Below are 72,089 nucleotides of genomic sequence, written 5' to 3'. Positions count from 1 at the left end.
TGAAAAGGCTAATCCTGCAATTACGCACCTAGTAGAAGTCATGGCCATCATGGATATACCTTTACAAATTAAGACTTAAAATCCTCCAGCATATGTCTCCAGTAAATTTAAACAGTTTTTTGCATATTATAACATAAAACATATTACATATATACCACACAATCCTACAGGACAAACAATTATAAAAAGATCTAATTGTACTTTAAAAGAAATGCTTAATAAACAGATAGGGAGAACCAAGACCCCCAGAGATAGATTGCATAATGCCTTATTAACCCTGAATTTTCTTAATGTTAATGAGAAAGGAACAACCACTGCAGAAAGACATTGGATAATAGAAAAAACTACAGAATTAGAGCCCTCCAGGACCTGATTGGACTAACAGTTTGTTTCTGAGGTTGGAGGAATGTTAACCTGTGTTTTCCATTGCTGAAACAAATCATGTTCCCGTAAGTTCATTGCTATGTCAGTCACGTATAATTTAATGTTTCTATCTGTCCTTCTGTCCCTATACACCTGACCCATCTTGTACTTTGTTTTACCTGAGATAAAGATTCAATCCACAAAAGTTAAATATTTACCTCCTAAAGAGGACAATATGGATGCCAAGATTTTGGTAAAATTATTGTTACATCTGTGCCTGTGTCCAAAATATCTAATAGTTTCAATGCCAGTTATTTGTATTTTTCATTTTGTTGCTGATCATTTATAGCAGTTTGCAAAAATTCTTGTTTTTTGGTATCTCCAGATTTTTTTTCTATTCTTGATCACATCCAGAGCAGTGTGCTTTGTCTCAAAAGGTATTAAATATTTTAATTGCTCTGTGGGTGAGCTTCTTCAATGCTGGCATTGAATGATTGAAAAAAATTGATATTGGGGCCTGCAAGAGGCTCCTTAAGGTGTTTCTCAATGACAAAGGCATACTTTGTCTGTCCTCGGTTGGTCTGCATTAATTAGTCCAATGTCAGCATTTATCATACCATCTGTGTATTCCAGAAGATTGGGGCCTTCTGTTTGGATTATCTCTAGAAAAGAACATTATTTCTGGGAATGCCTTGCCTACAATCCCTTTTCAGATGACCTTGTTTACCACAATTAAAACATCTGACATTTTAATATTTCTTAAAATTTCTAGAAATTATTTCTATCAAAGCAGCATCATAAGTGGGGGAACCAATATCAGCTGTTATTATAGAGTATTATCTTAAGATGTGTTACATATTTTTATGATGTGAAATATGTGTTTAATGAGACAAAGATGTGTTGCATTCTTTTATTTAACTCTGTGAGGCTGTGTTACTTTGCCTGTCTAAAACACTTGATTGGTCTAATAAAGAGCTAAACAGCAAATTGCAAGGCAGGAGAAAAGATAAGCAGGGCTGGCAGGCAGAGAGAATAAATAGAGAAAGAAGAATCAGGATAAGGAGGTGGACTCCAAGGGCCAGTAAAACAGTAGACATGGAATAAGGAAAGAAACAATGTACAGAAATAGAAAAAGGTAAATGCCCAGAGGCAAAAGGTAGATGGGATAATTTAAGTTAAGAAAAACTGGCTCTAGCTTGTTTCTAAACAAGCAAAGCTAAGGCCAGACATTTGTAAATAACAATAATATTCCATTAGTTAGTTTACAATGTTTCATAGTATGTGAATATAAACAAATAAATAAATAATTAAGTAAAAAAAAAAAAACTACAGAATTAAATAAGCCTGTGTATTTTAAAGATGAGTTGACCTCAGAATGGAAACCAGGATATGTGTTACATTGGGGAAGGGGTTTTGCTTTTGTTTCCACAGGAGAAGAAAAGCTATGAATACCACCAAAATTAATAAAGATTTGATTCAAACAAGAGAAACTTCTTAATAAGGAGAAATGATAGTTCATCCACCAATATGACAATTCTACTGGTTATAAGGAAAACTCACCAAATGAGGGACAAGACAAGGTTCTTTTTTTTTTTCTTTACAGGAAAATGGAAATACCTATCCTCAAGAAGTCAAAAGACCTTGGACATCTAGACATCTAAAGAAGAAGAGAAAGCTGTTCAAAAAAAATCATCAAGCAAAGAAAAATCTGACCTAATGGTACCAATATTCTCATTTGGGGTAAAAGCTCACTACCTAAACATCATTATCTCTTTATTTTTCAAAAGAGTTGAAGTCCTAAGTAAAGTTGGCTTTAAAGTTAGAATGTGGCACTCTCCCTCTTTACATCCAAGCATGTTGTTAAAATAAAAAAAATAAGAGTTTCTGTCTCATATCAGAAGAATCACCTGTGGGTATGGGACAGAAGAAAACCAAAAATCTAGGGACTATTGTCACAATTCTCTTTCTTCCAGTACTTATTCTTGTCTCTTTAGAACCTTTCGTTAGATATATTACTATACTAAAATTTGAAATTTCAATCTTGATATTGTTTAAGTTTTCCACAGTGAATAATAAATTTTCTTAACCGAGATCTCCAAAGTCTCTAGAAGTATGATGGAGCCCCACAACACTGATTCTGCCTGGTTCATAATGATGCTGTTGAGCTGATAAACACTATACGAAGATTGGCTTTGAACTGCAAACTGTTCAGGATAGTGTTCAGGATAGTGGTAGGATGGGTAGCTGAGATGTTCCACCATCTTACCTCTCTGCAGATAAGCTTTACCCATTACTCTGAGACTGGCTACAAATGTTACAGCTAGTCCTCAAGAGACTCAACTCTTGTTCCAGTTTTGTAGAGGATCCCACAGAGACACCATTGCCCCCTAGACAGCAGGAAGCAATTCAAAGAAAATAAAGCCCCTCTTCAAATAGGTTTTTGTTTTCTCAGGGTTATGGATAATTGTCATCTGTAAGGGGTTTATTATAAATTGTAATAGAGTTGGGGTGAAACAATAAACTTTAGACTCAGGAATCTCTTTGGAAAAGAAAATAGGTGATAGGTAGGATAGGATAATAAGATAGATTATTGTATCTACTTGTAAAAAAATGGAGCAATTAGCTTTAGATAATTTGCATTGGTATAGATTCTTGAATATTGATACAAATGTAAAATTGTTTTTCTATTCCTGATTAAGATAATTTTTATATCGATACAAATTCAAAGCTGTATTTGTCATATTTTACATATGTTCCTACTTCTGTTTAAAATATTTTTGTATTTTGATACAAGTGTAAAATTATAGTTGTTATACTGTATGCATGTTCTACTTCTGTTTAGGATATTTTGTATATTAATACAAATTAAGGATATTTTTGTCATACTGTACTATATATTTCTACCTGTGATTAAGATATTTTTGTATATTGTCAAATTTGAGGTCATTGTCCTTATACTGCACATCTGTTAACAGATTGTTTAATTTTATAATGTGAAGCTTTAATCTTTAAGATATATAGGTTGATAAGAGTTATAGGTTAATAGTCTCTCTTGTTTGTCAAACTTATAATCATGTTAGTTAGGTTTTCTAGATGAACAGAGATATATTTCAGATGGATAGGTGCTCAGCACCCTGGGTCCCAGAAACTTCCTTATGCTATCGTGCTTGCACTGCCGAATGTAGCCCCAGGACATCTCCATGGTTGTTCCAACAGCCTGATGCATCAATTTCAGCAGTTCCTGCAAAGCCTTAGTCCAGCTGTTCAGTCTGGAGCACAGCTCTCACCTTCAGCATGTCTCAGCTGCTCTTCCAATGCTAATACCACTTCTCTGTTTCTGGCAGCAATCTGGTCTCTGCAGTCTCTGCAGCTCACCACTGCTCACTGTTCACCTTTCCTGCGGCACAGCAGGGCTCTCCAAGCCACTGCCTGCCATTTGCCTCTCTTGAGGTATAGCGTCTCTGCTCCACTCCTCACCATGGCTTCCTCTGGGCAGAAAGCTTGCAGACCTTCACTGCTTGTATTGTCTCTAGCATCTGCCACCTGTACTGTGCTGATGTCCCACGGGTCACAGCTGCCAAAGCCTGGCTGCTGCTGCTTGTGCTGAGTCTGGCATCAGCCATTGTTGGCAGCTTCTGAGGCTTCTGAAGCTGCTCAGACTGCCAAGCTTGTAGTCGGCTATTGTAGTTGTGTGTTTTCTCCGGTCCCACCCAGCCCCCACAGCCCCACAGTTCTGCAGCCACTTTTAAAATAATCACTCAGAGACTTATATTATTTTCTAACCATGTGCCCTAATGGCTGAGGCTTCTCACTAGTTAGCTCTTACATCTTAACCCATTTCTATAAATCTATACTTAGCCATGTGGCTCATGACTTACCAGTACCTTTACATTGTGCTTCTGGTGGAGGCTGGCAACATCTCCTCTGCTCTGTTTTCCTCCTTCTTCTCTCTCTAGTTAGAATGTCCCACCTAAACTTATTCTGCCTCACCATTGGCCAAAAAGCTTTATTTATCAACTAATCAGAGCAACACATATTCACAGCATACAGCGTTCTGTATTCCACAGCACTTCCTCTTTTCTGTCTAATCAAAAAGGAAGTTTTTAACTTTAACATATTAAAATTATATATAATAAAAGAATTATCAAGCAAGAATTACAGTTATAATATCTAGTCTATTTGTATTTGGCAAAATTAAAGAAAATATTCTATCCTATATTTGTGAGTATAAAGTTATATATCTAATTTATTTTTTACTATAACCAAGGAAAATTGTAACTATCTAGTCTTGAACTACATCGAAGACCTAAGAAGGATAAAATATTACCTATGTAAACAGGAAATGCATTGTAAGCAACTTGCAAAACTTTGGAAATGACAAAGATAGCTGCATGCCTGGACAGTTATCCAAAGTTCCTCTGTAACGTTGGGGCATCCATTCTTCAGCCCACAGGCCTAGAGTCTCCCAGTGGCTTCTTCCTGTGTCCTGTAGAATATCTGACAGTTTCTTCTGTGAAGCAGGAACCTGAAGGACCATGTCATCATGCAAAGCTCAGTGGTCACCTTCCTATGGGTCCTGCATGTCCAGTTTATACAACATACTGTCAATAAGTCAACACAAGGGGCTGGAGAGATGGCTCAGAGGTTAAGAGCACTGACTGCTCTTCCAGAGGTCCTGAGTTCAATTCCCAGCAACCACATGGTGGCTCACAGCCACCTAATGAGATCTGGCTCCCTCTTCTGGTCATACATGCTGTATACATAATAAATAAATAAATCTTTAAAAAAAAAAAATAAGTCAACACAAGGACACTTTTTTTGCCCAGTAGCTAACTTTTGCCACAAAGAAAGCAAACTCCATAATGAATTTCTTCAATGGCCATTATCGTCTCTGAAGTAAATTGGTGCTGCCAGGAGCAGACATGTCTCAATGTCCCGAAAGTCAAAGTTCTTAAAACATTTTAAATGCCATATTTTGTAGGTCTTTAAAGTGTTTGAAGATTACCTACATAACTGAAATATATCTATGTATACCTAGAAAACATGACTATAAGTTTGACTATCGTAGAAGACTAATAATTAATCTGTATTTCTTAATTATCCATTACAATTTCAAAGGAGCTGCACAAATATAATACCTTAAACAAGAGTAGAAATATAGAGTATAACAAAATTAACTTTAAATCTGTATTAATAAACTAAAATCCATAGCAATGTAAAGTATTTTAAGCAAGTTGTTGCTCTTCAAAAATCTACCCTTTTATCTTATCATATCTATATCCTATATTTCTATATCATATACTCCTTTCTTCTTTTAGACAGATATTGACTATGACCAATAACAATTTGTAACCAACAACCTAAACAAAGACAAACACTCATAATCCAATTTTTGGGAATGTGGGCATGGTTTTTTGGTTTTTTTGGTTTTTTTTTGGTTTCAAAAATTGCAATTTATTACAGTTTTTTTTTCTTTTTCTTTTTTTTATTTTGCAATACAATCCAGTTCTACATATCAGCCAAGGATTCCCTTGTTCTCCCCACCTCCCGCCCCCTCACCTTCCCTCCAGCCCACCCCCCATTCCCACCTCCTCCAGGGCAAAGCCTCCCCCGAGGACTGAGATCAACCTGGTAGATTCAGTCCAGGAAGGTCCAGTCTCCTCCACCCAGGCCAAGCCAAGCAACCCTGCATAGGCCCCAGGTTTCAAACAGCCAACTCATGCAATGAGCACAGGACCCAGTCCCACACTGCCTGGATGCCTCCCAAACAGATCAAGTCAATCAACTGTCTCACCCATTCAGAGGGCCTGATCCAGTTGGGGACCCCTCAGCCATTGGTTCATAGTGCATGTGTTTCCATTCGTTCGGCTATTTGTCCCTATGCTTTATCCAACCTTGGTCTCAACAATTCTCACTCATATAAACCCTCCTCTTTCTCGCTAATTGGACTCCCAGAGCTCCACCTGGGCCTAGCCATGGATCTCTGCATCCAGATCCCTCAGTAGTTGGATGGGGTTTCTAGCACGACAATTAGGGTGTTTGGCCATCCCATCACCAGAGTAGGTCAGTTCGGGCTGTCTCTTGACCATTGCCAGCAGTCTGTTGTGGGGGTATCTTTGTGGATTTCTGTGGGTCTCTCTAGCACTTTGCTTCTTCCTATTCTCATGTGGGCTTCATTTACCATAGTATCCTATTCCTTGTTCTCCCTCTCTGTTGTTGATCCAGTTGGGATCTCCCACTCCCCCAAGCTCTCTTTCCCTTGACCCTCATCCTTCATTACCTCCACTCATGTCCAGGCTGTTCATGTAGATCTCTTCCATTTCTCCGTCATTGGGCGATCCCCATGTCTTTCCTGGGGTCCTGTTTTCCAGGAAGCCTCCCTGGAGTTGTGAGTAGCAGTCCAGTCATCCTTGTTCTACATCTAGTATCCTCCTATGAGTGAGTACATACCATGTTTGTCTTTCTGAGTCTGGGTTACCTCACTCAGGATGATACACCAAGATGAAGTTTCAATTCTGAACATTTATGCCCCAAACACAAGTGCACCCACATATGTAAAAGAAACATTACTAAAGCTTAAACCACATATAAAACCCCACACATTAATAGTGGGAGACCTCAACACCCCACTTTCACCACTGGACAGATCTCCCAAATCAAAACTTGACAGAGAAATAAAGGACTTAATTGATGTCATGGCTCAAATGGACTTAATCGACATCTACAGAACATTCCATCCTAACAAAAAAGAATATACCTTCTACTCAACACCCCATGGAACCTTCTCTAAAATCGACCACATACTTGGCCACAAAACAAATCTCAATAGATACAAAACAATTGGAATGACCTCCTGTGTTCTATCAGATCACCATGGTCTAAAGTTAGATTTCAACAACAACAAAAACTACAGAAAACCTACAATCTCATGGAAACTGAATAATGCTCAACTGAATCACCAATGGGTTAAGGAAGAAATAAAGAAAGAAATTAAAGACTTCCTAGAGATCAACGAAAATGAAGACACCACATACACAAACCTATGGGACACTATGAAAGCAGTGCTAAGAGGGAAATTCATAGCACTAAATGTCCACATAAAGAACTTGGAGAAATTTCACATTAGTGACTTAACAGCACACCTGAAAGCTCTAGAACAAGAAGAATTAAAGTCTCCCAGGAAAAGTAAACACCAGGAAATTATCAAAGTAAGAGCTGAAATCAATAAAATAGAAACAAAGAGAACAATACAAAAAATTAATGAAAGAAAGAGTTGGTTCTTTGAGAAAATCAACAAGATAGACAAACCCTTATCCAAACTAACCAAAAGACAGAGAGAGAGCATCCAAATCAACAAAATCAGAAATGAAAAGGGGGACATAACAACAGACATTGAGGAAATCCAGAGAATCATCAGATCATACTTCAAAAACCTCTACTCCACAAAACTGGAAAACTTAAAAGAAATGGATAACATTCTGGATAGGTATCACATACCTAAGTTAAATGAAAACCAGATAAACTATTTAAATAGTCCAATAACCCCTAAGGAAATAGAAATAGTCATTAAAAGTCTCCCAACCAAAATAAGCCCAGGACCAGATGGTTTCAGTGCAGAATTCTACCAGATCTTCAAAGAAGAGTTAATACCAATACTCTGTAAATTGTTCCACACAATAGAAACAGAAAGAACGTTACCAAACTCCTTCTTTGGGCATAGTTTTTTAAGCTACTTCTTGTTGATAGGGGGTGCTGTTAGTCTTATGGGGATCCTGAGAAAATTAAGAATTATGGTCAAGTCTTGACTGGAATAGTCTTCGACAATGTGTTCTCTGAGCCAATTGCCTTGAAGCCATTCTGCATGTTAGATCATCTAGGCCATGGTGTCATCAGAGACCTTTCAGGAGGTCTTGGCTGGTCAAATCATATTAGCCTGGAAACAATCCACAGGTTCTCATCTTCTGTGGAAACAAAAGCAGAACCTCTTTTCCAAAGCAACATATCCTGAGACATAAATTTTGAAATTGAGTTACAAAATATGAATATTGATTTAACTCAGCAGTTTTTACAATCAAATACCTCTCTGCAGTTAAAAATTCCAAAGACAACATAATCCATACTCTTTGTGTGATATCAATCTTTATGTGGCTTATTTTTTAATATTACCTTTACTGTCTCTTTAAAGACTTTATTTTTTAAAACTATTTCTTTATATAACTGTCTATATTTATTTTCTTTTCTCTTTCAAGCCTACATACATTTTTACACACATTGTAAACAGTTTAGAGTTTTATTTTATCTGAATCTGCCTTTTTGTGAATCTATAATCTTTCTCTGACCAGGAGAGATTTCAAATTGTTAAACTGCATGGCTAGTACAAAAAGCAACAGCCTTTGCTGCTGACTCCACCCACCTCAGCTTCTCAATAGGGCAGCAGTATGTTTACAGATAGCTCTGGATGCCATGCTCTCTGCTGACTCTGCGAGGCAGTGGGTCCATGCCTCCATTCAGCAGCATGTAGCCCAGAAACCTTTTTTTTTTTTTTGTACTAATAAAAGCTAAATCTGTCATGCAGCACACTGTGAAGCTTGGAGACACCACTGTGTACCATGGCGGAAATCCGCCATGCTACACTCAAGCCCAGATGTTGCGGCATCTTGCAGCCCACATGAGACATGAAGCAGGAACCGGTTTTTGGCTGCATGTAGAATTGCTTATTAAGTATTCTCATGTTTCAGGTGGAAACTCGAGCCAACATGTTGGGCACCCAATGTAGTCAGAAGGTTTCTCCAGTATCACCCAGCTGCACGGTTCCTCAGCTACTTATAAAATAATCATTCAAAGACTCAATATTAATAGTCAATTGGATGGCCTATGGCAAGCTTCTTGCTAGCTCGCTCTTATAACTTAAATTAACCCATTTCTATTAAGCTATATTTTGTTACGTGTTCCATGGCTTACTGGTCTGCTGGTATGCTGTTCCCCAGGCAGCAGGCTGGTATCTCCTTCACTCTGCCTTTCTTCTTCCTGTATATGTCCCTGGATTTTCCACCTGCCTCTAAGCTGATGTGCCATTGGCCAATGCATCTTTATTTGTCAACCAATCAAAGCAACACATATTCACAGCATACAGAAAGATATCCCACAGCATACTACGGATGCTGCTTTCTGTGTCCCAATTTGGGGAAAACCTACACTATACCTAAGTTTTATTTACTCTAATATACCTAAGCCTACACAATATCTTTATGCCTAAAGCTTATTCTACCCCAATATACCTAAGCCTATTTTTCAAACTAAACTTATGATTTACTTTATGAGAAAGAAAGAGAAACATAGACAGAGAAACAAAAACAGGGACAGACACTTTCTGCAGCCTCACTTGGGCATCTTTCAAGCCCTCATCTTTACTCCCAAGAATAAAAACCCCTGCCTTCATTTTTTTCTACAAAACCAGACTCGTCTCACAGGACCAACTCTCCAGCTTTTGCCCTGGTTTGTCCCTGTTTCTGGTGCCATCTGTGGGGGACCAGCACCCACTTTTATGACCAGCATACTCTTGAGTAGAGAGAAATGGGAAATATTTGGATAGAAAGAGATACCTAGATGACAAGAGGAAAGAAAGAAACAAAGGATAGTCTCAGAAGGGCTTGGTCAAAACCCACCAGCCTTGAAATTTATTCAAAAGGGCTTTTTATAACAATGCCAAGGGTTGAGGCAAAAAGACCTCCTCCTGCTAAATGTAGACCCTTTCACCTGATACCCAGGCCCATGGCCCAATCATCCTGTTATGCAGTCCTGCTGGGTAAAGCAAGCTCAGATCTCACTAGGAAACCTCTGTGGGCTCCCACAATTACCGTTTCTTTCTCCTGGATGATACTTGATAGTTGTTCTTATTGTATACAGTTTTGTATTAGGTTTAGAACCCTTTTATTTAGACAAAAAAGGGGAAATGTTGTGGGAATTTGTTCCATTCAAACAATGATGTTTGGGCTATCTGGCCTGATGGGTGTGGCCCTTTCTGGATACATGACCAATTAAAACTGAGGAGGGTATGCACTCATTCTCTGTTGGGTGGTCAGAGACAAGATGGTGGGTTCCCATCACCCTTGGGTAGAACGGAGGACAACGACAGCTGGATAAGTGGTGATGTTTATTTCCTTCTGTATTTGTGAGTGTATTATCCCCATTTTATATCTTAATAAATTCCTGAGATCCTTTAACTCTCATGGACTCTTATAACACACTTAATTTAGGTGACAACCTGTATAGTTATCATAGTAGATACCTGTGAACTGTATTTGTTGATTTTTTGATATGGTTGATTTCAGGTTCATCATCTAACACATGCCAGAAATTCATTCTCATAACAAGGAAGAAACAAAGAAAAGTTAGAAGAAAGAAAGAGAGGGCAGAATTTAAAAAATAGATTAACTACACTTATATGTGGTTATAACAGTAAATCAATAGAATGAAGATAGGGATTATGCTGGCTTAGTAAAATGGCATTGGTAGGCTCTCCTTCAAGATTCATGATGTCACTAGCACAGGGTAGTTGAAGTTTTCAGTACAAGTCATTATTTTCTTTTTATTTAGTGGGTCTTAAATCCAATTGCAAATCTGTTGGTTACTAACAAGGTATGTGTGTGGTGATATTTTGTTTGTACTCTAACAAATAAAGCTTGCCTGGAGATCATTTTACAGAGCTAATCACCATTTAACCATAGAGACCAGGCAGTGATGGCACACACCTTTAATTTCAGCACTTGAGAAGAGGAAGCAGGAATATCAGGAGTTCAAGGGCACTCTGGGCTACATGAGGTTGATCCAATCTAAAAGAGAAACAAAGCTAGGCAGGGGAGGCTTACATCTTTGATCCCAGCACTTGGTATCTCATGCCTTTGATCCCAGTACTTGAGAGGCATAAGCCTTGAAATCCCAGCCCTAGGGAGGAGACAGGAAGTGATATGGCTGGGTGGAGAAAGGAACATAAGGTATAAGGAGAAGACAGGAGCTCACCATCTCTTCAGGCTAGGCTGTCGGCAAGGTAAGAAGTGTCTGTGGCTTGCTCCTTTGTCTCTCTGATATTTCAGCATTTACCCTGATATCTGGCTCCAGGTTTTTATTGCTAAGACCAATCAGGATTTGTGCTACATACATATGCCACTATTGAACCCTTAAGGTTTTTGTACCATGCTAGTCATTATTGTGTTTCATAGGCATGATAGCTGGGCAGGACTAAAAAGAACAATAAATTGAAAGGATACTTCACTTAATTTTGTTTTACTTTATTATTCTGCATGCACATGTAAATGTGTCTTTGTGTGTATGTGGTATACAATGTTTGTGTTAATGTGTGTGCATATGCATAGGTGTTTGTGTGAGTGTGTGTGTGTTAGAATATAACTTTGGGGACTTATTTCACTTGTTCCAACATGGTATCTTGGGATATATTTCACTGGGCAATGGCAGCAGCCTAGAAGAGCTTTTATAGACTGTATCTCACCAGAGGAAAGTAAGAATATGGAAGTGATCTATTTGTTTACTAATTACAGCAGAAGAACAAGATGTCAGTCTTCTTACCCTCAAAGACTAAACTCACAGGTACAATATGTTTAAGAGTCACACATTAAAATAGTTAAATAAATCCACGAGTTATAGAGTTTGGAGATTTTCCCCTTAGGGTGTGTTGAGTTTTTGTTTGTTTACTTATTCATTTGCTTTTTTGGCATAGAAATTCAGCACTCAAAAGATAGGGGGAATTGCCCAGTATTGCACTTGTTTAAAGTAGTAAAATGAAACAACAACAAAACCAAAAACATTTATTTTCTCTCCAAAGAACAGAGGAATCTCCTTTACATTATTGACTACTCCCATTTGTAGATATACTGATAATATTTCCTTCAGTACAACTGTTTAAATGAAAATGCACTTATTTTGCTTTTCCAAATGGTTGTGGATACTTAACAATGATATTGGACTCTTACTATGTAAAGGGTGGTTTTCTCACCTCTCCAGCACCCATCCAAGTTCACAATCATCTTCCTTGTCCAGAAAGTCCTAGGAGACTTTTTGCTTAACCAAAAGAAGATAACACACACACACACACTAACACATACACACACACACACACACACACACACACACACACACACAATTTTGTGGCTAGAAAGAGAAGCTTTGCTGTGTTTTGCATAATTCCTTTGCTGTGTTCAGCCAACCTGCAGTGTTACTGTGTTCTGTTTAACTCCTATAGATATTTGCCAACAATATGGTGTGGATCTAGATCCCTATACAAGTATATGTGGGTCTACTCCATTGTTCCAGATGTTGTATCTCCATCAGCTCACTTATAACAAACCTAGACAGTGCTTCCCAAACAAGACACTATACTTCCATATATTTTGCTAAGATCATTTTCATTACATCAATACTATCACTATGTTTTCTGAGGTACTTAGAAGGATTTATATATTTACAAAAGCTTTTTTTGTGTGAAATGAAAAATGAATGCAAGTATAAGGAAACAGCATTTCTAAGCATTTCTCTCAATGTTAGAAAAAGGACTAAAACACACTTATTTTAAACAGGAGACATAAGGCAAACTTATAATAATACTTTATGGAAAAGTTGACAACTGATTTTGCTAAGAAACTTTATGCCTAATAGAAGTTACCAAAAATATTTACTTTTCCTGTACCAGAAACAAAATATGTAGATTCTAGTATGACTTTTGATTCCCCAGTTAGGATTTCACTTTTTGTTTTGTTTTGTTTTTTAGCTTTGGAAATGGATTATTTTCCCTTTAATTGAAAATGGATTTTTCCCCCCCATACTAGCTCCTAAGTTCCTCTCAACCTCTCCTCCCATCTAGAAACACTCACTATCTATCTCTTATTAGAAAAAAAAAACAGGACTTGAATGAAAGATAATAAAATAAAATATAATAAGATAAAAAATGTCAGATTGGATAAAACAAACAGAAGGAGAAGAACACAAGAGAAGGAACATAAAACAAAGTCCCACCCAGTTGCACTTCAGGAATTCATGACATCAAATTTGGACAAGGCAAACCAACATAAGGAAAAGAGCTCCAAAAGTAAGCACAAGAATCAGAGACCCACCCATTAACACACTCAGGAACCCTATAAAAACACTAAACTTAATGCCATAATACATATGTAGAGGACCTGATGCAGACCCAGTAGACCCAGTGTGTGCTGCATCAGTCTCTGTGATTTCATAGTGTAGCTTGGATTCTAATGGCTCCATGAGGGGTGTGTAGAAAAATTGGCATTGTCCAATAGATTTTTGGATTACCAAAGCCTCCTCTTACTGGCAGGGCTGAGGAGTGCCCACCTCCAGTTTAAAGGGACTGGTGTTTCAGCAGGCTATGACCTGCAATCCTTTGCCCAATGAAATCCTTTATTTCATCTGAGGCATCGGGTCCTAGATTTTGTCCGGGGACAGTCACCACAGAGGACCTGATTTGCCACATCCCCAGCAAGTTCTATCTACGTGGGGGCCCTTGGGAATGTCATCAGCAAGCTGCATGTCAGTGAGGAGAGCATCCAGGGAGGCAGTGAGAGCGACAATGGGACTGGTGCTGGGGTCAAGATCTCTGGTGGCCTGCACCCATTCGTATGTGTCCTCATTCCTCATGGCTGCAACTGCATTACGAGTTTGGGCGTTGAGCCCCTCCCAAGACAGTTGTTTAATTAACATATCTCTAGTGGGGTCCGCATCCACTCTGCACTCCACTGCCTCATTGACAGGGGCCAGGAAGTCAGTGATGAGCTCCCTGGGCTGTTGGATAAGATTGCCAAAGTAAGCCCAGGGATCCCAGGGAGTACAGGCTCTGAGGGCCTTGAGGGCCAGGTCCGAGACCTGTTGAAAATATGCACTCAAACCAGTCTGTGCCTGGTTCACAGGACAGACATATTCCCCACGCCCTGTGAGCATATCATAGATCACCTGGACGTTAAGTAAGATGTTTGTCCAGGCCTGGGATTCTGCCTGCTCATCATAGGCTGATCTCCAACTGAGAAAGTCTGTAGGCTCCAACACAGCTTTAAGTAAATCGTACCAATAGAAATGTGTTTGTAACTGCATCAACCATTGAGCAAGGACCTGCTGAAAGAAGGAGGAATCTGAGCCTGAATCATTGGCTGCCTTCCAGGTGATGGAGAGATCAGCTATAGGGGCGGAAATCCAGGGCTGGGCATCGGCATATGGTCCCATATTGACTGGGAAGGCTTTTATGGCCTACAGACTGACAGTGGTGCAGGCTGTGAGGGTTGTAAGACACCTGGCACCACAGGAGAGTAGCCACCTCCGGAGGCAGGCTGGTATTGGGGTAGATTGCCCCAAGAACACAGCGGTGGAGCGGTAGCTGCCAGCAGTGTTGGTGGAGCAGGGGGGCAGCAGCACATGACTCAATGACAGCTGCCATGCTGCGCATGGGTGCCTCTGTCTGTCTGTTTCCCCTCTTTTTATTTGCTGCTCAGGGATTATTTATTCCTTGTGTTTTCTTCAGTGTGGTTAACCTATTTAGGTTGGAAATTTCCTTCTAGCGCCTTCTTTAGGGCTGAAATTGTAGATAAATACTGCTTAAATTTTGTTCTATCATAGAATGTCTCGTTTTCTCCATCAACTGTGATTGAAAGTTTTTCTAGGTGTATTAGTCTGGGCTGGCCTCTGTGGTCTCTCAAAGTATGTAAAACATCTTTCAAGGTCTTTCTGGCTTTTATGGTCTCCATTGAGAATTCAGGTCTTATTCCAATAGGTCCGCCTTTACATGTTACTAGGTCTTTTCCCCTTGCAGATTTTAATAGTCTTTCTTTGTATTGGATGTTTAGTGTTTTGATTACTTATTATGTGCCAAGGCAAATTTCTTTTCTGGTCCAGTCTATTTGGTGTTCTTTAAGCTTTGTGTACCTTTATAGGCATGCCCTTTTTGGTTAGGAAAATTTTCTTCTGTGATTTTGTTAAATATACTTTCTGGGTTTTTGATCTGGGATTCTTCTCTTTCTATTCCTATTATTCTTATGTTTGATCTTTTCATCATGCCTCAGATTTCATGGATGTTTTATGCCTAGATTTCTTGTTGTTACTGTTGTTATTGTTTTATTTTTAATACTTTCTTTGACTTACTTATCAATTTCTTCTCTCTTATCTTCAATGTTGAGATTCTCTCTTCAGTATTCTTGAGTGAAGTTTGCCTCTGCTGTTTGTGTTTTGGTTTCTAAAGTTTTCATTTCCAGGTTTTTCCCCTATTTGGGTTTTGTTTATTGATTATGTTTCCACTTTCAGGTCTTGAACTCTTTATTCATTTCCTTCCACTTTTTGATTGAGTTTTCCTAGATTTCTTTAAGGGATTTATTCATTTCTTCTTTAGGCACCTCTATCATACCCATAAAGGCTATTTTAAGGTCTTTTTCTTGTGTTTCAACTGTGTTGTCACACTCAGAGGCTGCTGTGGTATGGTTGCTGGGCTCTAGTGGAGACATACTATCCTGGCTGTTATTGATTGTGTTTTTATGCTGACATGTAGGCATTTGGTTTGGGAAATAATCTGGGTGCTAATATCTGGTCTTGCCTTTGTTGGGTGAGTGGTTTGTTCCTTGGTTTCTCTTGTACTATCTTGTTCTTAGAAGTGTGCCTATTAGGAAATTCTTTTTGGGTCCTAATAGGTGTGGCACTGGAGGTTCCAGATAAAATGTGCTTCTAGGTATTGAGAGTATAGATGGAATGGGAATGGCCTGGAGTGGGGGAGGAGGACTGCACAGGATGGAAAGAAGCAGAGTAGTCTAGCAGGATCTACTTAATTACCTGGGGGTACAGGCTGGGAATGAGGAGAGGCCCTGGCAAGTGTTCTGCTAAAGACCTGGGGATAAGACTGGGTGATTGGGCTTGAGGGAATGGAGAGAGAGGTGAAGAAAGACCTGCTTCCCTGACAGGAGTGGTCTGTGAGTTTCCAGAGAATGCTTGTTGGATTTGGGGACTGATATAAAATAATTGGCAGGGAAGGAAGTTCAGAAAGGTTGATCTTGTGATTGACAGTAGATGGGGACAGGTGGTTTGCTGAAGTGTGGAGTTAAACTTTAAGGACTGGTTTTGGAGGCTATGAGGGTGAGGTCAAGACCTGCATTTAGCCTACTTGCTTTCCTGGCTGGAGTGGTCCTTGGGTTGCCAGGGAGTGCCTACAGGAGTTAAGGGCTGGAATAAAGCCATGAGTGGGGGAAAGAAGTTGGGAGGGGAAGATCTGTGTGATCCATTGGAAGTGGGGGAAGAGGTCTGCAGCAGATAGTCTGCTACAGAGCTGAGGATGAGACAGGAGGATTGCATTTGGAGGTGGGGTTGAGGGCAGAACTGAAGATCAGCAGTTAACCTACCTGCTTCCCTGGTTGAAAGAGTCCTCTTTTCCTTCATTAGTTTCCTCCTGAAGCTTAAGTTAACCTTTTCTACTCAAATGCCATACTTACTATATAACTACTGTTTTAGAGGCTGCTTGAGCATTTTCCTTCAGTCAGCATTTGCTATTGTCAAATTTTAGGATTTAGAAAACCAGCAGGTAAGCAAAGACAATCTCCAGTTTTTTGAGGAGGGACATCAGCCCAACGTCAGGAATTTAATCAGCAGAGAGCATTCTGACTTTGTTTCTTCAGGTTGTGCCTTGGGTACAGAGAGCCACTTTGCCTGCACACACCTTCCTATAACCATATAGGTTCAACTATGGCTCAGAGAGACTAAAGCCAGAGCCTTTCTGAAGACAAGGATGGGAAACATTGGTCTCAAATGCCCAGGTGTGTTTTAAGATATATAATGGCACAGAAGCTCACACTGATCCTCTTCCCACCCAGTGTCACGTCAAATTCTTCATTAACTTCCCTCTTTTCTTTCTCAGATTTCCTAAAATCAAGATGGTAAAAGGCAAACTGTCCTACTTTGTTTTCTGTTGCTGTGACAAAACACCGAACAAAACTAATTTGGGGAAGATGGGGTTTGCTATGTCTTAGTGGTCAAAATACATCATCAAGCGAAGCCAGGCCAGGAACTCAATCACAACCTGGAAGCAGCAATAGAAACAGAAACTGTAGAGCAAAGCTGCTTATTGGCTCATGCAGCTACCGCTCATATAAGCCCAGACCCACCTGCCCAAGGACGGTACTGCCCACCATGGGCTTTGCCTTCCTGAATTAGCAGTTAAGACAATTCCCCACAGACACGCCCATAGACCAGGCTGTTTGAGTCAGCCCCTGTTCCCAGGTGTGTCTATCTTCACTTCAAATCAACAAACACTGTGACACAAAATAAATCTGATGCGAAAATAGTTTGAAAAGAGCTCCAAGGTTATTTTAAATACAGCAAATGATTATTTAGAAAAAATACCATTTACTAAATATCTACACATAGGAACTCAAAGTGTTGAAAATGAAAATAATTAAAATATAATCAGAAAGTATTCGTCAACAGACACAAATTGTAGTGATGTTCATTCCACACCAATTGTACTCTTAAAAGATTAAACATCTTGTCTACAATGTCTCAAGCAATCTATGATTTCTCAGACTGAAATGTTATCCTTAACTTTTGGTTTCAAAGACAATAATAATAAATGTGCTAAAATGGATTGGGGAAGACCAAGAGGCTCAACCTTAAAAAAAATTACAAATAGGAGTGCCCTAGCTTGCCCCCGACCCCATCCCTGGGCACCAGCCACTCCGGGGAAGACCTGCCCAACTTGGCCCCAGGATCTGGTCACAGGGCAGGTTCCCTTCTAGCCCCACCGGGAAGGATCCCCTTCCCCAAGACCCCTGGCAGACCCTGCAGTCTCCACGCCCTGCCCCCACCCCCATCCGCCTGAGCCCCAAGCCTCTTCCTGAGACTTAGAGGCTGGCCCCCAGCTCCCAGCTCCCATCTTGCCCCGGACTTCCCTTCTGAAGCACAGGTGAGTCCCGTAACTTGCCCCCAACGCAATCCCTGGGCACCAGCCACTCGGGAAGACCTGTCCAACTTGGCCCCAGGTTCTGGTCACCGGGCAAGTTCCCTTCTAGCCCCACCGGGAAGGATCCCCTTCTCCAAGACCCCTGGCAGACCCTGCAGTCTCCACGCCCTGACCCCACGCCCATCCACCCGAGCCCCAAACCTCTTCTTGAGACTTAGAGGCTGGCCCCCAGCTCCCATCTTGCCCCGGATTTCCCATCTGGAGGAGAGAGAGAGAGAGAGAGAGAGAGAGAGAGAGGAGAGCACCCATCCTCCCCCGGACTTCCCTTCTGAACAAGAGCTCCCATCCTGCCCAGGACTTCCAATTTGGACAAGAGAGCTCCCATCTGGACAAGAGAGAGAGACACTTCCTGAATCTGTCAGCTCTGTCTGAACCAAGTGTACGGATAAGGCCAAGAACGAACCACAAGGAGATGGGCAGACGTCAAGGCAGAAACACATACAACAAAATGAATAGCAATACACCATCACCAGGCCCTAGCCCTCCTCCAACACCTAGACCTGAAGATCAGAAATTGGAAGAAGCAGAAGAAAATAGCCCTATGAATGTCATCATGAAGAAGCTAGAGGCTTGTGTAGAGGAAAAGACAAAAAAAATGTGAAGAACGCTGTAAACAACTAGAGGAAAGGGCAAACAAATTAGAAGAAATCAAAAAAGTCCTGGAAGAGAACAATAAAATACTGAAAGAAAATCAAGAAAAGTCAATGAAACAAATGAAGGAAACAGTCCAAGACTTGAAAAGGGAAATAGAAAAATGAAGAAAACACAAACAGAGGGAATGCTGGAAATAGAAAATCTGAGAAAATGATTGGGAATTTCAGATGCAAGTATAATCAACAGAATGCAAGAGATGGAAGAGAGAATCTCTAGCGTTGAAGATACAATAGAAGAAATAGATTCATCAGTCAAAGAAAACACTAAAGTCAACAAAGTCATGAACCAAAATGTCCAAGAAATTTGGGACACCATGAAAAGACCAAACCTATGAATAATAGGGGTAGAAGAAGGAGAAGAATACCAACTCAAGGGCACAGAAAATATATTCAACAAGATCATAGAAGAAAACTTTCCCAACTTAAAGAAGGAAATGCCTATGAAGATACAGGAAGCCTATAGAACACCAAACAGACTAGACCCCCCAAAAAAGTCCCCTCGCCACATAATAATTAAACAATTAAACGTACAGAATAAAGAAAGAATATTAAGAGCAGCAAAGGAAAAAGGCCAAGTGACATATAAAGGCAAACCTATCAGAATAACACCCGATTTCTCAATGGAGACTTTGAAAGCCAGAAGGTCCTGGACAGATGTAATGCAGACACTAAGAGACCATGGATGTCAGCCTAGACTAATATACCCAGCAAAACTTTCAATCATCATAGATGGAGTGAACAAGATATTCCATGACAAAGCCAGATTTAAACAATATTTATCCACAAACCCAGCCCTACAGAAAGCACTAGAAGGAAAATTCCAACCTAAGGAAGTCAGATACACCCTCGAAAACGCAGGCAATAGATAAAGCCACAGCAGTAAATCCCAACGAAGAAAAGTACACACACATCACCACCAAAAAATAACAGGAATGAACAATCACTGGACATTAATATCCCTCAATATCAATGGACTTAATTCACCTATAAAAAGACATAGGCTTACAGAATGGATACGAAAGCAGGACCCATCTTTCTGCTGCATACAAGAAACACATCTCAAATTCAAAGATAGACACTACCTAAAAATAAAAGGCTGGGAAAAGACTTTCCAATCAAACGGTCTTAAGAAACAAGCGGGTGTAGCCATCCTGATATCCAGCAAAATAGACTTCAAACTAAAGTCAATCAAAAGAGATCAAGAAGGGCATTACATACTCATCACAGGAAAGATCCACCAAGATGAAGTCTCAATTCTGAACATTTATGCCCCAAACACAAGGGCACCCACATATGTAAAAGAAACATTATTAAAGCTTAAATCACATATAAAACCCCACACATTAATAGTGGGAGACCTCAACACCCCACTTTCACCACTGGACAGATCCCCCAAATCGAAACTTAACAGAGAAATAAAGGACTTAATTGATGTCATGACTCAAATGGACTTAATCGACATCTACAGAACATTCCATCCTAACAAAAAAGAATATACCTTCTTCTCAGCACCCCATGGAACCTTCTCTAAAATCGACCACATGCTTGGTCACAAAACAAATCTAAACAGATACAAAACAATTGGAATAACCTCCTGTGTTCTATCAGACCACCATGGTCTAAAGTTGGATTTCAACAACAACAAAAACTACAGAAAACCTACAATCTCATGGAAACTGAACAATATCCAACTGAATCACCAATGGGTTAAGGAAGAAATAAAGAAAGAAATTAAAGACTTCCTAGAGATCAACAAAAATGAAGACACCACATACACAAACCTATGGGACACTATGAAAGCAGTACTAAGAGGGAAATTCATAGCACAAAACGCCCACATAAATAAGCTGGAGAAATCTCACACTAGTGACTTAACAGCACACCTGAAAGTTCTAGAACAGGAAGAAGCAAAGTCTCCCAGGAAGAATAGAAGCCAGGAAATTATCAAAGTGAGAGCTGAAATCAGTAAAATAGAAACAAAGAGAACAATACAAAATATTAATGAAACAAAAAGTTGGTTCTTTGAGAAAATCAACAAGATAGACAAGCCCTTATCCAAACTAACCAAAAGACAGAGAGAGAGCATCCAAATCAACAAAATCAGAAATGAAAAGGGGGACATAACAGACATTGAGGAAATCCAGAGAATCATCAGGTCATACTTCAAAAACCTCTATTCCACAAAACTGGAAAACCTAAAAGAAATGGATAATTTTCTGGATAGGTACCACATACCTAAATTAAATCAAGACCAGATAAACTATTTAAATAGTCCAATAACCCCTAAGGAAATAGAAACAGTCATTAAAAGTCTCCCAACCAAAAAAAGCCCAGGACCAGATGGTTTCAGTGCAGAATTCTACCAGATCTTCAAAGAAGAGTTAATACCAATACTCTCTAAATTGTTCCATACAATAGAAACAGAAGGAACATTACCAAACTCCTTCTATGAGGCTACAATTACCCTGATTCCCAAACCAAACAAGGATACAACAAAGAAAGAGAACTACAGACCAATCTCCCTCATGAACATTCATGCAAAAATACTCAATAAAATACTGGCAAACAGACTCCAAGAACACATCAAAACAATTATCCACCATGATCAAGTAGGATTCATTCCAGGGATGCAAGGATGGTTCAACATACGAAAGTCTGTCAATGTGATACACCATATAAACAAACTCAAAGAAAAAAACCACATGATCTTCTCACTAGATGCTGAAAAGGCATTTGACAAAATCCAACACCCCTTCATGATAAAGGTCTTGGAGTGATCAGGAATACAGGGAACATACCTAAACATAATAAAGGCAATTTACAGCAAGCCAACAACCAACATCAAATTAAATGGAGAGAAACTCAAAGCAATTCCACTAAAATCAGGAACGAGGCAAGGCTGTCCGCTCTCCCCATACTTATTCAATATAGTACTTGAAGTTCTAGCCAGAGCAATAAGACAACATAAGGAGATTAAGGGGATACAAATTGGAAAGGAAGAAGTCAAGCTTTCCCTATTTGCAGATGACATGGTAGTATACTTGAGCAACCCCAAAGATTCCACCAAGGAACTGATACAACTTATAAACACCTTCAGCAACATAGCAGGATACAAGATCAACTCAAAAAAATCAGTAGCCCTCCTATATACAATGGACAAAAAAGCGGAGAAGGAAATCAGAGATACATCACCCTTTACTATAGCCACAAATGACGTAAAATACCTTGGGGTATGCGGCGAGCCCTGACCAGCAGGGAATAACACCACGACTCGAGGATCCTTCTTCAATCACGGTTTATTGAAGCGCTGCTCGGTTGAGGGAGAGCTGAAGGTGAGGGGCCCCGACCACGGATGTCGGCGTGCTTATATGCAGGTTGTAGGCGTGTCTAGCTGGCCTGACACCCGAGGCTTATTGGGATTGGTCAGCTGGCGTTGCTAGGCAGACTGGCGGGCGGAAGAGTGCCAAACAGCACGGCGGAGCTGATGTGGCAAACGACTTAGGGCAACGCCCTGAGAGGAGGCCGGCGCCATCTTGTAATGGCGGACGGTCGTCACAGTTCCCCCTATATTGTTTTAGAAAATGGCAGAAAAGGACTTACTCCTGTTCAGGTCTCCACCTCATGATGCGTAGACCGATCGAAGGAGGCCTTAGCTAGCCAACACTCCTTCTCCAGTGCAATGGGTGTAAACCCTTGGAGGTGCAAAGGCAGTGAAGGACTAGTGGAGCAATAGTACAGTCCCTCTGGGTGCAATGGCATGAACGCCTCCAGGTGCAAGGGCACTGCATTATGCATCCCTGAGTACAGCTATCCAGGCTTTAGGGGAACTGCCCGCGTCCAAGGTTGCCAAAGCCTTAGCAATCGCCATTTTTTCCACCTTACGCCTTCGAGATATCCGACACAGCAAGAACAGCGCCAGGATAACGCCCGCAGCAAGTGCACAACCGAACATACCAACCCCCACCCATTCCTTAAACAGGGAGACTGCTGAGGTGATCCAGGAAGTCATCCCCTCCGCCAGGCTAAGGTCCACTCGCGTGGAATTGATGACCAACACCGCCTGCCGGAGTTGCCCGAGGAGGGCATCAAAATCCTGGGACCAATTTCCTGCAAGGTAAAGAGATAAAGAGCGGGACAGATTCGCGGCCCTAGTGTAATTATCATAAGGGACACTGGTAATGCAAAGGGCATTAAATTTCCATTCACAGCCCAACTGAGCCAGCTGCCAGGTCATGTCCAGCTGTTCTTGGACAAGATCTATTCTTTGATTTACAATTAGTATTCCGCCTCTGAGGCGTGTATCAATAACAGCTTGTGAGTCCAGAGCTCGTGCCACTGTTTGAGAAATACTGTTGAGGGTGGAAGCTGTCTGGACTGTAGTAGACATGGCTATGCCAGCAACCGTGGCGGCTGTGGCAGCGGCGGAGATGGCCACTATAACCGCTGCAGTGATACCAAAATCTCGTTTAGGTCTAAACAGTGTCATGGTGCTAGGTGCTTCCACTGGCACAGGGATCCACCGTGGGACTCTGGCCACCAAGTCTCTAGTAAATTGTTCTGCATCCCAGCATTGAGAAAGAAAGCATGTTTGATTAGTGCAATTGCCAAAGGAAGAATTGCTTAATATAAACAAAAATGGAGAATAAACACACACAGGAGCAGGAGGATATGTATGATTATGAAGATGTTCTACTATTGTTTTATATCCACCAGTTGGTGGCCCCTTTGGCTGAAAAACTGTAGCATTGCCCTCCTCCTCGCTAATTTGCACTTTCATGGTTGAATTTTGGACGAATGTACCTAAAAAACTAGAAAGACCTGCTGTTCCCCCTTGTAGGAGGGAAAAGGCATTCAACTCAGTACAACTACCTTCAACACCACAGAGTATCCATTTATCATAGGGTTTCATTAGTGGGTTCTGGATAAAAAAACCTTGATTATACATAAGCCTACCCCTCTTAGGACCTCGCATATCAGGTGAAAATGTAAAACTTTTGCTAGCATCAGCCCAAGCAACTGCAGTTGACTGACAATCAGACCAAGGCCAAATCTCCTGCTCATAAGTATGCCAACAATGCGGGGCAAATCTTTGCTGGACTGGTGGCATCTCGGAATCCGAGAGATTATCCTTTGAGCTTAAAAAGGTGCCGTTGAACCAAACCGCCTTCTCAAACACCTCAGCATGGGTGAGATAATAACATTGGGTTTGATTAGCATTACATGTAATATCCCCCCCAGTAAGATTTCGAAGTTTTTGCTCATTTTTAAACCATGCTAAACCTTGTTTCTTAAAGGCCAGGCAGGGTTCGTTGTCTGGATCTACATCAGTTAACACAAAACAAAGTGAACCCTCTTCCTGAAATTTTCTATCTTCTCCTAAAGGGGCAATCTGTTTGTCTAATGGCAAAGAGGGGAGGCCCAACTCTTTAGAAGTAGTAAAGAATCTAGGAAACACAGCCGCATTATGGCGGACTGGCATGGGCTTCGGGTAGGCTGACAGGATCCCCCATCTCGGCTCCATCTTCCCTACGCTCCATGTCATCAGGAACAGCAGCAGGCCCATCTTCCAGTAGCTTGGAATCTTCCATGGAATCATCCTGTGGCGCTTCTTTCACTTTCCTGGTGAGCCTTTCTGGCACCCAGATGGGATCCGGACGTTCCTGTGGAAAAACACAAATAGCTCCCCTGGATCTCATTATAACTGGATCCGGGCCATACCATTTATCATCAAGCACATCACGCCACAATACCAGTTGTTGATGGGCAGAGGCCAGACATGAATGACGGTCAGCGGCCGTCCTATTGTCTGCATCTCGAATTAAAAAATTCAAAGTAAATAAGGCATAGGCAATCCTTTCTTTAGGGGTAGCGTATTCTGCTATTCCCCCTTTTTGTTTAATTAACAATTCCTTGAGTGTGCGGTTGGCACGCTCAATGATGCCTTGACCCTGAGGGTTATAAGGTAGTCCTGTTTTGTGAGTGACTTGCAATTGAGTACAGAAGTCTCAGAACCCTCGGGATGCATATGCTGGGCCATTGTCAGTTTTTAATATGTGTGGTTTTCCCCAAGCAGCCCAGGCATCCAGGCAGTGGGTCTTCACATGAATCACCTTTTCCCCAGCCAGTGGTGAGGCAAAAATGACCCCAGAATAGGTGTCAATGGAAACATGTACATACTTAAGCTTTCCAAATTCAGGAATATGGGTTACATCCATCTGCCAAAGGGTAAGAGGTTTAAGACCTCTGGGATTGACCCCCACATGGGGGGGATGCAGAAATTGGACACACCCAGTGCATTGCTTAACAATTGCACGCGCTTGCTCACGAGAAATCGAAAATTTCAAGCGCAGGGTGTTAGCAGGAACATGATAAAGACGATGAAACTCTTTCTCATTAGTGGGTTCTGGATAAAAAAACCTTGATTATACATAAGCCTACCCCTGAGAAACAGAATCATTCAAACACAGAAATGCAAGGCGTGTCGCCTTATCAACCAAATCATTCATGGCAGCCATAGGTCCAGGCAACAAGGAATGTGCTCTTATATGGCCAATATAAAAAGGGTGGTTGCGTTTTAAAAGAGCATGCCTAATCTGTACCAATACAGGAGCTGCCAAGCTATGCATTTGAATAACAGCAGCTGTTTCTAAATGGGCAACTGCATTGACCACATAATGAGAATCAGAAAAAACATTTATAGCACAGTTTGAAAAGTCCTGAAAAACTTGTAAAACCACTAAACATTCCACCACTTGAGGTGTATCAGGTGTAAACTGGAATATTTTTGGATCTTGACCTGTCTGGGCATATGCACCATGACCTGTTTTAGACCCATCAGTGTACACCGTCACTGCACCTACAATAGGTGATGAAGCAGCCTGTTTTGGAAAATAAACTTCATTTTTATTTACAAAAAGAAGTAATTTGTCAGAAGGGAGGTGATTATCAATTACTCCAGAATAAGAGGTTATTAATACTGGCCAATTTTCGGTAGAGGCCACTAGAATTTGAACCTGTTCTTGAGTATAAGGAATAATAAGTTTGTCAGGCTCTTTACCAAAATGTTGAATTGCTAATTTTATTCCCACAAAGGCTTGGTGAGCAACCAAGTCTGGATAATATGAGAGTGTTCTCAGCCCGGGGGATTGTCCCTGAATCCACAGTAAAGGCGCATCCTGCCACAGGACTCCTAGGGGGACTCCTGCTGTTTGCAAGACGCATAACAGCAAAGGCTTTTCAGGTTGCAGTCGAGCGACTTGTGCTCGACCAATAGCCTCCTCCACTATAGCCAGAGCTCGACTTCCCTCGGGAGTCATACCTCGGGGAGAGTTGACATCAGAATCTCCTTCAAGAATTTTAAACAAGGGCTGTAAGACATGCCGAGGTATATCTAGATACCCGCGAAGCCAATTTATGTCACCTAATAACTTCTGGAAATCATTCAAGGTATGAAGATGGGAGGTATTTATACATATTTTTTGAGGCCTTATGGCTTTGCCATCTACCTGGGCTCCTAAAAAGTGAACTATTTCTGTCTTCTGCACCTTCTCTGGGGCAAAAAACAGTCCCCATTGCTCCAGACCCTTTTGCAGTGCTATAAAAGATTTATCCAACAACTCCACATTGGAGGCAGCTAACAAAATATCATCCATATAGTGAACTATACGAACAGAGGGAAAGCTATGCCGAATAGGAGCAATGGCCTTGGCTACATAAATTTGGCACATAGTGGGACTGTTAGCCATGCCTTGAGGTAAAGCCTTCCACTGATATCTCCTATCTGGTTCTTCATGATTTATGGAAGGGAGAGTAAAAGCAAATCTTTCTCTATCCCTCGAAGCGAGAGGAATAGAAAAGAAACAATCCTTAATGTCAATTACATATACAGGCCAGCCCTGAGGAAGGGCTGAAAGTAAAGGTAGCCCTCTTTGCACTGGGCCCATAATCTTCATTTGATTGTTAATCGCTCTCAAATCATGTAATAATCTCCATTTTCCTGATTTCTTTTTAATAACAAATATGGGGGAATTCCATGGAGAAAGTGAGGGCTCGATGTGTCCCAACTCCAATTGTTCCTGAATCAAATCTTTAGCAGCCGAAAGTTTCTCATATGTTAAGGGCCACTGAGGCACCCATACCGGCTTATCAGTTGTCCATGGAATGCATAACATTTCCTCAGTGGCCCCTAGGAAAAACCCAGACCCTTCTTATCTGTTTTAAATTTCTCGGGGATGGGCTCAGTCCTTCCTTGTAATGATTGTCCTAGCCCTTTCCCGGGCAAATAACCTTGCCTTCTCATTATTTCTTTACTAACTTCTGAATATTCATTAGTCAACTTCAATTGCATTTGCTGCTGGATATCTCTGCCCCATAGATTAATAGGAATCTGCACTACAAACGGTTGAAAGGTACCTCGTTGTTCTTGAGTCTGCCAATATAGTGTTTTTGCACTAATTTCAGGTGTTTCTTGGTAACCCAGGCCCTGTAAAGATTGGGATGCCTCCTGTAGAGGCCAATGCCTTGGCCATTCCTCCCGGCGCATGACGCTCCTGTCCGCGCCAGTATCCACAAGGCCCGAGAACTCCTTGCCCTCAATCTTTAATGTTAGCATTGGCCTGCTGCCAAGGTCCAAGGACAGACAGGCTAGATCTACACCTGTCGAGCCAAAGCCCTGAGAGCCTCGTTGTTTAGCCTTAGTTGGAAAGTTTTCATGTATGGAAGGGACTATCAACAATTGTGCAATGCGGTCTCCAGGGGCAATCGATATGATCCCAAAAGGAGAGTGACACATGACCTTAATTATACCCTGATAGTCTGGGTCTATTACTCCAGGCAAGACTATCAGACCCCTCATAGTATTAGAAGATCTCCCTAAAACTATTCCTACAGTATTATCTTGAAGGGGTCCTGACATGTCAGTGTCAAGTATTTGTACTCCCATGCTTTGAGTCAGTACCAGTCCGGAGGTGGCACGGAGGTCCAGCCCTGCGGAGCCTGCGGTTGCTCGCCTGACTTCGGCGGCGGGCGCAGATTGGGTTCCTGAATTGCCCCATATGCATTCGGGCCCTGAGGACGGGGGCCCCGCTGCCCGTTTTTTGGCATCGGGGAGCGGTTTGAGTCAGGAATGGGCTGCCCATTGATGTCCCTGACAGATCTACATTCATTAGCCCAATGTTTCCCTTTTTTGCATCTAGGGCAAGTTCCTGGAGTTTTGGCATTGTTGTTGGCAGTTCCAGGACCGGACTGTGGGCAGTCGCGCTTTACGTGCCCCGTCCGTCCACATCTAAAGCAGGCTCCTGTTCCTTTGTTTGCTCGTCTGCTAGCAGCCATAACGGCTGCCGCAAGGCCCGCGTTGGTAAGAGGGCCACCTATCTCTCTACAGGCTTTCAGCCAGGCTTCAAGCCCTCTACTTTTCCATGGTGTAATGGCTCTCCTACATTCTTTTGTAGCTTGCTCGTATACTAGCTGCTGAACTAGGGGCATTGCCTCCTCTGAGCTGCCAAAGATCTTCCCTGCAGCTTCCATCATTCTTGCCACAAAGTCTGAAAAAGGCTCATTTGGTCCTTGTATGATCTTTGTAAGGTTACCGGACACCTCCCCCCTCTTAGGTAAGGTCTTCCATGCTTTCAAATAAATCTCATTGATCTGGCTATACACTTGTATTGGATATGCTGTCTGATTAGCTGCCCATTGCCCTTGGCCGAGTAGCATGTCAGCTGTCCAGGCAGGCTGTTGAAGTTGCTGGGCATTAATGCGTGCCTGAGCATGGGCCATATCGGTGACAATGGACTTGAAATCCAAATATTGTCCCGTGGAAAGACATGCTTTTGCTACCTCCATCCAGTCTGACGGAGTCATAGCTTGAGTAGTCAATCTCTGCAACAAGGTCTGTGTATAACTTGCTGAGTGGCCATATGTTTGGGCCGATTGCACTAGATCTTTAAGCTGTTTATAAGAAATTGGTTCATGCCATCTATTATTTGTCTGAGGATCTTCAAATACGGGGAAGGCGGAAGCTAATTTGGACCAAGTTTTTCCCCGAATAAAGTGACATCCGGAACTCGGTTCATCATATGGTGGCGGTTTCCGCCCGCCAGGCAGTGGCACCTTACTACCTAGTGGCGGTTCCCATTTACCATATCTATCTTGTTCATATCTAGCAGCTTCCTCTTCCAAATCTATCTCTTCCCCTTCTGACAATTCATCCTCTGACTCTTCCTCATCTGAAAGATGCATTGCAGCAAACTCATCTAATACCGGGTAGAGCGGTGCACTCGGTTCTACCCCTAGTGTGCCTTCATCCTTTTTCCCTTTTGTCTTTCCCTTTTGTTTTTGTTTTTCTCCTTTTTTCTTTTTCCTTTTTTCCCCTTTTTCCTCATCATCCCTGCTGTCTGTCCCTGAGAGACTGTCCTGATATGCCGTTAATGCCCTTCTGCCTGCCCTGAGCGCCTCCATATTTCGATCGTCTTTTAAACAAGATCGCATCAGCTTCCAGAATGGAAAAGTCCCTGCTTTAAGTGTACCTTCCTCTCTGGCTCTCGCTAGGTCTTTCCCTAGTTTGTCCCAGCTGGGGACAGTTGAGTCTCCAGAGACCGTAAACCACGGAGCCGTCCGATCGATATCCTGCAAAACCTGTCTAAGGGTACCGTTACTGATTTTTAAATCTCTCTGGCGTAAAATCGCCTGGGCTGGCTGTATGAAAGCCTCACAATGCGAACTGTGCTTATTACCCATGATACTTATTTATCTACACAAGATTTATCCACGGGCATGCGCTGCCGCTTTATCTACAGCGGACTTACTTTCGCTTTAGACACAGCAACAAAGGCACTCTTGCCCGGGCTTGTGGCACCGGAGCCAAAAACAGCACAAAAGAACAGCAATAAAAATCAGAGGGAGCAGTCCAGCAACAATAAGAGGGTCAGTTCCCGCAATCAACATGCCCGGGGACTTACCGACGTCGTCCGCTTCCCGTGTGAAGTTCTGAATCCTCTTCGGCCCCTCACCGTGGTGCTGCCACGGAGGTTCCCGGGTTTCGGCACCAGCTGCGGCGAGCCCTGACCAGCAGGGAATAACACCACGACTCGAGGATCCTTCTTCAATCACGGTTTATTGAAGCGCTGCTCGGTTGAGGGAGAGCTGAAGGTGAGGGGCCCCGACCACGGATGTCGGCGTGCTTATATGCAGGTTGTAGGCGTGTCTAGCTGGCCTGACACCCGAGGCTTATTGGGATTGGTCAGCTGGCATTGCTAGGCAGACTGGCGGGCGGAAGAGTGCCAAACAGCACGGCGGAGCTGATGTGGCAAACGACTTAGGGCAACGCCCTGAGAGGAGGCCGGCGCCATCTTGTAATGGCGGACGGTCGTCACAGGGGTAACACTAACCAAGCAAGTGAAGGACCTATATGACAAGAACTTTAAGTCCCTGAAAAAAGAAATTGAAGAAGATGTCAGAAAATGGAAAGATCTCCCATGCTCATGGATAGGCAGAACTAACATAGTAAAAATGGCAATCTTACCAAAAGCAATCTACAGATTCAATGCAATCCCCATCAAAATACCAACACAATTCTTCACAGACCTGGAAAGAATAATACTCAACTTCATATGGAAAAACAAAAAACCCAGGATAGCCAAAAGAATCCTGTACAATAAAACAACCTCTGGAGGCATCACGATCCCTGACTTCAAGCTGTACTATAGAGCTACAGTAATAAAAACAGCTTGGTACTGGCATAAAAACCGACATGTGGACCAATGGAATCGAATTGAAGACCCTGACATTAATCCGCACACCTATGAACAAATAATTTTTGACAAAGAAGCCAAAAGTGCACAATGGAAAAAAGAAAGCATCTTCAACAAATGGTGCTGGCAAAACTGGATATCAACATGTAGAAGGCTGCAAATAGATCCATATCTATCACCGTGCACAAAACTTAAGTCCAAGTGGATCAAGGACCTCAACATAAATCCAGCTACTCTGAACCCTGCTAGAAGAGAAAGTAGGAAGTAGTCTTGAACACATTGGCATAGGGGACCACTTTCTAAATAGAACACCAGTAGCACAGACACTGAGAGAAACAATCAATCAATGGGACCTCTTGAAACTGAGAAGCTTTTGTAGGGCAAAGGATACGGTCAACAAAGCAAAGCGACAGCCTACAGAATGGGAAAAGATATTCACCAATCCCACATCTGACAGAGGACTGATATCCAGAATATATAAGGAACTCAAGAAATTAGACATCAAAATGCCCAACAGTCCAATTAAGAAATGGGCTATAGAACTAAACAGAGAATTCTCAACAGAGGAAACTCAAATGGCTGAAAGACATTTAAGGAATTGCTCAACATCCCTAATCATCGGGGAAATGCAAATCAAAACAACTCTGAGATACCACCTTACGCCTGTCAGAATGGCTAAGATCAAAAACACTGAAGACACCTTATGCTGGAGAGGATGTGGAGCTAGGGGAACTCTCCTCCACTGCTGGTGGGAATGCAAGCTTGTACAACCACTTTGGAAATCAATATGGCAATTTCTTAGAAAATTGGGAATCCATCTCCCCCAAGATCCAGCTATACCACTCTTGGGCATATACCCAAGGAATGCTCAACCACACCACAAGAGCACTTGTTCAGCTATGTTCATATCAGCATTGTTTGTAATAGCCAGAACATGGAAACAACCTAGATGCCCTTCAACTGAAGAATGGATAAACAAAATGTGGTACATATACACAATGGAATACTACTCAGCAGAGAAAAACAATGACATCATGAGGTTTGCAGACAAATGGATGGATCTAGAAAAAATCATCCTGAGTGAGGTATCCCAGACTCAGAAAAACAAACATGGTATGTACTCACTCATAACAGGATACTAGATGTGGAACAAGGATAACTGGACTGCTACTCACAACACCAGGCAGGCTACCTGGAAAACAGGACCCCAAGAAAGACACAGGGATCGCCCAACGACAGAGAAATGGAATGAGATCTACATGAACAGCCTGGACATGAGTGGGGGTAGTGAAGGGCGAGGGTCGAGGGAAAGAGAGCTTGGGTGAGTGGGAGATCCCAGCTGGATCAACAACAGAGAGGGAGAACAAGGAATAGGAGACCATGGTAAATGAAGACCACATGAGAATAGGAAGAAACAAAGTGCTAGAGAGGCCCACAGAAATCCACAAAGATACCCCCACAACAGACTGCTGGCAATGGTCGAGAGACAGTCCGAACTGACCTACTCTGGTGATGGGATGGCCAAACACCCTAATTGTCGTGCTAGAAACCTCATCCAACTACTGAGGGATCTGGATGCAGAGATCCATGACTAGGCCCCAGGTGGATCTCTGGGAGTCCAATTAGCGAGAATGAGGAGGGTTTATATGAGAGAGAATTGTTGAGACCAAGGTCGGATAAAGCACAGAGACAAATAGCCAAACAAACGGAAACACATGAACTATGAACCAATGGCTGAGGGGTCACCAACTGGATCAGGCCCTCTGAGTGGGTGAGACAGTTGATTGGCCTGATCTGTTTGGGAGGCATCCAGGCAGTGGCACCGGGTCCTGTGCTCATTGCATGAGTCGGCTGTTTGAAACCTGGGGCCTATGCAGGGTCCCTTGGCTCGGCCTGGGAGGAGGGGACTGGACCTACCTGGACTGAGTCCACCAGGTTGATCTCAGTCTGTGGGGAAGGCTTTGCCCTGGAGGAGATTGGAATGGGGGGCGGGATGGGGGGAAGGTGAGGGGGGTGGGAGGGGGAAGAACAAGGGAATCTGTGGCTGATATGTAGAACTTAATTGTATTGCAAAATAAAAATTAAAAAAAAATTACAAATAACTAAAGAAGGCAGATGGTAAGAGAAATAGTCTTCCCCAGGAAACAGCACACCAATGGTTATCTAACACCAAACCAGCCCTGAAAACATATACAGTTGTTATAATTTACAAACAGCTGCGGTGGCCTTGGCGGATTGGAGCCAGGGGGCCCTAGAAAGTCACACCACAGGACAGAATTCATGTGGAGGGTTTTATAAGGGGGCAAGAGAGCGGGGAGAAAGGAGGCACAGGGCAGTCTCTGGAGAGGCCACAGGAAGAGAAGGGGAGGAAGAGAAAGAGAGAGAAAGTGGGTGGGGACCTAGGAGAGAAGAAGAGAGGGTAAACAGGCAGGAGCCTAGGAGAAGAAAAGGGAGGAGGGTAAAGCTCCTCCTTTTAAAGGGAGGCTCAGCTCATGCACACAGAGAGTATGCAGCAATGAGCGCATAACATCGTCAAGACCCTGCACAGGCCAAAGGACTGCCTGTGCTCTGGCGAGCACATGCACACAGGAATGACGCACCTGGTCAGGTCCCCAAGGGGCAGGTCAGGTATGCTTGAATGCCAACACAAGTAACATTAGACAGACTGAATAGGCCATATTTCAGAAAGTGTGTATGTGTGTATCTCTGTGTGTGTGTGTGTATCTGTGTGTGTGTGTCTATGTGTATACATATATGCCTGTAACCATAATCAGTGAAAAATGAGACCATGAATTTGAAAGAGAACAAGGTTGGGTACATGGGAGAGATTGAAAGAAGAAAAGAAAAGATAAAAAATTATCTAGTTATATTATAATCTCAAAAAGAGAAGAAAAAGATGAAAAATCACTTTCCACAATGCTATATAGTGCATACATTCTTAATATCACTACTAAAAACTTGCTAAAGTTGCCTAATCTAAGATATGATTAGAACATATTTAAAGATATAATTTTTAGATTTAAAAAAGAAGCAAAACAAAGAATGTAACTACACCAAACTGGACATTGTCCACATATCTGCCCAACACTCTTGAGAGGAGGTAGAAGTATCAGAAATGGAAGCCTATCCTCAGCTACATGGAAAATTCAAGGCCAGTGTATGACACATGAGGCCCTGTCTCAAAATAAAATAAATGAAAAAACTAACTAACTAACTAACTAACTAACTAACTAAATAAATAAATAAATAAATAAATAAATGGTATAGAGATCATGTACATTGATTCATGAAGCATTTTTCATTGGAGTACTTCCTTGTGTCTACTTTAGTACAAGATTTAGACTAGAAAATTACAAAAGAAATACTACCCTACTAGTGACCTTCATAATTACTGATACAACTAAAATAAAATAAGATCAAAAATGAATAATTACAGATTGTAATTGTAGCGAGCACATACCCCAGTTACGGGGGAGGAATAATCACTCTTGATTCAGACTTGGTATAACACTCATTTATTAACACAGTAAGATTACAAGCAATATTCATCCTGTCTTCCAAATGGAAGCAGGAGTGCCTCTCCGGGTATACAGGTCCGGACTCGCCACGTCTGTTCCTCTGGATCTTGGGTCAGCCTTCCTCAGGTCAGCCACATCTGCACTGGGCACAAGATCTCACGTCTCTGGCAGAGGAGAGTCGTCTCGCGCGAGAGCCTGACGAGCTCTGTTGGTCGGGTCTGGGGCTTCATCTTTTATATTCTTTCCTGGCTAGGTTTCTAGTCTTATCCCTACTTCCACACATAGTCTATAGCTTATCACTACTCCATTTGTGGTTTACTTACATCATTCTATTGCTTATCACTCCTGACCAGGGTTGTTCACCCTAGGCCTTACATGTGTTCCTTACAGTAATGGATACATGATCATATGATCTAGATAGACTATCCTAAATTATGATGGAGTATAAAGTTGAATACAGAAAGTAGTTACTATGCATTGCCTATAATAGAATAATAATACTGTTTTTTTCTGAAATGTGTGTGCATTGTATGAGATTAAAATATATTCATGCCACACTCTAACTTTGTCAACTCTTGTGTCCTGGAGTATTAGGATCCTCTGTGTAGAAGTGCAGTGATAATATAAAATACTTTAAGGGACAATATTGCAAAAATGAACTGAAAATTCCAGTGTTATATCACAAGGTATTCACCTTTGCCCAGTATTTGTGTATGAAACACACATCACCACTCATTAAAAACACTGATCAACCTAGAAGCTTCAGCATATCCAAGGATTAACTGTACTCATACAGGAGTAAAATCTAAATAGTGTATGTTTTCTGGCAAAAAAAAAAAAAAACCACTTGTCCAAGTTTTGTCCAAGACATTACATCTGTACATCTGAAATTAGAAATGAATTGATAAGTGTTATCAGAGAATAAACATAATTTTTAAATCATGTTTGAGGGGTATCTGTGTATACAGGCCAACAATATCCACACTGCTTGGAGATGCAACACAGAAAATAATCTGGCTGTTTAGCAGATGAATTTGGGAGACAGAAAGGCATTTCATTCCACATAAAGTCATACTGAGAAAATAAATTTTTAAAATAAAAAAAGGTAAGCAATACTCTAGGGATGTGCATTTGGCTTATAAAGCCATTAAAAGTTGCAAGTAAGTGAATGGTATCAGTCTCAGCATAATATTTACATTTTGAGAATTCTTCCAGCATGTGGCCAGCTTCCAGTTCTTGTCCTGAGTGATTATTAGAATTAATTAAGCCATTTTTTTTTTTTTTTTTGGTTTTTCGAGACAGGGTTTCTCTGTGTAGCTTTGCGCCTTTCCTGGGACTCACTTGGTAGTCCAGGCTGGCCTCGAACTCACAGAGATCCGCCTGGCTCTGCCTCCCGAGTGCTGGGATTAAAGGCGTGCGCCACCACCGCCCGGCAAGCCATTATTTTTGTATATGTTTTTCTGTAGCTGTGTTTGACTTTATAAAAAGGTTTATAAAAGACAAAGAGATTGAAAGTTGTGGAGATAAATGAATCTGAATTCAAATTCCAGCCCATCAAACACTAAGCAAGCTCATGTTCATTTTCTTCTTTAGTGAGACATAAATAAACTTCAAGTCCTGAAAGCTGTTCCCAGGATGAACACATAACTACACGTAGAAGGGTAGAGTGGGTTCCTTGCTAGGATTTCTGACATTCTTTCTTCTTCCTATGTAGCTTATATTTTGCCTTCACCTTGTTCTGTCTCTACCATGTATTGTTGTTAATTTTTCTAGGCAGATTTTTAAATGAACTGCATGTTTCTAAAGGTCTACTCTGCAGCTGGACCCTTACAGCAGTGACCAGTGCCCTTGATAGAGGGGCTTATTTCAACCCAGTCCTGAATTCCCAGAACACTTAATTACAGAACAGCACCTCTTAATCCTGATTAAAAATAATAATGGTGATTAATAATTTGTAGGGAAATGGATAATAATTATGTTTTTAATGAAGGCATGTCATTTATCATAAAAAGCATGCTCCCTTCATAAAGTAGGTACTCAATACAGTTTGAAAATGATGGATTACATAGAGTTGACATAAATAGCCTCTTAGCAATGACAGAAAAAATCTGATAGAGTAGGCAGTATCAACATAATGACCAAATTGGAGGTGATTTTGTGAAAGAAGCAGTTCTGAAAGAGAAGAGGGTAAGGAACTCCAAGGGAGTTGTGGTCCATATTCAAGAGATCTGAGTCATTGTCCTGGTCTCACTTCTTGTAACAACTTAGTGTCTGCATGTCCTGGTAAAGACATCTATTAACTTACTTTATCCATGTAGTAACATGTTGATACAGGTATGTCTCCATCCTATTAATAGACAAATTGTCTCATGAGAAGAGTCTAGCTACTTTTATTCTAGACACAGGCTACAAGTTTGAGGCAAGTCAGTCTTGGGAATACAGGTAGACAGGCAATCAGGGAACTAGTGAAGGGGAAAGTGACTGTTTCAAGTGATCCAGACAACAAACACAAGGTCCCAGGTGTTTATCACCACATATAAGACCAAAGATGAGCTCTCAACAGGGCAGCTAAGCAGAGCAGACCACAAGAGTAAAAGATGAAACAATAATAAAATGAAGTTTTTACCTCTGCCATCTAATAGACACAGTGTTTCTCAGATCATACCTATGCCTGCTACCTGGTTTGGTACAAATGATTGTCGTGCCTTCTACTTCATGGCTTCCCCACACTAAGTATACAAATGCAAAAGGCCAGAAGAGTTTTCCTGCCTGGATACCAGCTATATCCTAGTGTAGTTAGAGTTTTCCTGCCTGGCCCACAGTCAGGACAAATCTCTCTCACCTGCCAGTCCTACAGCCGCTCAGACCCAACCAAATAAACACAGAGACTTATATTGCTTACAAACTGTATGGCCATGGCAGGCTTCTTGCTAACTTTTCTTACAGCTTAAATTAATCCATTTCTATAAATCTATATCTTGCCACATGGCTCGTGGCTTACCGGCATCTTCACATGCTGTTTCTCATCGTGGCAGCTGGCAGTGTCTCTTTCTCTCAGCCTTCCACTTCCCAGCTTTATTCTCCTCCTTGTCCCGCCTATACTTCCTGCCTGGCCACTGGCCAATCCGTGTTTTATTTATTGACCAATCAGCAACACACTTGACATACAGACCATCCCACAGCATCCTAGCTATAAACCTTGATAAATGTCACTATTCTGGGAAGTGGGCCCTTCAGATCAGACAACCTTCTCTATCATATATATGATATATATATATATATATATCTATTATTGCTTTATTTGTGAATCATTTAAATAATCCTTTAATCTTTCCTCTGATCTCCCCATCACATTTGGGGAAGTTGCTCTAACTTTAATCTCCGTATACAAAGACCAAGGAGTTTTCCAACTGAATAAAAACAGGAGAAATAGGAATTCAAGTTCACTTTGGGCTGACTCTAAGTGAACACTAAAGTCCTTTCAAGTAGTAATAATATTGTGTGTTACTTATGAAATATTTCCCCAAATGAATTTTTAGTGATCTATTAACTTAGTGGTTTCCTTCAGGACACCATCACCTTGAATTAGTTATGTCCTTCAGATATGTCAGTATGGACAGACCTCCCTCAGGAGCACAGAATTCAGAACACGGGCTCCTCCTCCTCCCACAGTGAAAGCATATCTTCGGTGATGAGAACTAGAAGATCAAACCTGCTTTCTACCCCATGACCTTACTCAAGACTGTTTCCATTTCTGAAGAACAGACTGCTAATATTGAACTTGACTGCAATTCTTGATTCTGTTTACTTGAAAGAAATGGAACACAAACCATATCATAGGAAGACAGAACAGCAATTATATTTCAAATTTGTCGTGGCCTTATCAGCTCCTGCAGCTTCCAGTAATGAAATAACCTAGAGGGCAATGCCATGTAATATTAGGAACAGGCTTTGGTAAGTAACATATTTACATTGCATGACCAAAACTGCTTGAATTCATTATTTTTTGTATGATGTTTTTCAACTTACCTGGAATTATTCTGCCCAGTTTACCAAAAAGCCTCCTGATCCCATCTTTGGGATCCTAGGTCAAGGCGTTGTTATTCTTCCTAAGCCCTTTAAGTGATCTGATAGCCATCCACCTACCTATTGTCTCCCTAATCCACTCAGTTCATTACTGCAGACTAGTCTACCTGAGGGACTGTTCTAATTATGCCATCTACTACTATACAGACCTATAATTTATCTATCTTCTGCTTCTTGTGCAAAAATCAATGTGTTAAAGGGGCTTTAAATTAATCTGATGTACATTCAGCCTATTTCCAGTTATGATCGTCTTCACCTAAACTAGACAATGACCACTGAAATCCTACCCACAATTGCAGATACCTTCCCATTTATAACTATTTTCCACATTTTTATAAGTTGAAATTATCTGCCTCATTTTGGAAACTTAAAGAGAAGCTACAACTTACTTGTATATACAAAACATCCTATTTTCTAAGAGACATCTGGGTTCCTTGACCCATTGCAGTACTTAATAATGACTCAACCCCCTGTGCTGATTGACTGTGTTACACATCAACCTTGGTGCTCTGGCTCTGAACTTAAGTTGAGAAAATGTGAGAACAAACATAGACTGTTGGAAAGTGCCATATTCAAAGAGGGGGAGCTCATGCTGTTCTTGACTATAGTCCAGAAAGTCCATACAATTGTCGTTATCCACAGATCTCCTTGCCTTTATCCAAAAGAAAGAAATAAAAAATTTTAAAACAGTCCTTAGAAAAGAAAACAAATTTCTTTACATCTAGCTAGCAAAAGAACTACAGATTAATAGTAATATTCAAATAGTTTTGGTGCAGGGCTCTTGTTAAATTATTTCTCTGAATATAATTTTGAGGGAAGGAGCTCCCATTTTCTTTTCAAGTCCTATAGTTTCTTTTTAAATATTTTCCCCAGCATCTATAAAAAATATAAGAACTGTGTGAAAGAAGCTTTAGGTTGCACTTTAGGTTGCACTGGGTGCTCATGTGATAAGTTGTGCAGAACAATGCAGAAGGGAACCAATATGTCCTTGGAGCCCTAGGAGAAGCAGAAAGTAAAATATCCCTCCTTTGAAGCCCCCAGCACACTGCATCTTGAACCTGACATGGCTCTAATAATGTATTACAAAAACATGGTGTTGGCTTGGAGAAGCAATGGGGGCACATTTTACTAAGTGAGAAAAGATTTATGGATAAATCACTGAAGAGGAGTTATAGTGGATCACGCCTTTGCTAATAAAGGTGTAAAGAACAATATTTTCTTCTCTACTTTGTCAACAGCTAATGCTCATTTGTCTCTGTTGCACAACTCATACATAGTCACCATCACTCCAAAAATTCATCACCATGGTCTGTAAAGCTTAAGACAAGGTCAGAAAGCTTATGAAAAGAGTTTGTAATCTATCCACTAAGGGCTAAGAAATATTAACAGGGATAGCTTGGTGCACAGGGGACCTGGTTTGCATTACAAAAGTGACTGGCCATCAGTCATCATCACAGTAGGTTATTCTAAGAAAAAAATCCTAGGGCTTAAGAGGGCCAGAAAAAAATCACACAGATCAAAGCTGCCAGGACAGAAATCATCTACCTCTGAAATGTTGCATTAGACTTCTGCCTAGTAGGAGTTCCTCGGAGAACTATCAGGGTCAGAAACATGAGAAGACAGAGATAATAAAGCTTCTCTTGTGTCTGTAGTTCACTGCCATGTGGACCATGCCACATTTAAAGATGGGCAGCCCTTGTCATTGTTTCTATAGAAGAGCCTTGTTCTATAGCTCCCTACTCTACGTCTCTTATACTGCTAGCTGTGATTCATGGCAGTCCTTATTAGATTACCCTGAAAGTTCTAAAGAATCTGCTTCTGTGACAGCAAACTCCAACTCTTTCCACTTCTACTTTAGACCAGGCTCAGCTCTCCCAGGACTCCAATGACATGCCGATTCCTACTGCATTGCTTTATACAATTTATTGCATAAGCATCAAGCATGACCTAAAGCTTTGGTGATGGATATACTCTGACTGATAAGAATGCAAAATTCCTACAATAGACAAAGAATGAGTAGGCACAGAAAAGAAACAAGAGTATCCAGTTCAGCTCAAGGCAAGACATCACCCACATTTCCCTCTTGGTTCTGTAGCCTTTCTCCTTTTACCAGACTCACTCTCTCTGAACATTGTCAAGAGCAGCATAAAACTGATTCCAGGCCTCACTCAATCGTAATGAAGTATTTTCACACCATAATATTCTATGAATGCAATAAGATGTCATTTTACTTTAATTTGAAGAAAATTAATATTACCTTGCCTACAACTTCACTTTTTTTGTAATGTTCACCAAAGGCTTGTTTACATGTTTCCCTAAATTCCAAATCTACAAAGAAAATGGAATTCTGATTTTTGTGCATTTTTTTTTTTTTTTTTGCTACTGACAAAGAACCATCAGAACCTTCAGAGACATTCAAGAGGTAGTCAGGAATTTGGTCAAAGTCACTGTGCTGCCATAGTTAGCCATTCCTCAGGAAAGTGATCTGCAGAAAACAGAACACTAACTTCTATTTTTCCTAGCAAATCTTTCCAAGGAGCTTATTTTCCTCTCTTATTATATAAAAATGGTCCGATACTAAGAATAATCCTTGCTGAGGAATTTGTTTCTTTATCCTCTCAGTATACTAATTTCACATGTATTTTTTTTCAGCACTATATTTAGTAGGGCAGAATAGTAAGAAGACAGAGACAAGCATAGGCAATATCGTTAATAGTCTGTTAGAGTGTGTTAAGATTTTATCTTTTGCCTGAAAAGTTTGTAAATTTGTTGAATAATTATCAACAGATGGTTAGAGGAAATGAGTCCTCTTAATTGTAATTTTCAGGGTTGAATATTATGGCACAGAATTACAACACAATAAGAGTATTGTTGAATATTTGATAATCTGTTTTAAATGAATTTATAATTCCCTCTTTGAAAAATGATGGAAGATTCCAGGGGCTATAGAGGTGACTTGTCTGAAAGATACCCAGTGGTGGAATAGTGGCACAAATATTATAGGAGTAATCCATTACCTGTTACTTGGATTTAAGTCCTCATTAATGAGCTGGAATGCTTACCTAACACTGTTAATGAGGCTAAGAACCTGAATCTAGATAGTTCATGAACCCTAGGAGAAAAATCTACTACTATTTTTCTGCCTGAGGAATATAGTGACTCCTAATGCTGCTATAATGACTTCTACTGCTACACCTATAGATCAGAGTCTCCCTCAAACTGCATCAGAAAAGCCTTTTCTTATAGTAGATGGTGATTAATACAGACTCACAATCAGACAAGATGCAGAGAATGATAGGCTTTGGAGCACTCAGCCCTAAATGTCTGTATCACACCCTTCCCCTCAAGGGCCAGGGATCAATGCAGAAAGGGAAGAGAAAGGTACGAGCCAGTCGTGGTGGATGACTCCAAGGAAACAGTATCATCCAGACCTAACCAGACTGATGAACTATCAGACTGTGACAGCATGCACAAGACCTTCATAAGTTCAAACAAGAAAAGCTTCCATCATGGAGAGGGGAAAGTAAGCACAAGTCCCATTCCTAGTCATCTAATACCTGCTGGAAAAGTAAAACTCAGTTTCTCTAATGAAGCATCACTGGGTATATCAACCACAGACCAGGGCAGGCCCCAGGCCCTGGAGTAATGGGACAGCACAAACTCCATGATTTTTATTTGCTGCTGTTGTTGTTTTCTTGGTGTGTGTGGTGTGTGTGTGTGTGTGTGTGTGTGTGTGTGTGTATGTGTGTGTGTGTGTGTGTGTGTGTGTGTGTGTGTGTGTGTGTAGTTTTATGTTGATTTTCTTTTCTTTTAAGAGAAAGAAAGAATGTGAAGTTGGGGAGGTGGGAGGAGAGAATTTGGGATGACCTGTGGAGAAGGCAAAGAATATGACCAAAATATACTCTATGAATTTTTTTAAAACATAGATAAAGTGGTATAGTCATGGTCACATGGTGTGTGTGTGTGTGTGTGTGTGTGTGTGTGTGTGTGTGTGTGTTTGTATAAAGAAAAAAATAGTGGGACACATTAGAAAATTCTACAAAGAAGCCCAAACTAGTTTTAACACATTTGAATCTCAAAGGTTGGGTGAAAAAAAAGCAAGACTCAGAACAATATGTAACTATGATTCTTCTCTTACAAATTTTAAAATATATAGTAAATATAGTTATTTAGTAAATCTGATATGGGATCCTTCATTTTTTAGTTACTTTTCTATTGCTGTGAAGAGACATCATGACTAAGGCAACATATAGAAAAAAAACATATAATTGGGTGTTACTTATAGCTTCAAGGATTTAGTCCATTATCATTGTGGTAGAAAGCCTGGTGGTAGGTAGGCAGGCAGGCATGGTGCTGGAAACATAGCTGAGAACTACATCTTAATTCACAGGCAACAGGCAGAGAGAGAGAGACTGGGACTGACCTGAGTTTTTGAAGCCTCAAAGCCCACCTCCAAAGACGTACTTTCTCCAACAAGGCAACACCTCCTTATTCTTCTAAAACTTCTCAAAGAGTTCTACTAGCTGTTGACTAAGTATTGAAAATGGCCTATAGGGGCCATTCTCATTCAAACCACCACATTCATAAACTAATAAATATTAAATATGAAATAAGATGGCCATTGGATAGGTTCAAAGATGTGGTATGAGTGGGTGCTTAGAGGGCTTCAACGTTTTTATGAATAGATTATTTTATTAGCTGAGTGGTGGGTACAATGCAACCTGTTATATTATTCTCTATATCTATGATATATAAGAAATAATTCTTAAGAGGCCTTAATATCCAATGTTTGAACAAAAAATGTGATAGAAGATGGAGAAAATGGAAAGCAAAGTCACCTATCTCTAGGCATGTAAGGAAAAGTTCATTCTCATTGACACCATATGCCTTATATTATCTTTTTCAACAAAAAAAATGACATAATATGATTAATGTAGGCAAAGTAAAAGAGAAAGTGAAATATTGTTAATAGGTTTAAGAAAATATATGATGGCCATACTTTATTAAAATGAACTGTCAACACTGTCAACATTTTTCAATAATATTAAGCTTATAGAAATCTAGAAAGGACCAATTATCTAAGCTAGAAATATAATGGTATTGTATGACATAATGGAACTGCTCTTGATGACCCTTGACAATGGATCATAATCTGAATCTGTTAAGCAATTGAGGCATCATCTGTATCTTGTTCATGTATCATTAACTGACATGCTGTAATAAATTATAGAATTAAACTCTTTTACTCTGTGTTTTTGCATTAAAAATATTCCACTGACAATGCAAAGAGATGTCACAGCATTGATATGAGAAGCTGTACTCAACGTTTATATGCATAAGCACAACACTGTTGCCAACTACATGGAGAGGATGGTGTGAGGAAATAAGAGCCAGAGTCCAACCATTCTATTAACCTAAAAGACAAATTTAGCTCTTGTTCATTTAGACAAACCCAAGCATACAAAATTAGCTCTTACTTATTTTATCATTTCAACTCTACTAAGCACTCTGAACTATATTCTACAATTGGAGGGACATGAACAGCATCCGTAAATACCTAAAGTTTCCCACTCTAGCTTTGTCATAAATGGATTTCAACTTGATCAAGTACAGTTTTCAACTCAGATACAGAGTCACTTTTGCCTGACATCTTTTCTTGAAAATTGGTGGATAAGAGCATGCATGGTTTTAGTATTATGGCATTATAAAAAGAATCTGTGATACGAGTGTCACCTCCAGGTCCTCAACTGGCTTTCAATTTCAGATGTCATCAACCTTTGTGTCTTCTGCTGATTTCCTATGTTTTCTGTCTTGCTCTGTTTTCTTTTTTTGCTGTTCTTGGGAGTATACTGGCCCTTCCCATCAACCCCTATACACAGACTGACCCTGCCAAACTTTCTAGGCTGTTCCTGGTACAACTGGCCCTTTAAGGGCTCACTCACTCTGTACTACAATATACATGTTTCCCATCTATGACTTCAGTCATCAGCCACCCTTGATAATTCTCCCCCAAACATTTAAATGTTAACAGAGCATCCTGTATCCAAGTTCTCATTTTTGCTTCACTTGTGTGACAATTTGGGATTTTCTTGCATTTGCATCCCAAACTCTCATCTCTATTCTTTGTCATGATGTGTAAAGCTGTACCTATGTTTCTTCAATTGTGAATATTTTGTTGTTCATATTTCTCTTATGCATACCACAAATTACCATCTTTGTTTCTACTGTGTGTATAGGATGGAGTGAGGACAAAGGATCCAGATAGCAGAAGTAATTTTTGTACATCTTTTCAAATGGGAGGGTTGCTGCAGCCATCTCCACCTAACTGTGGCATGCTGACTTTGCTGTTCTACTGTAGTTACCACAGATTTTGCAAAAGGAGATTTGTGGAAATCCATCTCCTTCCAGATAGTGTCATTGAAATCACTCAACTGACTTAGTTCTGTATTTTTGGAGCTATATCTGAAAAGCTACAACACATAGAAGCTCCCAGTGCCGGCAGTAATGGGAGAAGAATAACAGATAAAAAGAAATACTGTATCTCATAGTTTAACATAAAATTGCAATATAGTCTGTTGCAAATGATGCCTCCCATTGCTGCTGCTGTTACTGCTGTCATCATCATTTTCATTATTCTCCTGTATCACCTTCTCAGCATCTAGTTGGCAGTATGTTCCCATGCAGTCTGTAAGGATGTGGTTGGTTCACACTATCACAGGATGAGGAAAGATGGGGGCCTCCAGAGAACTTAGGTAAAAGATTCATGACTTAAACTCCATACAGACAGGAAGAATTAAGTCCCCCCATTATAGAAGTAAGTTAAAATAGCAACATTTGACTTACCTAAGGTAGCATTTTTCAGCCTAGATAAATAGAAATAAAAATCCATGTGTAGAAAAATTGACTATTGTTGTCTTCAAATTTGTTCACCAGATAAGTGGAAAATCAGCTCTGACAAAGGGATTTCAAGTAACATACAAGGCTATAGCTCTTGTCTTGAAGGTTACAGAAGATGGTGACACCAGAGACTTTGCATTTATTTTAGAAACCTCACCCCTCAAAATAATAACTAGAATGTATTAGATTTTATTGACTGTGTGTTGCTTAGATTTTAATTGAGGTGAACTGAATCTTAATGGAAAATGGGGGAAATGTTTAAGGAAAGTTATTAAGAGTAGACATTGAGCCCAAAGACTTTTATTCTTGGGAAAAACAGAACTTTATGGTATAACCACTGTGTATCAAGTCTATATACAATTTATGCCCCAAATAAGATTTCTAAGTCTTGAAGAAAATGCATAATCATGATTATGTAAGAGGAGAATGCATGAACCAATTTTGACAAATTGTTTTCTTTTTAAATATACAGTGACTGACAATATGAAGGTTAAGCTTAAATAGTCATGCTTTTAACTCTCTGGAATTTTATTTATATGTATTATTCTCTATTTGAAATCTCATGATTTTTAGTAATCTGGAAGGTAATGTGAATAGAAGTGTGTGTGTGTGTGTGTGTGTGTGTGTCTGTGTGTGTGTGTAATAGATATTAAAACAAAATTTGATTATAATACTTTGTATAATACAATAGCACAATAGGCAGATGATATATGTTCCAAATTCAAATATTGAAATCAACTCCCCCCAGCATGATAGTAGTAAAAAATGGGACATAAATGATTAAAATGGTCTTAAGTTTGGAAGCCAGAAATGATATTAGTGCTTTATGAAATGGACTTGAGACCTCTCATCTAATCTCCAAGATGGACAATACAATGAAAATAGACAGTATGAAACATGGAGGAGTGCCTCACTGGAAGTCAGCAGCATTGATCTCCTGACTGAAGCTTCTACATCCAGAACTGAGAACATTCTGTTCTTCACAAACCAATGCTACTTTGTCATAGCAATCAGAACTAAAACACATGGCATACATAAATCAAATCCTTTCAATAAACACTATACCATTATTTACTCCCAGTAAAGCAAATTGTGGTAATAAAATGAACTGGAAAAACTGTGCCCCCAGTGTGAAAACATTTGGCAAACAAATCTGTACTTCTCTTATGAAAACTGGAGTTTCAAGGATGCATTGTGCCTTAAGCAGACTGGAATATACGCTAAATTCATCAGTTGTGATGTAAAACGCAAAGTGTATAGCACACAAAAATCACCCAAGTATTTCTTGAGTTTTGACCCATTGATCACCAGAATAGTAACGATAAAAATACAACTTAAATCAAGTTGAATATGAGTAAAAAAATCAATACACTTTACAAAAGTCACTATTATTTTCATAATAATTTTCTCTTTAAAATTTTTGTTGTATTTTGTGTGGGAGTTTGTAGATGCCAGAGCATGCGTGTGGAAGTAATAAACAACTTGCAGTAGTCCGTGTTCTCCTTCTTCCATGTGGGTTCTAGGAATGGAACTCAGATCATCAGTCTTGGCAACAAGCCCCTCTAACTGCTTAGTCATCTCACTGGCCTCATTTTCATATTATTTATCTTAATAAATGCTCACTTGGGGCATTTTTCTAACAGACAGCCACTGACCACAGAGGTATAGGACACCCATCAATATCCTGATGGTCAATGTACAGGGGAAGTCTCAACAGGAGGTCTTCAAGCTCATCAATGAGTCTCAAATGAATTGAGTCCTGTTTCAAGCACAAAGAAACAATGGAGGATGTCAAGCAGCCAGTGAGAAATTGCCCTCTTTATTTCTCAAGTTTCTCACAATGGTCACTACCATAGATTCTTCTGACATAGAAATAAACAATGAATCCTTCAAGAATTGTCAATTTTTTCTCTTTTATGCCTAAAAGTCCCCTAGCCAGTGTGCATCTCATCCTGGTAATATGCCTGCTTACAGCATTCCACATATACCCTTATTAAATTGTTTTCAAAAATGTAATTATTGGTCTCATAGAAACTAGAGACAGTGTCTTATTTGAACATTTCCATATCATTAATCCTAGAATCATTTCAAATTATTGAAAATGCTTATAATAGCAAAATAATTTTAGATAATTAATACTAAATCAAAAGATAATAGACATCTACTCAGCAAAGGCCTCTTGCTCATTGATACTTTTTCAGAGAGATTAATGGAATCAGCATCTTAACAAAGAAATCATCAGTATCCTAATGATGAGACGATCTTTAAAAGCATTCCCAGTAGGGTTGCAGAGCTGGTTCAGTTGGTAAAGTATTTATCAAACCAGTATTGAAGAACTGATTCCGACCCCCAGCACTGACATAAAAGGTGGGTCCAGTGACAACACAGCTATAATCCCAGCACTCAGAAGTCAGAGGCAGGCAGATCCCTGAAGCTCATTAACCAGGGGGTTTGGCCCTATTAGTGAGCAACAAGTTTAGAAAGAGGCCTTGTTATCAAAAAATGAAGGGGAGTGAATGATTGAGGAAAACATCAAACACCAATATCCAACCCCCACAGTTATACACACACATTCATGTGTACTCACATGCACATAGGCACACACATATACCATATCCATAAACAATTGGTTGAAATATTAAGGCAACTCCACATAGTTAAAAGGGAGGTTTATATTGTGGGGTAACTTACAAGTGAAGGGATAGATTACAGAGTCTGGGAAAGGTGAAGCACAGTCCAGCGGTGTTCTCTGGAGAACTGTGCTCAGTCTACCTCCAGCATCCAGCATCCAGCATCCGGGAACCAAGAGAGCTGGCACATCCATCCAGATCTTCGTTCTTCAGGGCTCCTCTCTCGGCTCTGCCTTCTAGGCATGACAGTTACTGAAGCCATAATGGGGGTAGTACTTCCAGATCAAAGCTGGAACAGCTACCCATTACAATAAACAAATAAAAAGTAAAAACAAATGAATAAAGAAAGGTATTCAAAGGCAAAAGCAGGACTGTGATAACTATGTTGTGCCCTTAAAAGAAAGAGCTGTAGCAATCTCAGTGTGATGTGTGTGAATCCAAGGTAGTAGGGAGCGTCCAGACACTGACTGGGGCAGTCCTCCAACTTTGGAGTTAAGATGTAACCAGGAATACATACAGGGCTGGCTGAAGGAAGAACTTTGGCTGGAATCCTGCTGTGCCATATTTGAGTGAGTGTAAAGAAACAAATTAGCACCACAATTAAAATAATTTTTAAAATAGTTTCAAATTCTTATCCTTTCATTAAAACATTGATTACCTTGAATTATTTATGAGGGCTAGCTAATGTTAATTAATATTCTTGGCTCATGAACTTTGAGGAGCAAAGTTATTGTGATCTGAAGAAGTTAGTAGAGAACACTTAGTTCCTTTAGGGGTTTCTTTCTTGTTGTTTTCTGTGTTTTTAAAATACTATCACTTATTGACCAGGTGAAGCAGAAGTCTAGATGAGAAGACAGACGCTTCCACAAACTCTGAAGCAAGAAATCCCCACTCACTTACTTGAAAAACATGTTATCTCAAAATCAGATGTTACTTTCATAGAACAAAAGACAAAAGCTGGAGCACTCTGGAGGATCTCTGACCTCACTTGAGTGCCACTAGCCAGCCTTGTTAGTGTGGAGTTATTGAGGTAGTATTGCTAAGCTTTGCCGCTCTCCACAAGGAACTGTTACCACTTTATGACAACGAGACTCCTCAGCCATGCCCTTCCATCTTCTCTTACTATTGGAAAATTTCCTGGAAAATGTCAGCCCCATTCCTGTCTCAGCAGAGGCTATCCAGAAAATATAATTGAATATTTCTATGATGAATACTTCCTGCATTGCCTTGAGGGCATCATTTGAAGTTTCTAGGATCATAGTAAAGAGCTATAGTTGTAAATATAAAGAAGAAAGAAGAATGGTCTGCACCTATTTGACCTCAAGACACACCTTGAGTGTCATTCTTTTGAAAAATACTTCTTATGTCTTGCTTTTGTGAATGTCCACATTATTAAAATTAAACATAGAACAAACACAATTCTCATTGCTAAGAGTTAATTAGGTTCTTTTTTATAGGGTCATAATGTACTTTATTTTAGAATATTAGCTTTGATATAGAAATGTCGGAAATACTCTTCAAATGCACCCTGGGGTTCTGTATAATGGAGAGATTTCAAGTCAGCGTTTTCTATTAACTGTTAAAGAGGTGGAAACACAAAATCACTAGACAGTTTTGATGAGCATATTTCTAAATGTACTGACAAACACCTGTGACCTTCATAGCACTCAGACATCTGTGCCTTGCTCCCCTGAAAATCTTTGATTCAAATATATGAAACTGCAAAGCTATGCTTCATTTATCTCAGACTATTGTCTATTAAGTGTTACTTGATAATTGGGAAGCCCTTGATCTTTAATGATTACTCTGATGCCTTCCTGTGCTCCACACAGCTCCTTTGAGCCATATGGAAACCTAGAAAGCATTAAATATAACCACCAGGATTATTTTAATAGAAATGCTTTGGTACAGTGGCTTTGTAATGTTAACCCATTTTTACTTTAAAAATGAGGCAGTTCTGTAGGATTGAGGCAGTTCTGTAGGATTGCATTTGCCTAAGAATGAAGTCAGCATGTACAGCATACACTGCAAAGACCTACCAGGTAAGTCTAGTTGCTCCAAATAGTAGATAAAAGTCTGAAGCTTCCTCTGTAGTGGCAGATGGCCACTGTTTCCTCTCTGGCCATTTATCTATCTATTAGCTATACAAAAGTCTACATGAGCAATGTTGGAAACCTGCTTTACCTTAAATACAGCTCTCTACATCACCCTTAGGTTTTAGTTTTGTGATGCTTGATTAAATTATTTACTTGATTAAATGCCATTCCCTAGGTCTGAAACTTTCAATACAGAATTGTCCAATTTGCGTAAACACAAACAACTCAGAGACAAATAAGGCTCTTTTCACAGTCGTCCATCTTCCTGTGACAATAGGTGCTTGTTCTGTATCGCTCACGGTTCTGCTTCCTACTCCCTCTTCACTCACGCCTCATAACGACACAGCATTTAAGTCAGATTCCTGGAAGAAGAGCTATTTTACTAGGATCTTACTTTCTCTTAAAGTGGGCCTGGTCTACCTTTCCCCTCGGCAGTCTCAGAGTAAGTTCACACAGGAGGCCAGTTTTGTCCTGATCCACACAGTGAAATGCCCTCCACAGGAATTAGGCTCTGGGATGATGGGAAGTCCTGGCTAGAGAGGCTGAAACCAGCCCCACTATTCAAACATTTTTTTTTCTTTTATGACTGGATACATTAGCATACCCATGTGAGTTTGGAAGATCTATTATGTCATTCACTGGCCTCAGATTCTCTTCCTTCCCTCACAAGAGGGAAGTCATGGTGGGTGACTTCCAACCATCCCAAAGCAATAAAGAGTAATTAGTTCTCTTTTGTGCTGCTGGAAATTCTTGATTTTCCTACATTTTCCACCTCATAAAATAGGCACAGAAAAGAGAAGTGGCATTCATTACAGTTTTTAGGCCACTGACTTTTCTACAATACAGCAAAGTCAATATTTATGTCTTAGCTAGGGTTACTATTGCTGTGATGAAACATCTTGACCAAAGCAACTTGGGGAGAAAAGGGTTGATTTGGCTTACACTTCCACATCACAGTTCATCACTGAGGGAAGTCAGGAGAGGAACTGAAGCACAGCAGGAACCTGGAGACAGGAGCTGATGCAGAGGCCTTGGAGGGGTGCTGCTTACTGCCTTGCTCCTCATGGGCATCTTAGCCTGCTTTCTTATAGAGCTGAGAACCACCAAGGGATGGCACCACCCACGAGGGGCTGCAGCACTCCTCGAGGACTCCTGTGACATGGATCACTAATTAAGACAATGTCTTACAGCCAGATCTTATGGATTTGCCTCAACTGAGGTTTCCTCCTCTGTGATGACTCTAGATTGTGACACGTTGACATCAAGCTAGCTAGTACAGTATGAAAGAATCAACTTCTTTTGTCAGTCAACAGCCAGTTACCTATAAAAAAGAGCAAACTCGTACTTCAGAGTTCAAATTAAAATAATCAAGAAAGGATGGACAAAGAAGGACTCACTTCCTTTTGTCATATCTTAGTCACTCTTCTAGGGCCTGAGTTGGTGTGTTTCTGTGAGCTTTTTCTAAGAAAATGAAGAAAACTCATAAAGGAATGAGTTACCCAGTTTAGAGATTATGATGCCAATTTGGCCTATAGAGAAGCCTGTGGAAGTCTTTCTCTCTGGCTCTCACCCAGGACCATCAAATCATTCAGAAAACTTTAACATGAAACAGACCTAGGCTCTAACCAAAATGCCACAGACTGGACAGATTATAGACCACATGAACTATTCATCTCTATTCTGGTGTTTGACAAGTCCCAGAGGTTGTTATCATTGTAAATAATCTCTGCCTCCCTTTATAAGGGCTTTGCCCTGACAACCTAATGACCCTCCCAAGTCCCCACCACTCATACCACCACCTTAATAGTTAAAATTCCATCACATGAGCTTTGAGGGATGACAGGAACTCGAGGGCAGCATCCGTGGGACTGGAAGTGCTGTGGTAGAACCCGCCAGTCTGATTAGCAGACCTCCAGGTGGTTCAGAAGCACTGTAGTTAGCAAGCACCAGCCTTAAAGAAAAGGCTTCAGCCCATCATGTAGGAAACTGCTCTTCCAGCTCCTGTGCGCTTGTGAGTGATTGACTTCGGAAGAGCACCTGAAGGAAGATTCAAAGAGCGCTCTTTTCCTAAGGCAGTTCTTACCAGCTCTTGACTCAAAGGGCATTGAGTGGGCATGGAAAGTTTGGCTCATTATTCACACTTAACTTCATAGACAAAGTATTTTCTGTAAAGTAAATTAATATATTCCACATTTAAAACTAAATTTCACATGTTGCTGTATATGTGCATTAAACCGTAACTAAATTAAAACCGTGTGTTCCAAGAGAAAGGGGAGGGAGAAAGGTAAATAAATATATAAAACAAGTATTTCTCCTTGACATGTTCTCACTAGGAATTTTAACCTGCAGAATGCTCCAGAGTGAAAACATTGTCATTCATTCCAGTTCTGGGGCTCTTCAGTTGGCAAGTTTAATCTGTAGTAAACATCAACAGAGCAACACGGATAAGAAGTTATTAGAAAGCCAAAATATCCTGTTGTTCCGGAATTCATTTTACCTCACAAGAAGCTCTCTTTGTGTCCGTCACAGAAAATTCTTTCTAGAAAGGCCTAATTAATTTTAAAATCTGTGAGCTTTTTTAAATTAAATGTTATACTTTAAGATTTCAATCTTTAGTAGAAATTTGGAATATTTGTATTTTGAAAGGAGAAATGTACATATCCTGGGTGCTCAGATTGCCTGTGCATTGTTAAACAGATTTACACATTTTGAGGGATCTTGGGAAATATTAAGGATGGAACATGCTTGAAGTCCATACAGAAATCCAAAGTGTTTTTAAATATAAATTTTGTTTCTTCTTTGATACATTCATCCTTAAATAATGACTTGTTTTTATCCCCCAAGAGTTTTGTATCCCAGCATGTAGTCTATTTTAGAGAAGCTCAGTAGAACGTTAGGCATTTGTGTAGATATTCTGTAGATAATCTATTAAGTGGGTTTTATGTACAATGTCATTTAATCCTTTTCTTTTTCTGTTCATATTTTGTCCAAATGACCTGTCTACTGGAAAAAGTGGGGTATTGAAATTGTCTACTATTAATAAGTTGATGTTAATATGTGTCTTTAAATCCAGTAATAAATTTTTATGAGAATTGAACATGACTGAGCGAGTGTCTGTGGAGTAGGACATTGAGTCCTTTGGGCATGTGCCAAAGAATGATATAGCTGGGTCCTATGGTAGATTCATATTTCAGATCTCCACAGACTCTCCATGCTGATTTTGAGAATGGCTATATCAATTTCCATTCCACCAACACTGAACTCTGGTTACTCTTTCTTTACAACCTCACTGCATTTGTGATCAGTTGTTTTATTCATTTTAGCCATCTGACTAGGGTAAGTGGAAATCTCAAAGTTGTTTTAATTTGTATTTCCCTAATCGCTAAGAATGATGAAAACATTTTGAGATATTCCTTAGACATTTTTACTTCTTCTATTTAGAAGTTTTTGTTTGTATCCTTAATCTCATTTTTTATTTGGGTCATTTGTTTCTTTGACTTTTTTTTTAGTTAGTTTTATATTCTGGACGTTAATCATGTCACGTGTATAGCTGGCAGAGAAATATTCCTATTTTGTGGTTTTCATCTTCACTCACTAAGTTGTTTCCTTAGCTATAAAGCAGCTTTTCATTTTTAACATGTCCCACTTATCAACCGTTGGCCTTAGTTTGGGGGTAAATGGAGTCCTGGTTCAGAAAGTTCTTTTGTATATCTGTATCTTGTAATGTGTTGTTTATATTGTTTTGGGGGTGTGTTGTTTTGTTTTGTTTTTCTAGTAGTTAGTATTACCTGTTTCAAATTGAGGTCCACTCTGATCCACTTGGATATAATTTTTGTTCAGGCTGATAGACATCAGTCTAATTTCATTCATTCACAAGTGGACACACAGTTTCCCCAGCCCATTTGTTGAAGATATTATCTCTTCTCCGATGCATGTTTAATCCCTCTTTGTCAGCTATCAGAGGTCTATAGTTAGAGGTACTCACGTTTGGGTCTTCTATTTTATTTCATTAGTCTACATGCCTGTTTTTTGTGCCAGTACCATTTTGTTTTTGTTTCTATAGGTTATAATTTACATTGAAGACTGGAATATAAATCCCTCCAGGAGTCTTTATTTTACTCAGGATTGTTTTGGCTAAAAATGGCCTATTGTGGTTATATATGAATCACAGAATTTTTTTTTCTGTTTTTGGTGAAGAATATTGTAGGTACTTTGATAGGGATTGCATTATATATAAATAGATTTTTGTAGAATAGTCATTTGCATAATTTAATTGTACCAATCCATTGACATTATATGTCTTTTTTTTCAGTATCTTTATGATGTTTTCCTTGTAGAGGACTGAACCTCTTTTAGTTATATTTAGAAATTTGTTAAGGGATCACTGGAGGGTATAATAAGAAGGAACAACGTGATATAATTCTATTATAGATTAAAATTTATAAAATTAAAAATAAATAAAAAGAACAGTTAAATTTCTCATTCTATTATTTGTTTACATGCAGATGTTGAGTACACATACACCTACTTCTCAAATAATTGGAACTGACACAATAAGCCAAGAACAACGATACCTAGTCAAACGCCAAAGATGGATCTAAGCAACGCCTGATGTATATTGAAAAATGAGATGGCAACAAAGAGTGTTGAAAGGCATTGTTGGTGAAAAGGAGAAATGTAAAAAAGGTTAACGCTGCAATAAAGTATTTTCCTTTTAGGCTGAGAGAACAATTTACAGGGAGAAAAATATAGAATGTGTCCCAGGAAGACTTGACCACTGTTTAGCCAATTTGTGTTTGTTTTAACCTTCTCACAGTGAAGAAATCTGGGCTGGTAATATCTCCATCAGTTGTTTGTTGTTCACAGTTTTCATGGCTATGATTATCGTGCATCTTACACAGATTACTGCTCACCCATCTGTGATTGATGATCTATTAACAGTAGCTAGGGAATGGAAACACTTTAGATGAGTGGCCTGTGAACCCTGAAATATACAATGATTAATGACCTAGCAAGACATGCCTACTAGTAGAATATTAGCATGAAAATCATGACAGTAACTAACTATTTCATGATTGGATTTAAGTCTACATGATTAAAACCATACATGACACTATTGTTGTACCAAGAACCTATGGTTAAATAGGTCATAGAAACTAGGAAGAATCTATTGCTATTATTCTGTTAAGTGGACATATTATTAAACTGACTCCTGATTACTTATCATTGAATCTATAGGTTAATGCTTCTCTCAGTCATCATCATAGAAGCATCTAGTCTATTTGCTATAGGTGGTGATTAATGCAGAGAGCCACAAGTGTTCATGGTGCATTCTCTTCACTGGTCCAGAAAATGACTGAGATACAGAAGGAAGCCAGAAGTTCTCAACTAACACTTAGAAACAAAGGAGGAGATTTTAATTCTATGTTATGTAATTCCTAATGAGGAGAAATACCTTAACAGTGGAAAAGATTCTTTTTATTCTACATTTGGATCTATCTACAAACATTCTTACATATATTCTACTAAGCTGGAGCAATTAAGAGCACAAGGCAAGTACAGGTCTCTCCTCTGATGTATGAGTGGGACAACTTATCAGCCCATACTCTAATAAGGAACATCCCAAGAATAAAATAAGGACAACTCTCCAAACCCTCAAATGGTCTAAGTCCTTCCCTTCCGGGCCCCTAGAACTCATCACACTGCTCTGCAATTTACCGTTTATCACACAGGGTTGCCTCACTACTTGCCTTTTCTGCATACTTTATCATATAGTCATGCATCATCTAACATCACTGTCTGTATTCCCTGTAACTCAGGCAATCCCTGAAAAATACGAGGTATTCAGCAACTATGAGATAAAAACATACTTTCAGATTGTTGTTAACTGTGAGACTTGCTCTTGCTATTATTTTCACTGTTGTGATACAAATTCTTTTTATTACTTTTCTTTTTCAAATAATAGAAAGTTGAATATTTTAGATCTGAATGCACAAGGGTAAGTACTTTAAATTGGAACTCCAGTTAAAATGAGAAATCATATCCTGCTACTTCTGGATGCATTGTCCCTTAGGTTTGATAGTTCTAGTTCTTCATATCCTCTTTCTCCTCCATTTACCTTCACAGATTTTAAAGAGTTTTCCCCCAAAGAGGGGATCACACCTTTGTGCGATATATATGCAGATGATAGATCTAGAGACTAACTTTTGAACACATGAATATGTACCAGTGCAGAGGGAACAGAAAGAACCAGGACAGAAATTAGTGTGTGATAGTCATCAAATTCTATGACCAGATAAAAGAGTGGAAATTCTCTTCTTAAATGGGAATAACATCTTAAATTCACACTTCTATTCAAATTATGTAGCTCCTGGGGTTTTCCTTGATATCCTTCCCCCAACATACTTGTACATAGAGAAAAGCAATCTTTGTCAAGTTTGCTATTCCTTCTAGAAGCAACAAGCTTTGAAAAAGGTAAAACAAAGCAGGTGGTTAGCATGCATCCCACACAACACACACTTCTTAAGTGGAGGAAGTCAGGGCTTTGAGTCCCACAATTTTTAATATGAGCTACTGCAAGGACAGAAGGCCCAATGAATGGCAATTGCAATGTCTTCACTTAATCTTCTTGTGGGATTCTGATATATCCAAAAGGCACAGGGATTCCCATGAGCTCTGGGATGTGACAGTACATTCATATATCTTTCAACTGAAAAAGAAATATAATTTGAGATGGGGATTTAATGGCATTGCCATTTAAAAGTGATTGCTTGACTTGTGTCCATCTAAAAATAGACTTCAGATAGCTCACACTATTAGTCTCCCTAGTGTTAAACCTCGCATACATGCATTTTAAGTATGCTGAATCTGTGTCCACATCCATGATAGAGACCTTAAAAAAGTAGAAACAGGTATGTCAAAAACTGGACAGCTATTAATACCAGGTTGAATTATTGAAAAGCAATAGTATATTCCTTATGGGTGAGTAGTAACCATACATATTCAGACAATTCTAAGTCTGTGTGATCTACTCCTGATGACTTCAAATTCAGAGGCACAACCTAGCAACACCTGAAATAAAGACACAACCCCATGAAAGCATGTTCAAGGAAGCCTCTGACATCTGAGAATCATAGCTACAATCTCATGCTCACCAATATGTCGACTATATAAATCCCATTAAGAGATAAATGTAACCCCCACCCCCAGGTTCATAGACTGAAGCTATAATCACCAATGTTTGTATACAAGATTTTAAAGAAGGAATTGGGGTTGAATAAGGGTCTAACTGCTGTGGGATGTCCTTCTGTAAACTGTGAATGTGTGTTGCTCTCATTGTCAGTAATAAAGCTGATTGTCTGGTAGCCAGGCAGGAAGTATGGGTGGGACAACCAAACCAAGGAAGGGAAGAGAACAGTGGAGTCAGGCAGATGCCAGCCCACTGCCAAGGAAACAAGATGTATAGAAAATGAGGTAACAAGCCACAAACCACGTGGCAAAGCAAAGATAAGAAATATGGGTTAACTTAAATGTAAGAGCTAGCTAATAATAAGCCTGAGCCATTGGCCAAGCATTTATAATTAATATAAGCCTCTGAGTGGTTATTCAGGAATTGCCAGGCAGGAGAGAACCATCCCTTTATATCTAACAGTGGGATTTTATTCTGTAGGACTCAGAAGAGGTGGAAGAGAAATCAAGAGAGCATCAGAAAGAAAACCTGAACAGTGTAAGGAGAGAGACAGTGGGTGCTTCTAGGTAAGTAGAAGAGACAAGCTGTAGAAAATGCTAAATATGTTAAAACCCTGGTCTGAGTCACTAGCTTCCAGAATATGAGAGACAAATTTCATCCTTTAAGGCACCCAGACGATGGTTCTTTGTTATGACATTCAGAGCAGATCATTATAAGTTTTTATCTGTATCACTGTGGTGGGCTAAAGGCAGAGGCTGGGTGATTTCTGAATTCAAGGCTGGCCTTCAACTACAGAGCGAGTTTCAAAACATCCAAGCTTAGGCAGTGAAGGAAACCATGGAAAACAGAAAGGCAGTGAAGATATAATTGACTGGGGGCGGGGCCGGGCTCTACATTCCAGCCTCAGTAAGCAGAACTTAGCAGCCTCAGCCAGATGGTCAGTACAGGACACACCCGGACACCAAATTCTCAGCACAAAGGAGATGTATTACCCCACAGGGGCAAGCGCAGGGGTGGGGAGGAAGCTACAAAGGCAGACATCCACCACTAACAGCAGCAGCTTCAGCAGCAAACAGGCAAAGAACAAGCAGTGCATTCTGCAAAAGTGGGTTTTTAAGGAGAAAGGGCAAGTCTGTGCTAGGGTGAGCTGGTAAATCCTAATTGGACATGTTAGTCAAATAATGAATTTTGATTGTTGGACCTTGGTCAGAAATGACCCCAAAGGGGAATAGATCTTGGGGAATTGCTTTAGGAACATGATCTAATGGTTTTTAGAAAGAGGGTAAAGGGTAAAACCTGCTGATGTCATGCTATCCATGCTACAGTCCAGGTTTAGCAAACTTGGGCCTGCTAGACTCCTTCAGTTCTAGCTTTAGAGTCAAGGATAGAAGAAATGGGGTTATGGAATTCACCTCCAGAACTAAGAAAAGCCACTGAGGTCAGGCATGTGTCAGAGGCGACCCTGAACGGAGGCCCAGAGAGGCCATTGGATACAGGTGTGAAGCAGAAGCCTGGATCACCTTGGAAACCACAAAATATTAGAAATACCAGAGCCATGGGATATCTGCCAAGGAAAGCTGCTAACAGGGAGTCGAACCAGTCCAAGAGAAAGAAGTGTGTTGCAGGCCAAAAGCTGAATGGAGATGGAGATATGAAGAGTGTTTTGGCATCAGACATGGAGATGCAGAGTTTGGAGTTTGCTCAGCTGGTTTTCAGTCTTGCTTTAGTCCAGTACTTTCCTCACTTTTGAAACAGTAATGTATATCCTGTGCCACTATATGTTGGAAATATGTGATCTGCTTTTTTAGTTTGATTTTATAGAAGATTACCATGAGGGCCAGGCGGTGGTGGCGCACGCCTTTAATCCCAGCACTCGGGAGGCAGAGCCAGGCGGATCTCTGTGAGTTCGAGGCCAGCCTGGGCTACCAAGTGAGTTCCAGGAAAGGCGCAAAGCTACACAGAGAAACCCTGTCTCGAAAAACCAAAAAAAAAAAAAAAAAAAAAAAGATTACCATGAGTCTCAGAAGAGACTTTGGACTCTGTACTTTCATAGACTATGGGAATTTTAAAGTTAGACTTAATGCATCTCTGCATTATGTAATGGCTACACGCTTATGGGGGCCAGGGAGTGTAATATGGTGGTTTGAATAGGAATGGCCAGCATAGATTCATGTGTTTGAATGCTTGGTTACTAGGGAGTAGCACTATTAAGAGATATGGGCTTGTTGGAATAGTTATGGTATTATTGGAGGAAGTGTGTCACTGGGAACAGGTTTTGAGGTCTTAGATCCAAAAGCCAGGCCAGTGGCTCACTGTCTCTTCCTGCTGCCTGTGGATCCAAGAACTCTCAGCTACCTCTGCAGCATCATGTCTGCCTGTATGACAACATGCTTCCAGCCATGATGATAATCTACTAAACCTCTTAACTGTAAGCCAGCCCCACTGAAATATTTTCCTTTGTAATAGTGGCCTTGGTCATGCTGTTTCTTCACAGCCATAGAAACCCTAACTAAGACACATGGTAAAACTACATGCTGAAAGAGTGGGAGATGGTAATTATTTTTGAGATCTTCCTTAGAAAATACAGGCTTCCACAACTGTCATGATTTTAACTAAAATAGCCAATTCAATTTATACTATTATACATGACCAGTTTCTTTTGAAGCATGTGGTTATTGAACTGTATACTTTATAAATGGTGTATTTTGGCTCCACATACAGATATGTAGCAACAATGTTGTTTTAATATGTGTCATACATTTAAATAAGACTTAAGTCCATCTGAAAGAGGCTCAAATTCCTGTGGGAACACTGACCTATTCAAATTGGAATATAGAATAATTTTGTAAATATGTTTATGCAGAATTTCCCAGGTAATTCAAAGAAGTAAAATAACAATATCCCGAGTGAAAATAGGTTCTTCTGCACAAAATCTAATTTATGTCATTCTCTCCTTTCTTCCTAGTTCACACATAACAACTGAAATCTGTGAACATAATTCCCTTAGTTGATATGTGTTGTTTGTCTAATAAAAAATGCCTTAACTTTTATTAGTATAATTTTTGGGTATATAAATTGTAATTGACAGAATTTAAATTATTAAAATTTAACCAATTATGTAACACACAGAAATGTAGATATCTGTTTACTCAAAGCATGGTAAAAATCTGGTATTTATAAAACCATTTTTCACTTTTCTTTTTTACTATTCACAAATCACGGGAAAGGTTATGGCAATGACAGGCAAGCACAGGAAATTTTTACCAAGTCAGAAAAAATAAAAAGCCTAAGGAAGAAAGGGCTTCAAAGGTATTCCTAGCATTAAACATACCCTCAAGAGAATCCGTATTGATATTTTAAAACAAACATTCAGAGACAAAGCAAAATATACATGAATATTTTCAAATAATTACATATATGATAGATATTCCCAAGGCATGTTAACGACCTTCCAGAAGGAGAATCATATTTTCAGGCAAAGCCCATGTATACTTCTGTATGGTAAATAGTCGGGTTACTATTAAAACCAAAAAAAAAAAAAAAAAAAAAAAAATCTGATAGAAATGGTAGATAAGTAGACCATGTCTATCAGCTAGAGCCATTTGTCGCTTTCACGGATACAAGTACTGTATCTTAGTCAGTGTTGTGCTGCAACTGAGAGACACCATTACTAAGACAACTCTTATGAATGAAAGCATTTCATCAGGGGCTTGCTTACCCTTTCCAAAGCTGAGTTCATTATCAGTGCTGCAGCAGGCGTGAAGGCATGTTGCTGGAGAAGTAGCCGAGAGCTCTACATTCTCATACACAGGCAGAGAGAGAGAGAAGCTCAGCCTGGAGTCGTGGGGGGTGGGTGTGGAAACCTTAATACCACCCCTAGAGACACACTTCCTCCAACAAGGCCACCCTGCCTAAGCCTTCTCAAATAGTGACACTTCCTGATGACTGGTATTCAAATACATGGGCCTTTGGGGACCACTCTTATTCAAACCACCATGTACTGTGAAAATGAAACAAGATAAAGGATTCATCTGCATATTAATATATGTTTACTGCTATGGACTCTCCTCTCTCTTACAAACTAAGAAAATGACGAACTTGACTAGACAATGAACTTAGGGAAAGCTGCTGAGGGTTGGTGGGGTGCATATACAGTATGGTATAGGTTCACTCAACAGGTTTTATTTTCTATAAATTATTTTATGCCAATTTTCATCAGATGATAATAACAAGCATCCTATTTGCATTGTTATACAATGACACTGTATACATAACTTCTTTTGAACATATTTAATAATTTTATCACATTTACTCCAGATGTATATTCCTTATTCATGTCAAATTCAAAGCAATGAGAGGGTGAACTGCTCCTTCCAAATCATACTTGAGGCTTAGAATTTGTGTGTGTGTGTGTGTGTGTGTGTGTGTGTGTGTGTGTGTTCCTGCAGAACCAAAAGAATGAAAACATCACTGGACATTATTTTCATGTTACAAAGCACCAGAACTTTGGTATTTACAATTTAATGTGTTAAAATCCAAGATCACACCTAAGCCATTCATCTTCAAATTAATTTCAATGGTGTTAATAGAAAGATCCTAATTTCAAATCAAAACAAAAAGAGCCTCTTTAATTTGCCAATGTATAGTTTGGGAGAGAATACGCTTTGATATAATAAGTGAGTTTTGTTTCCCCATAATAAAAGGTTTCCTTATCTGAAATCCAGTCAGAAGGTGTCCTCAAGGTGAGATCCAAAGTCCCTTCCATTCGCATTCCAGCCGCTGCCTGGCTCTCAGTCAAGAGTCCCTCAGTCAGCTCTTTAAACAGTGTTGGCATCATAACTACCTGTTTTCTATTTCTAAGTGTGCAAAAGTTCTAAAACCAAGTACTTTTCTTCTTTTGCTATGATTGCTCTGGTGCCAGCAGTTAGGAGTCTTCTAGATCTGCCAACTAAAGGGACTAGTGCAAAGCAAACATTTGGGGATAATTCTTTGCCTATTTTTCATACTTCTCCTACAGATGAAGCTGAATATGAAACATATTCTTCCCACAGTTCCCCACAAAAATGTGTGCTTCTCACCTCTTTAATCAAATAAATACCCTACACTAGTTACTGGTATACTTTGAAACACAGTCCTAATGTTGGATGATATAAATTAAATTTACAAACCCAAAATAAGATGAAAAAAAAACTAGTTTACAGTTCATGTAATTTCAAATGTTTGCTGGGGGATACAGCTCAGTAGTAGAGCAGCAGATTGGCACTCTACTTGAGCTGATTTCTAGAACCACAGATGAATAACCAAAATGAAATAAAAATAAATAATATAAAACTAAATTAATAATATGGTTTATTTCCTTACATAGTGTATTAAATTAAATGTGACCGTATTTTCAGAAACAATAGAACCCAGAGAAAATGTTCAGGGACAAACATCATTAGAAATGTATGTTTTTGCAGATTGGGAGCTGTGTAGTCACATACTGACTCACCAACATATGCATACCTATGTACGCAGGTTCTCAATTATTTAATCTGTGTACCTGAATTAATGTACCCTTCACTTCAGAAGAGTTATTACCTCAGAACTCCTATATTGAATGGCTCTATTTGGCTGAAATAATGAAACTGGGAACGTGGCCTACATCATGAACACTGTACTTGCACTGCATATGTCCTTGGAGTGTCTATTGGAAACCTGGTGTGCACACTGGGGCCTGTGGTAACATGACCACTTGCCGATGAGCCTTCAGTTAAGGTGGGGTAAATACTCATTCAGTAGCTGTGCTTTAGAATCTGTCCATCCTCTATCATCTATCATCTATCTCTCTTTTTTTCCTTTCCTTCTTCCCCTCCATCCATCCCTCCTTCTCTCTTCCCCTCTACAAGCTTCTCTGGTTCATCGATCAGATGATTGTAACAAATGAGCACTGAAGATATTGCCTCACAATTCATGTACACTACACACATAGCTTTCTGCACTTAAGTTCCAGCTGCCTCTTTGGTTTCAGTATTTCAGCTTCAGAGAAACCAGATCTTTAAGAAAATTTCTTTCTTAACCCTCAATGGCCTGATTTCAAACCACAGAAAAATTCAGTGGAACATGTGAACAAGACAGAAGATATAAGCACACTTGCGAGTTTCTTTGTCTTTCGTGGCAGGTAATATAAATGTCCTCAATTTTCAGTGCATGTCCCAAGCTCTTCCTTTCTTGTGCTCTACTCCACACTTACCTCTGCTACATTACTCCCTGTTATTTTCTTAGAGGTTTCTAAGTGAAAAGAAAAATGGGAAATTCCAGAAGAATAGGAGATTGTCTACTCTGAGAGTAGACAGCTGTTAAATAATATTTTTATTCAACATGGGCAAAAAGAATTAATATAGAAAATATTGTATATGCCAATAAAATATTAGAGCTTAAGAATGGGAGAAGCATGTAATTGGAAACAATATATATGAATCTATAAGACATTATGCTAAATGAAATGAAGAAAGCATGCATAGAAAATTAACAATTATCATATTTATATGTGTTCATCAGTTAGCTTTTTATTGCTATAACAAATGCCTGTGGAAAGCCATTTAAGGAGGGAAGATTTGTTTGGGATCCCTGCTTCAGGAATTTCAGTCTTACTCTATCATCAGTTGTCCCTTGCTGTAGGCTGGTAATGGCAGTACACATCATGCACAAGAACAGGACATAGCAAAGCTGTTCACTCTAGGGGAGCCATGGAGCAGGTTGAGAAATAGATTAAGAGTTCATGGACCAGATATGCTTACCAAAGGATGCTCCTCAAGACTTACTTTCTCCAGCAAGGCCCCTATTTCTAGCTTCCACAATGTAATAATATCATCAAATTATTCATCATGTGATGAATTAATACATAGATAAAGTCAGAGTTCTTAGCATGTAGTCACCTCTTAATGATGCCCCTAGCTGGGGGCCAAACCTTCAATGCCTTTGAAATGAGAAACATTATACTCAAACAAGAATAATATGGAGTCTAAATACATGTTTAACTCATGGAAAAAGAGTAGAAAGGTAGATTCCAACAGGGTGGAGTAAAAGCATCAATGCTTATCAAAGGTTTTAAAGTTTTAGGTCAGCAGAATACACCTGCATGACTATAGTCAATAATAAGACTGTATATTTTACCGTATGTATGCTTTATATGTATATTGTGTGAGTGTATATCTGTTCCTATGTTTGTGCACACAAGTCTGTGTAGAGGTGTATATACATTGTAACCCCCTGACATTAGTGGATGCCAGACCTTTTCACAACTGACTCCATGATGAAAGTACCAATCAGCCATTAAACTCAGCATGTAGGTAGTACCGCTTGCCAAACTGAGAACAAAGGCCTAATATCTCAAAGTCCACAAATCTGGGGATGTCTCAAAATGTACCAACCATGCTTTTTGGCTTTTGTAGTTCTACTTCTGGATAACTGTTTTCGTTAACTTGAAATATGTCAATCTAGTATCTGTTTGTGTGTGTGTGTGTGTGTGTGTGTGTGTGTGTGTGTGTGTGTGTGTGTGTGAGTGAGCTTAAAAGCTCACCCTTAGAAAGGCTTGGGGCTGCACTGAAATGCCAAACTCTCAGTGTGGTCTCCAGGTGGCTAATAAATATTGGTCTTCTCTGGTGGATACCCTACAACATTTCTGGAGAGCCCACCCAAATTCCCAGAGACCAGACATTGAGACACTGGGGATGAGAACCCCTTGGAATAGAGCTGAGTGCAATGGTCAAGGGACTCCTAGGGGTGCCAACCCTGAAGATGTTCCGGGACCCTAGGACTCCTTTTGATCAAAGGCTGCCTAATGCTTTGGAGAAGTCTGCCACTTAAATCCCAAAAGGAAACAAATTCAAAAGTCCTGGTCTGTCACTTCCAGAGGTAAGTCTGTCTAAGGTGCATTCTGTTTGGTGCAAAGGAGAGGTGGGTGCAGCTGCTGATCCAGTGTTTGTCTGGGATCCATGTGAGACATCAATAGGCCCCCCTGATGTGCGCAGGTGTATGAATGTGCTGCGGCCATTCCTGGTTGTCTTGACTGTGTGACTCTGCATGTATGCCTATTTGTTTCTTTATGTTTCTGCCAGTTCTGTTGATTGGGGAAATAACTAAACTGGAAGGAGAATGATCCCTCCCAGGACCCACTGTTGAACACCCCCAACGGCATAGGACCTTTCAGTCTCCCAGGTCATGAGGTGCAGTGCTGGCACTGCCTTAGGCAGCAGTCGTGGCTACTGATGTTGCTATGGTGACACAAGCTGCAATGGTAGACATGGCCTTCCTCGACCAAAAAGAGAGTTTTATGGATGAGGAAGGTTGTCTGTTTCTTACATGGAAAAGCTCTGCACCTTCTGTGAAAACAATTAGCCCTCTTCTAGGTAGCCCAACGACAGTTCAGGCCATCTGAAACATGAAACCCTGGCCACCCCAAGTTTCCCTGAATTGACAGGGAACTTTCTCTGGTGTGAGAAACTCCCAACCCCCAGCTTAGGACATGTGCTGTCCTGTTGGGGAGCAGAAACATAGTCTGCCAGGTTGCTCAGAAAAATCCCAAACCTGTCCTCTCAGCCCTTCCACTCCCAGCACTCACTTGTTTTGTCCTTGGACTCCTGTTTCCACTGACCACAGCAGTATTCATCGGGCTTTTGACAGCTGGGGGCAGGGCATCAGCCGGGCGGGCACAGCACTGCATAGACTGGAGCCCCTTCTTTTCAGCAGTGGACGCACAGCAGCACCAGGGACATGCTGCCACCCCAGAAGTGAGTGAACACATAGGACAGCCATAATTATAGGGTCCAGGTCCATCTTCTCTTCAGGGTTCACAAGACCAGGTAACAACCCATCTGAGTGTTGGTGGTGAAGGGAGGACACTGACAACCTTCACAGTTGCTTTGGATCAGGATTTTCTTTACTGATATAAAAAGTCACCAGGCTGGAGCTTGTGGGCAGGCTCAGACACAGGCAAGGGCACAGCCAAAGTGTTCTCTGGGTCTGTGGCAGGGCCTGTAAGGATGTGAGCAAGGAATGGTTAGTAATTTTTGTCTTATGAGCTTTTTGATATGGGTGCATCTGGCCCTTAGGAGGGAAAATGGTAGGAGGTTGGCCCAATTTTTGCCAGTTTCAGAGATATATTTTTAAGTTATTGCTATTATTTATTATTGTTGTTGTTATTGCTGTTGTTATCACCCAAGGTTGCTCTTTAGAATCAAGGGAGATTGGAATTCTTCTTTATGAGACAAGAAGGTCTCTATATGACAATGGGAGAAAGTGTTGATTTAATGCCAATTAGTCAGGGATAATTAAAAACAAATAAAAATAAAACAAAGTTTAGCCATGGTCAAAAATAACATTCAAAAAGGAAAGTGACATTAAAAATCTAACAACTGTTATTAATCTTTGTTTGCTTAGACCCCTGACTAACTACTCTACTTATGCCTGTGGCTGGGCCACTAATCCTTTCCTCCTTGCTCTCACTGTAGGATCCTACTTGCTCTACTGCCTACTAAGCTCTATGTAAAACAATAAAATAAAATAAATTCTGATAAACTACTAATGCTACCTTCTTCCTCCAGATGAGTCTATGATTTGACTCATGTCCATAGAACCAGTGGAGAATGTAATGGTGCCCCAGACCATAGTGGGCCCCCAGACTTTAGCACAACTGACTCCATGATGAAAATCCCACTAAGGACATAAAATTCAGTGTGTAGACAGCACAACCTGCCAAAATGAAAACCAAAGACTAATTCTGGGAAAGTCTCTAAATGTACCAGCCTTGCTTTGGGGCTTCTGTAGTTCTGTTTCTGGTTAACTGTTCTTGTTTATTAATGTATGCCAACCCAGAACATGGTTTTTGTGCTTAAAAGCTCACCATGAGAAAGGTTCAAGGCTACACTTGGATCTTGAACACCCAGTGTAGTGGCCAGCTAGATAATACTTTCTGTTGTCTTATTCCCATGTCTAGGTAGAGTTCTTTGGTGGATAACTTATAACATGTATCTGCACGTGCCTGTGGAAGTCCAAGTTATGTTAGGTGTCTTCCTCCATAACTGTGAACCTTATTAATTGAGGCAGGGTCTCTCAATTGAACCAAGAGCTTGCAGACTGGGCTAGTCTAGCAAGACAGCTCACTCTGGGAATCCTATGTCCACCTTCAGAGTGCTGGAATTACAAGTGGATAATCACACCTGCCCAAGATTTGCATGTAGTTTTGTGAAATATGAACCCCAGTCCTCACACATACAAGGCAAACACTTTACCCACCAGCCTACCTCCTCACCCCAGTATTATATGTTTTAGTCATACAATTAATTCGTAATTTCAAATGTCTCAAACTAAAAATGATTTGTAAGAATGATGATAGGGTTGTAGATTTAACTCTAATCATTTCATACTATATACGGTATCAAAACAACACACTCTAAAACACCAATATTTATAAATATTGTTTATCAATCACAAATAATATTAATAAAAATAAAAGTTATACAATAGCTATTAAGTAGTAACAGGTCATATTAAAAATGATTATGGTTTGGTATGCAATTCCCATAATCCTTTGGTAACAATAATGTCCTCCAAACAAAGTGAGTTTAGCCTTGAATCCTAGCAAGCATGTAAGAGAAAATCTACCTAAACTTCTCACTCTTGTTGCTCTTGGCCAGTTCTTTTCTCCTGAGTCTGTGTTGCCTGCTGCTCTTCAGTGTTTTCCCTCAGTCACTGCCCAGTTAGGAGTAGCAGTCTCGTGGAGTCTCATGGAGAGGTAAGCACTTATACAGAATTAGAACCTCTCTGTAAAACTGAGTGAGAACAAGGTCTTGATTCCACTTCCACTTCCGAGGATAGAAATGCCTTCATATTGAGCCAAGGATTTGTTGAGAAATAGCAGAGTCATGCAGATCTCCTTGACAGGGCCAAAAAGATTCCATTTGAATCCTTACCACCTTTATATTTCATTACGTCAGTATATTTCTATTTGTTCAAACTTTAATTTTATTCAGCTATAAGATTATTAGAATAATTCTTACTTTTAAGTATTGTCCCAAGAAGTATATTACCTATTTCTCTTTACGTAGTATAAGAGTGTAGTCAGTCATTACAAATACAGCAAGGCAAGGCTTGATAATATCTTCCACCCTTTCTATTTTCCGTTTACCACAGCTATTATCTGAATAAAATGTAATAAAGCTCAACCAAAAAAATGCTGTCTTGATTAATTTATGTCTTAAAATAGCCACAGACAAAATTCAAGATGACTCTTCTGATCAGAAAGAACTTTGCCTTGGCCAGAAAAGACAAAGATTAAGTTACTGTATGAAGGAGATATTTTCACCAGCCTTAGAGATGAACAAGAGAATTTCTCTGACACATAGAAATAGCTATGTTTTTGTTCTTCCGCAGAAAAATACTCAATGCCCTTAACCTCCACAAGGTGAGCTTCTCAGGGGCCATGCCCGTGAGTCTTTGCTTTGTTCAAACAATGTGTTCTGTCCCTTTAACCTACTATCTCTTCCAAGGTGCTTCTCTAAGTGGGGCAGGAACATATTTACAACCCTTTTAGATGATCATGGCCTATAACAGCGTATGTATGCGAGTGAGTGTATGTATTTCTTACCTTGCGAGCAATTCACATTTCACATATTAAAAGAGAACATTTAGTATGCAATAAGTTGTGAATTTTGATAACTTTAAAATATTTTTCTTTCCTACTGGCCACCTTCTACTTCAGGGAAAAGTAAGCTGTTCTAGTCTATGTTACTTCAAGTTTAATACAAACAAATCATTGCAAATCAAATGTTGGAAAATCTGAGTGCCCAATTCTGGCATTGTTTACCTTGTCCCTGTTTTGTTGGTGGTGGAGATTACAGTGATGGTCAATAAAAATAAGGATCTTAAAAGTGAACGGATGTTCAAGACTTAAATCTTCATTAGATCTTATAGCATCTCCATTTTAGAGTCAAAAGAAAATCATCAAAGGGACATTTGATTATTTAACTTCTGAACATAAGCATTTAATGCCTAGATAAGCAAAAATAACTGTATAGTCAAGACAATAGCTAGAATGAAATATGCATCTCCATAGGTATTACTCTAATGACATGGAGCTTAATACAATCCTGTTTACAAGGATGTTTTACACTTATTCTTATAAAATATTAAATGATAACAGAAGGATGAAGATTATGAACTCTCTAAAAAGTGCTTGCTGCCTGAACATGAGTTCTTGGTGAGGCTACTTTAGAGATGCTGAGGCATGTCACCAGAGAGGGACACATTTCATTTTCAAGGGCTCAAACCTGGGATTCTTAGCAATTTCATTATACGTGGGATATTTCTGAATCTCTTGACATGCTTCACCATTTTATATAGGCCTGAAATACATTCCTTTCCATAAAAATTGAAACCCTTGACAGAGTAAAGGCCAAGGAAATATATAAACATTTATTATTCAAGCAGTTCTGGTAAAATTCAATAAAGTGCATCCATTCTTATGAAGTCAAATTGTGCTTCCTAAGAAAGATGGCACTAGCCATGGTTAAATTTGGAAGCGTCTTCTCTTTTGACACTCTTATTTGGAATATCCTTCGAGGCTGTCTGTCTCCTCCTAACTAGCAGCAAATGCAGCAGTATGGAGGAGATAGGTTGATTTGAAAACTAGGAATTATGGCATGATTTAAATCTACTTTAGTTTATTATGAAATGGAAATTCATCATCTGACAGCTGGTGAAGGAGTTAGCAGAGAGTTAGAGGCTGCCTTCCAAGTAAAGTATTAATGAAGATGTATTCAGAGGACCACTTGTCTAATGCAACTTCTGAATACATTGTTCATCAAAATAGGGCCAGGCTCCAAACATGTTTATTGAAGATAAAATGATGGGAACCTAGACCGCTGTCAGTCAAGCTAGCTCCCAGTTCTTTTGTTTGTTTGTTTGTTTTTGTTTTTGTTTTTTGTTTTTCGAGACAGGGTTTCTCTGTGTAGCTTTGCGCCTTTCCTGGAACTCACTTGGTAGCCCAGGCTGGCCTCGAACTCACAGGGATCTGCCTGGCTCTGCCTCCTGAGTGCTGGGATTAAAGGTGTGCGCCACCACCGCCCGGCTCAGTTCTTTTCATAGCAGTGGCATGAGGCATCATATCTAATCTTGAGTTTGGCACACTGAAATCATTAGTTAACATCAATGTCCTTTCCTCACATTGTAACTATACAAAGTTAAATGACTGATAAATTCACACCTCATTCTAAAGGTCTGAGCGGATCCCCATAGAAGGTGTAGTTGCAGCTGACCACAGCCTCCTCTTTCTCTGCTCTGGGATTCTTGTAGATTTCTCTGAGTTTTAAACAGATGAGCAGTGCGATTGTCACTACAGCATCTGTCTCTAGGGACAACATCCAATGGAGGATCGGGAAAATAAATGCTCTCTTTGCAAATAGTAAAGATCAGTGGTCTACAGAAGTAATTTTGTGCTGCTTACAAATGAATTCCCAAGTCCTAGAAGGTAGAAAATTCATTATATTGTATAGCTGGGAACATTCTTAATGCCTCCCACTGTTTGGGAGTGTTCTGGGAATGCAGATGTCTGACACAGCCATTTAACCTGCTAGCAGTGTTTGGCAAACTCTTTTACGTTATGCCCAAACTACCTTGGAGTGAATTTAGTAATAATGTGTAAAGAAAGGGGAGTAGATTATTATTCTGAATAATGTGAGGAAACTAATTAATTCTCTAAGACAAAGTAGCTACTCTTCTGAAATGTAAGCAGAGTATATTTAATAACTCAGACATGGCTTTCACGTCCAGAAAAAAATCACAAGTCATTTACCTATGAGTTGACCAACATCATAATTTTAAGTCAAATACATGCCTCCAATGTACAACATTCATCCAGAATTATTTAAAAGAAGTATTTTAGTTACTTCTTTTCTTATGACAAAAGCAACTTCAGGAAGGAAGGGCTTCATTTGATGGTGGTCACATCCAGGAAGGCAGGGAGGCTAGAGTGTGAAGTGGCTAGTCACCTTGCCTCTCAGTCAGGGAGGGGAATGCTGAAGCTTGCTTTTCCTGTTTTACTTTTTATTTAGTTGAGGACAATAGAATACACACCTGTGCCACCTGCATTCAAGGTTTGTCTCACCTCCTCAGTTACATGTCTCTTTTGTAAACATCCTCACAGACACCCCGCCACCACCAACAACAAGGTGTGATCCCTGAATCTAGGCAAGCTGGCAATGAAAGTGAACCATCACTAAAAGCATTCTACATTTCATCTTTTCATTGACTCCTAGTTTAACACAAACCAAAACAGCAGATTTAATAAAATATGTCCCCCTTTAAATGGATAAGAGTTCCATAATTCCCACATCTGACATAAAGGCAAGAAGGAATACAGAGGATGACATGACGACAAAGCAGTTTTCTTGTCATGAATCTCTTCCTATGGAACAGAGAAAATGCTCATAAAATAGTGATAAACTGCTGGTAAACCATAACCCCCCAACTCCAGCTTCCTAGCAAAAATGAAGTTATCGCTTGTACATTCTTGTGTATGTCTGTTTTGTTCATTTACATAAGAAAATGTTTTACATGCATCATTATCAATGATTGTCAAGAAATAACTATATAGTTGATGTACAGTTTTGAAAGATAAAAGGTAGATTAAAAAAATTAAAGGCAATAGTCTACATAGTTGTTTCTCTTAAACTTGTGTAAGCCATCGTTAGCCAAAATGAATAAAGAAAGAAGCTCTTTGATAATACTCACTGTTGTGTAGAATGTTTGTCATCTCAGCATAATCAGATGCACTTTTGTTTGCAAATTATAAATTATTCAGAAATCTTGTTACTGGTATGTGGCTGCTGACTGGGGGGGCGGGGGTGCCCACTTCACTTTCCTGA

This window comes from Peromyscus eremicus, chromosome 15 (assembly GCF_949786415.1).
Source record: "Peromyscus eremicus chromosome 15, PerEre_H2_v1, whole genome shotgun sequence".
Lineage (NCBI taxonomy): Eukaryota > Metazoa > Chordata > Mammalia > Rodentia > Cricetidae > Peromyscus > Peromyscus eremicus.
Note: the sequence above shows the minus strand (reverse complement) of the source record.